Below are 70,773 nucleotides of genomic sequence, written 5' to 3' on the forward strand. Positions count from 1 at the left end.
GTTATAAAGACAATACAGCTGGGTGCCTGAGTGCCACAGGTGGTTAAGTGTTGGGCTCTTCGTTCAGCTCAGGTTGTGATCCTAGAGTTGTGGGATTGAGCCCCGTGTTCAGCTCTGCATCAGTATGGAGTCTGCTAGAGATTCTCTCTCCCTCTGCCCTTCCTGCTTGTACTCTCTAAAATAAATAAATAAACCTTAAAAAACAAACAAAAAACTTATACATTAAAACTAAGAGAGGGGTACCTGGTGGCTGGGTAGGTAGAGCCTACAACTCTTGATCTCATGGTTGTGAGTTTGAGCCCCATGATGGATACAAAGATTAACTAAAAGTAATTTTTTTAAAAAAAGATTTTCTTTATTTATTTGAGTGACACAGAGAGAGAGAGCATGAGCAAGAGGGAGAGGGAGAATCTTAAGCAGGCTCCACGCTAAGCGCGGAGCGTGATGTGGGACTCAATCCCAGGACCCTGAGATTATGACCTGAGCTGAAATCAAGCGTCAGATGCTTAACCAACTGGGTCACCCAGGTGCCCCTTCAAAATCTTAAAAAAATAAAATTTTTTTAAAAACTTAAAGAGAAACAAAGGCTCCACATTAGTTTCCTCTTGTTGCTGTAACAAACTACTACAAAGTTCGTGGCTTAAAAACGACACACATTTATCATCTTCGTTCTAGAGGCTAGAAGTCCAAAATGGGTCTCACTGGGCTAAAACCAAAGTGTTAGCCAGGCTGGTTTCTTCCAGAGGCCCCGTGGGAGAAGTGTTTCCTTGTGTTTTCCAGCTTTTAGAGGCCACCACAGTTCTTGGCTTCTAGTCCCTTCTTCCATCCTCAAAGCCAGCAAGCAAGGCATCTTCAGATGTTTCTCAGGAGTCTTGTGATTATGCTGGACTCACACAATCCATGAAATCCAATCCTGAAATCATCTCCCCATTTCAGGGTCCACCACATAATCCTATCTGCAAAGTCCCTTTCTCCTTGTAACCTAGTCACAGTCCCACCTAACTTTAGTAAGTTTAGTGAGAACTAACAGCACCCCTGTGTTTCTGAGTGAAGGTATCACTCTGGGTGCCGAATGCAAGAGCTCCTAGTACAGATCTCCTTTAAATCTAATTCGGAAGTAACAGGCAATACCAGAGTAGGAAAACAGAACGACTGCTGACTCTGGGGTGTGAGTGGGGACTGAGAAAGGGCATAAAGGAATTCTCTGAGATAGTGGTCGTGGTCTCTATTCTGATAGTGTTGTAGGGTGCAAAGAATATAAACAAATACTAAATTCTAACAGGTATTTAGAGGAAATTGTGATGTCTGCCATCCTGAAATGTGCTATAGAAGGATTAGGGTTAAGGTTAGGGGGGTAAATAGGTGATAAGCAGGCACAGTAACATATTTATGGTAGAAGCTAGGTGGGGAGTACACAAGTGATCACTATAAAAATCTTGCGTTGTTTGAGCATTTTTATAAAGGAATTTTGGGAAAAAGGAGTGATGACTCCGCAATATCACTCCAGTGACTTAAATGAATAAAGGGATGGGTCGTGTTTTGACAGGTGCGGGAGTACTACTGACCATCTCCATCACAAGGAAGGAGGGGAGTATTACCAGCACACACAGGGTGGGGGCCAGAGAAGCTACCGGAACTAACTAGCCTGCCCACATGACAAAGAACTTCTACACCAATGGCACCAAGGAACACCAATTCAAAACCCCCATCTTCCCTGCGTAATCCTCTATCAGTTTGCTGCAGCACATCTCCAACCGGGTAGTGGCTCATTTCTTGAGAGCCGGTTGCATCTCCCACTTCTTGCTAACTCCAGAGAACCCAGCAGAATGCTCTACCCAGAACACACATTTAAAAAACATCTGATGATGGGGAGTGGGGGGCGGGCCTGATAGCTCCTCCACCAGAGAAGATGCAAACCCCCCCTCTCACCCCGACCCCGCAGAAGGGCTCATAGGGAAGGACGTTCCTGCTACAGTTCTTTTGCCAAGCCCCAATCTCCAACACGACATCCCCACTGACACAGCCCCTACCCCACCCCCCTATACCAAATGGCCCCGGGGGGGGGGGCACCTGAAAGTAATCACGATCACACGGGGCTGAGAAAAGCCAGCATAAAGCACTTTTATTGCAATAATAAAACTTGAAACTCATACGTAGTGTGGGGAGGTGGGGGAAGGGGGGTAGGCAGCAATAATTTCTCTCACCAAATCACTACACAGGACAGCAAAGGGGTGAGAGGGGGAGGAGGAGAAGCCAGGAAACTCTGATTATCAGCAGGGGGAGCCGAACATCAAAAACCAGAAGATGCTGAAGCTGTGATGACCAGCATCATTTTCTCAAGACAACACTCAAGGGTTTGTCATGATGGCTGGGCTTTCATCGGGTGTTAAGTGTCTACAAACAGCACCTTCAATTTAAACTTTCGATTAAAGTTCTTAAAATTTGGGAAGTGGAGCTTGGACAGCTATGAGATTACAAAAGTCCTGAATATCCATTAGAAAAACCACAGGATGGGGAGAGAAAAAAATAATAAAATAAAAGCCAGGCCACGAAGAAGGCTTCAGAGGTCCCTGCTGGCCTGGGGACAGATACCTGTAGTGTCCAACATCGCAGTGAGAACGATTTGCTTTCAAAAGGCAGAAGGTTTAAGGGGAGGCTGGGGCGGGGCAGTGGAGGCAAAAGCTCTCCCCCCCGCCACCACTTCAGTTTTAGGTTGGGCTTTTAATACAACCCAAGGACATCTCTCAACTGGGAGAGTAATTCGGCCCTCGACAGCGCCTCAAATCTGCTATGGCTTTGCAGCGCAGCAGCAAGAATGTTTAATATATAATAGATAACAATTTCATCCAAAAAAAAATAAAATAAAATAAAGATTCTTGCATTCCCCCCCACCCCGACACCAATTCCTATTCTAAAGTTAACCCATTACTTGTGCTGTTAATACTTGACTAATACTTAAGTGGAAACCTAGATCCAAAAGATTGAAACTGAACCTTCACCCCAAAACAAAACAAAATAAAATGAGTAACTTGAGGTTTATGGCATATAGTTTAGGTCAACACACATACGAGGAAAAAGGGAAAGAGCAAAGCCAGGTGACAGAACACATTCAGTCGGGGTCGATGTTTAGACAAAGAGTGTAGTGGAACATCAGGAAAAGCTCCGTCCGGGTTCGCATATGCACGTCTGAGGGCGCCACATCCCTCCGCGGCACATCTGTTGGGAACAGAAAATCCATCAGGTCCAGCAACACAGTGCTCTGTATACACGCTGGGGACAGGCATGGGACGTCAGCCATTCCAAGTCCAGGGAGCTGCAAGGTCTCACCCGGAACAAGCCACCTCCGTTCCAGCTAGGGAGAGCCTGCTGGGCTTGGGCTGGCTTCCCAAAGCAGTCTCCTTTTTTAAGCTAAGGTGCCGTCTACCTTGCTGAGGAGAGCAGTGACGGTCCAGTTCCCCATTATCACTGGGTCTCCCAACGTGGCTGCACATAGGAATCACTTGGGGGCTTTAAAAGCATGTCCTGCTGGGCTCCCACTCCCAGTGGTTGTGGTTAACTGGTCCCAGGTGTGGCCCGGCCATCAGCAGTCTTTGAACTCAGTCTTCCTGCGTGACTTCTGTGTGTGTGGCACTAAGTTGGTACATCCCTCAGGTTGAAGAGATTTAGAAAGCGTCTGTGCTCTTTATTCATTTATTCAAACCTACGACTTTCTAGGTCTGGCCTTGGACTTTCTCTTAAGACCTGTGCAAGAAGCTCTGAGATGTTCTTTGGCGATGTGGGGGGAGGCTTTGGCCAGGGTGACTTGTAGCCCTCTCTCCCTGCCTTCTCCTCCATTCATCCTATCAGATTTACAGAATGCCTGTACCCAAATCAGCATAATTCCAAGGCTCCCTTCAAATAGTTTTATGTCCAGAGGATTCAGCTCTCAAAGAACAGGAAAGAGGGTTTGGACTAGGTGTAGACCTTTGGGCAGACAGAGGCTCTGTAAAATGTCAAGAGGTCCCTCTTGGTGAGAATGACAAGCAGAGAAGCCAGGGTCATCAAACCTGACCCAGGTATATACGGTTCAAATCAGAGAGAGAAAAAACAGCTAAGAATTTAAAAAGCCCTTGTATTTAAAGAAGTCCGTAGCAGCACAAGGTTAGACTATAAGAGACAGGCCAGCGGCCACTTGTCACCGTTTTCAAACAAAAGCGTTCTCACCCAGCCCCTGGTTGTGGTCCTCTGGTTCCAGGGCCAGGAGGGGGGCAAACCTAGAGGTCTGGGGCCAAGTGGAAAGAAGATGGCAGCATTCATGTGTTTTATGATACTGATACACACACGAAAAGTTATGAGCCATTAAGCCACTGAGTTTGGCTTCCTAGAGAGGAGGGTAAAAGGACGGAAAACAAGTCCAGGAAGGGGAAGCAGGAGAGGGGTTCCAGTCCTAGTCCACCACTGCCTGGAAGTGACCTCGAGTGACCTCAGGTCCCTCACCTGTTACACAGGAAGGCTGAGCAACCCCTCAGATCTCTTCTTAGGACTGAGGGCACCTCTATACTTCACAAGCGCCCCCCCCCCCCCGCCTCACTCTTCCAGCCACAGACAGCAAGTGGGCCTCTGTGCTCCAGTGTCCTGGGCGTGGCCCCAAGGCAGCCGGCCCAGGTGACAGTGCCTCTCTCACACCCCCTCAGGCAGTGGCCTCGCTCTACATGGTGAGGGGGCTGCATGCACTACGTCACAGCAGGCAGTCCTCAACAGCCTTCCTTCTAAAGAACTAAAACGCTGCCATTATAAATTCGGCCACGGTTCCGGTTCCCAACTCCGTTTTAGTTTCTAAGTTAAATATAAAACATCCTTCATTTAAACGGCTACCATCAGCTGCCCCATCCCAATGAGTTTTTTGGAGACCATACGCCATCCCTTTCCATAGCGTGACCAACTTTTACATTCAAGGTATACACTAATAACTCAAACTGAAAGGCTACCCAATTAAGCAAGAATGTAGGGGGGAAGAAAACCCATGGCATTTTTGGTTCTGCTACCCACCAAGCACTGGGTGTAACATGGGAGGTACAAAGGTAGGAAGAGACCCTTCACATTCACTGCCTTACCCAAGAATGGGGAGCTCATGAAGGAGGTCACTCCTGTCATTCCAGTTTCAGAAGCTCCACGTCAAAGACGAGAGTGGCATTTGGCGGGATGATGCCTGGGTGCCCAGTAGCACCGTAGGCGTAGTCTGGGGAGATGGTCAGTTTGGCTCTCTGACCCACACTCATCTGTGAAAATAAAAAGAAAGACTCAAGCGGACACACTCCCCAACTGTCTCTGTAAGAAGCACGGCTGCTTATTGGGGTGTCCTTTAGCCAGCGTCCCAGGACTCAGACATGCCAGTGACTGTGTGGCTGGTCTGGGGGCTGGGCACCTCCCAGCGCAGAACACGGAGGCTGGCCATCAGGCTGCACAATCCCTGCATCTGGCTCTGCAGGGCCCAAGCCCGATGACACGCACCTTCCTGCACAGGCCTCCCTGACCTGACCCCAGGCAGCCGTACTGTGCCAGTGCCACCACTCAGGCCTTCAGCAGTCTGTCACTCAGAGCACGTGTTAAGTGGCATCCATGCTCTTAAAAAAGGAGTACTTTGACCAAAACTCCGCTTTAAAAGAAAACATATACACAGAAAGCAGCATTTGGGGTAGTCTACTCTTCTGTACTTTCCATATTTTATACTTATGCTCATACAGAAAAACTTAAAAAAGACAGATTCTACAAAGTATCATGTACAGTAGGCTACCATTTGTATGAAAAAGAGGGAAACATTTATATATTTGCACCTGGCCTATATAAACAGAAAACACCTTTGGAAGGACACAATTCCAGCATTTTTCCATGGGGAGAATAGAGTACAGTGGCCAGGGTGGAGGGAAATACTTGACTTTTAAAATCCCATTTGTAGTGGGGCTCCTGGGTGGCTCCGTCGGTTGGGCATCGGCTTCAGCTCATGTCATGATCTCAGGGTCCTGGGATCAAGCCCCATATGGGGCTCCCTGCTCAGCGGGGAGTCTGCTTCTCCCTCTCTTCCCCACTAATGCTCTTGAATAAATAAAATCTTTAAAAAAAAATACATTTGTGCTTTTTCATTTCCTAATCAAATATATAAATACGTTTCCATATGTATTTTTTTTTTTTAAAGATTTTATTTATTTATTTGACAGAGAGAGATCACAAGCAGACAGAGAGGCAGGCAGAGAGAGGGAGGGAAGCAGGCTCCCCACCAAGCAGAGAGCCCGATGCGGGACTCGATCCCAGGACCCTGAGATCACGACCTGAGCCGAAGGCAGCGGCTTAACCCACTGAGCCACTCAGGCGCCCCACCATATGTATTTTCTGAATGGTGAGCAGGCACTCTGCTGTGTGTCTGTCCTTCCAGCACTCTCTGCTCAGCCTCCTGCTGTGTGCTCCTGACTCTCTGACCTGGCCCCCTGACCTGGCCCCGGAGACAGCGGCTAAGACGGAGCCACAGGCTATGCTCAGAACATGATGTGACTTAGAACCTGTGCTCCCCACATCTCCTTTCAGAAACCAGGACACACTGGACCAGGGTGGTAGGGCAGTTAAAAGCATATGGCTTAATCTAATGAAATTCAAAACAGTCATGTCCTTTTACCCAGCAATTTCACAGGCCCATCTGCACCATGGGTCAGCCACTAGAAACAACACTGCAGTCTTAAGTGCACTAACATGGAAAGAAGGCAAAGACACAGAGGAGAAAGAAGCAAGCTGCCCAAACAGCACCTGTGGCAGGACCACGCACCTGTAAACACGTAAGAGCAAAACAACAACGATATCAAAAGAAAGGGAAAAGGGGCACAAGACAAACCCCCTTCTTCCTGTGATTTTAACTCACTCAAAGAAATATCCTGTGGAGTTTCCTGTGGAGTGCTCTATGCAGGTCTCAGACCACCCAGACTTCTCCCAAGTGACAGGCCTGGGACTGACCCCCAAGCACACTGGGTCCAGGGGTAGACTGGGCATCTCCCCAACACCCGGTCAGGCCTCGCCAAGCCTGGGATGTAAAATAGGCTGATAACACTATCTCGGTGGCCACCAGATCTCTTGGAACACAACACAGTTATTGTTCCAGTGTCGGAAGCGCCACAGAAGATGGCTATGGTGTGGACAATGGTTGGCATGGTCGTGGGGGATGGGCTACAGACCCAGAGCCAGCCAGACGCAGGCGGCGGGGACAGAGGTTTCCACAGGGAAGTGAACCACAAAGATCCTCTCGTTCTTGTACTGCCAACCCTCTCCCCTGCAGGAACGGAAATCTAGACACTTGGGAGTGGGATGGCTTAAAGTTTCTGCAAGTTGAGCAGGTCACTGGGAGATAAATCGGTGATGGTTTCTAGAGGAAGCAGAGCAATGTGTATTCTGGAAATGAGAAAGACAGACCTCTTTCTCTCTACTTCAGTTACCCCTCAGTTCTCTTCAGTGGGAGGGAAACAGACTGATGGCCCCTCACACAGGGCTGACTCTAAAGCCCCGCGTCTCAGGATGCCGGAACCTGGTCGGTGCCAGGAGAAAGCCTCCTGGGCTTGATGGAAGGCTGGAACCCAACTGGAATTTGGCACCCCTGGGTCCCCTGTTGTCCACTGGGAATTCTGTTGTGTTGGCAGAACAAAACCTGGTTACACACATGGGGAGGAAGGGCTGAGGAAACAGACGCAAGACAAACAAAATGCCTCTCTCCATGAGCATGAGCTCTCAGAAGGGGTCTGACACAGCATGGCCAGCAATTAGACAAACGCAAGTTAAGACCACATCAAGGTAACATTTTCCCCTCACTGTATTGTCCTGAATCCAAAAGTTGAACAAGACGCTGCTGGCGGGGCTGGGAGGAGACAAACACCCTCACAACCCACCCACTGGTGGCAGCTCGGGGTCATCCCTAGGGATAGCGACTGGACAGTATGTCAAAACACAGTGCACATAGCTAGTGACCCGCTCACCCCTCCTTCTGAGAACCCGCCTGTGGCAAGACGTACACAAATGTAAAATTCAGTCCACATGAGACTCATCACTGCAGCACTGTTTATAATAGCAAAATACTGGAACTGACCATCAACAGGGTACTGTACCGATGAAACAAATAAAACACGCCCACCTAAGGGCGTGTGGGAGGAGAGCGTCCTCCTCTTATGTCCGGATATATAAAGTGTGAAAGATTAAATGAAAACGCAAAGTGTATAACACTGTGTGAGACTACAGCAAAAAAAGGGGAAAAGTATGCTTTCGTAGAATGCTTAAGGAAACTCTACCAAAAAAAAAAAAAAAAAAAATACCATGAGTTGCTGGGGGTAAGGGGACTGGCAAGACGGGGTGAGATGGAAGTGAAAATTTCCACTCGCACCTTTTATTTTTGTTTGTTTCTGAACTGAATGAACGTCCTACCCACAAGCATCATTTAAAAGGCAGACACCAGGAAAGAAAACAAACAAATGAGAGCATACCTGGGCAACCCCTTCTTCCCAGCCTCGGATCACCTCCTGCTTGCCTAGCATAAACTTAAAGGGCTTGTTTCTGTCCCGGGAGGAATCAAATTTCTTTCCATCTTCAAGCATCCCTGTGAAAAAGGGCAGTTGTAACATGAGCAACAAGGAGTGATGACGTGAGGCGAGTCAGAAGCCGGCAGCAGAGCGCCCATCCTGGATGCTGGCGCTGAAGGCCTAGCAGGGCTGCTGGAGGCCTGAGGAGGAAATGCGGCGTCCAGGGAGGATTTCCTGTGTCCTCAGTGGCCCTCCACAGAGCGGGATAGTCCCTCTACCCCGGGGCTGTGAGTGTTCTGCCCGACTCCAGGCAGTAGGCTGACCACCAGAGGCGGGCAGCTGTCGGCCCTGGTGTGAGAATGGGCAAGCGTGCACGCTCCCGATGTCGATTTCCAGCACGCTCCCAGGCCAAGAACAACTGTGGGCCCTTTAGGCACACGCAGCGGCTGGCAATCACACGCGGCCCAGAAGCAACAGGCCCTCCTCAGTTCACCCATCCCCTTTTACAGAAACGTGGGGAGTGTCAGAACTGAACTGAACGGTTTGGACGTTCGGACGCCAGCTGGTGTCAGAGAATCAGGGAAGGGACAACAGAAAAGACACTGAAAGTCTCTCTGCGGGGAACTCCCAACAACTCCAGCAGAACTGTGGGCCGGGCTGCCACTCAGAGTCAGGGACTTTCCGTACATGAACCTACTCAGTCCTCCCCCAGCCCTGTCCCCATTTCACAGAAGGAAGTGAGGCGGAGGGAAGTGAAGCAACCTGCCGAGTAGTGAAGCCAGACTATAAATCCAACAGCCATGTTCGTCCGACTTCTCCAGTGTCCCAGGAGCCAGACAAAGCACCGAAAGGGGGACTTCCAGAGATGGAGATGCCAGATGGTGAGTGCCACGAGAGAACAGATTCCTGCCACTCCTCGCTGAAAAAGGACTGTCGTGGTGGCTTCTCTGGAAGCCAGAGTCAGCCAGTCACAGCCGCCACTGAGGTCCTGAACTGCCAAACCACCGTCCCACACTGGAAGGGGTAAGCCAGGTGTCCACCTACAACTAACACAAAGCAGATTTCCCTGGAGGCAGAGGGTGAGAGCCCACGATGGTTCTAAGTATCACTCGGAAGACCCAGCAAAACACAGAATTCTGTTGTGTTCGGATGTTTTTAGAGGAGGAGGGAAATCCTAACATAAACCCTAACGTGAAAAACAACGTCAAACTTGCAAGTGGGATGGGGAAGCATAGATCAACTGAGAGCTTTATCAGAGCCGCCAGAAGAGCTGAACTTTGACAAAATAGGAAATGGGCAGTGGCGGGGACGGGAACTGCTGTCCTAACAGAACAGGAAGGCAGACAGATGTCCTGAGCAGAGTGGGTGCTGACGCCGCCTGAAGTCTGGAGCTGGGGGCCGAGGCCTGAGAGGTAGCCAGGAGGGCGGGGATCCACCCCTGCCAAGTCAGTGCAGAGCCAGGAACTGGTGCCCCACAACTAGCAAGCTGGCCAGTGTACATGGAGCTCATCTCTTTACCCGAACACAATCATGACCTGATGAAAGAAATGACAAATGGCAGCACCTGAGTAGTTTTCTATAAACGAGCAGCTGGGAGAAAAACAGGTATCCGCCCTCCACAACTCTCACAGTAGTCCCTCCCCTACGAGCTCTACTGCATACACTGAACCTGACCTTCTCGAATCCTGCATTAAGGGTGAGAGTAGGCCATGAGCAGTCCGGAGTCTGAGAATCCTTTCTCTGACCAGGCAGAAAGCCCTTCCAGCCACGCACCCAAGCCTGCTTAAAACAAAAATAAGGAAACCAATTCCAAGGCTTAGTTAACCTGCCCAAGGTCAGAGTCAGTGCATAGTGGGGCCTGGCTCTGGCAAAACAAAAAAACAAAAAAGCACCAAATAAAACACAAAACAAAAACACTTCCATAAAAAGAGAGTGAAGAGACAGAGAAGCAACACCCACCACAGCTAAAACATGGTTTCTGAGACATTGGTCACAGCAGTAAAGGAGAGCCATCCCTGAGGGGAAACTAACAAGGCCAGCCGGAGGACCGCCCAGCTTACACCCTTGGGTGTTTCCAGGGAGAGGGACCTGGACGGAGCTCAAGGGATCTGGAGTCCAAAGGACACAAACCAGGAAGGACAGAGGTGTAGAGTGAAATCCCCGGAGATGTGCAGAAGGTCCCTCTTGAGTATTTAACAGAATACTAATCAGCACATGTGTCTGAGGAAACTACTTAAGGCCAGGAAAAGAACTATCCAAAATTAGAACAGTACCCAGTGCTTAAACAGAGCTGGGATCAGTGACTGTTCCAACCAGGCAGACTGGAGAAAATCCTGGTTTATGAGGCACTGGGTAGGACACCCAGAAGATCTCATCTCAGCAGTGGGGACTAATCAGCCCCAAACTGAACACTGCTCCAGACCCACCTAACAAATCATAAAAGACCCAAAAGGATCAAACTGTTTCCAAGTAACTTATGTGCTTCCAATTACAAAGCTCAAGAAGATTTATAGGAATAAAAATATCCAGCACCCCAAAAGGTAAAATTCACAATGTCAAGCACCCAAAATTACCAAGCATGCAAACAGGAGGGAAAACACGACCCAAAATGAGGAGGCTAATCAATCAACTGAAACCACCCTGAAACTGACAGAGAGGGAAGGACAGAAAGGAGTCAGACCAAACTTGCAGACATGACAACTACATTGGGCTGCAACAACTGGATACCCACAGGCCGAAAGTAAAACCTTGGACCTGCACTTCGCATCATCATCAAATACCAACCCAAAACGGGTAACAGACCTAAACATAAACATAAACCTATAAAACTTCTAGAAGAAAACACAGGGAAATAATGTCTGTGACTGTGGGTCAGGCAAAGACTTCTCTGATATGAGACAAGAAAGCACAATCCGTAAAAGGATCAACTGAACTTCATCAAAGCTAACAACTTCAGCACTTTGAAAGATACTTTTTTTTTTTTTAAAGATTTTTTATTTATTTGACAGAGAGAGATCACAAGCAGGCAGAGAGGCAGGCAGAGAGAGAGGGAAGCATGGCGCCCTGCTGAGCCGAGAGCCCGACGCGGGGCTCGATGTGGGGCTTGATCCCAGGACCCTGAGACCATGACCGGAGCCGAAGGCAGAGGCTTTAACCCACTGAGCCACCCAGGCGCCCCTGAAAGATACTTTTAAGAGAATGAAAACTCAGGGGCACGTGCACCCGAATGTTTATAGCAGCAATGTCTACAATAGCCAAACTATGGAAAGAACCTAGATGTCCATCAACAGACGAATGGATAAAGAAGATGTGGTATATATACACAATGGAATACTATGCAGCCATCAAAAGAAATGAAATCTTGCCATTTGCGACGACGTGGATGGAACTAGAGGGTATCATGCTTAGTGAAATAAGTCAATCGGAGAAAGACAACTATCATATGATCTCCCTGATATGAGGGAGAGGAGATGCAACATGGGGGGTTAAGGGGGTAGGGGAAGAGTAAATGAAACAAGATGGGATTGGGAGGGAGACAAACCATAAGTGACTCTTAATCTCACAAAACAAACTGAGGGTTGATGGGGGGAGGGGGGTTGGGAGAGGGGGGGGGGGGTTATGGACATTGGGGAGGGTATGTGCTATGGTGAGTGCTGTGAAGTGTGTAAACCTGGCGATTCACAGACCTGTACCCCTGGGGATAAAATATATGTTTATAAAAAATAAAATTAAAAAAAAAAAAAAAGAGAATGAAAACTCGGGGCATAGACTGGGAGAAAATCTTTGCAAAAGCACCTATCTGATAAAGAATTTGTGTCCAGAATATAGGAAGAGCTCGCAAAACTCTACAACAAGGAAACAAATAGCTCAATTTAAAAAGGGCAAGAGATGTGAACAGATACTTCACTGAAAAAAATAGCCAAGTGGCAAGTAAGCACATGACGAGAAGATGCTCGACAGGACTAGTCATGATAAAAACGTGTATGAAACCACTAGGCGATACGACCACTACTTACGAGAATGAGTACAACTGAAAAGACCGAGCATATCACGCTCCGTGAGGATGTGTGGAGGAACTGGAGTTCTGACACGCTGCCGACAGGACTATAAAATGGAACGGCCGCTCTGGGAAACAGGTTGGCCACCTAAGTTAAACAAATACCTTCCATATGACCTGGCCGTTCCATTTATCCTGGATAAAGACCCAGGAGAAATGACAGCCATACAAAGACTTACATAGAGATGTTCACAGCAAACTCACTTGGAATAGCCAAAACTGGACCAACCCAAACATGTGCCAGCTGGTGAACGTATAAACAAGTACACCCATACAACAGGAAACTATTCAGCAGTGAGAAAGAACGAACTACTGATAACACAGAACGACCTAAGAATCTCAAAATAATTATGCTGAGCAGAAGCAGCCAGACACAGGTCTATACACTGTACAATTCCACGTATACAAGCTTTTAGAAAACACAAACTCTGCTGAGAGAAAAGCCGGCCAGGGGTTGCGGAGGATGGAAAGAGGAGGTTTCAAAGAATGGCAAAGACACATATCAAAACTTAGGAAATTGTACCATTAAATATAAGCAGGCTATTGGATGTCAATTATGCCTCTACAAAACTGGGTTTTTGTTTTTGTTTTTAAAGAGAAAAAAGTAAAAAAAGTGAGATTCACTAAAATCCTACACGTGTTTACCTCCTGCAGCCAACCCGGCAGTGGGCGGTGAGGTGCTTCCTCTGTAAAGCGAGGGAGCAAGCGAAGCAGGTGGCCCGTCAAGTCTCAGCCGCGGCTCCCACTTCAACTCCAGACATCTGTGTGCCAAGACCTGGAGCCCTTGAACAGCAAAACCACCTGCCAAGCTAGTGCCATCATTTCCTCGAGAAAGCACGCTCTGATGAGAGAAGGCAACTGAGGTTACAGTTCAGACACGACAGCTGACACTCCGAGCTCCGGAGGCCACTCTTAGCAAAACCCATCACCAGCGTGGCCCTCTGTCAGCGGCACTGATGGATTTCATTTCTGACCACACGCAAACCTGGGCCTCATGACCCACAGACTGCCTGGGACCGCTCTGTATTCTCCATTTTGAAAATGACTTTTTTGTCTCTCCTGACTGAACACAGCTTGAGGCCAGAGAGCGGGCCTCAGAGTCCTGCGTCCCTGCAGCAGTCACCTCAACCCCAGCCCCCGCCGTGCTGGCGGCACTCGTGCCCACTTTGAGATGGGCTTTGCTTGCACGACTTGTAAGAACCAGCAGGACAGCACGAGGCTTCCATATTTAGACCTCTTCCGTGTGGTAGGAAGAATCGGAGGGGTAATCCCAGGCTGACAGTTTTCATTTTCAGCACCTTTAAATGACTAATCAGTGAGGAAAAAAATGTGAAAACTTGAGGGCCTCTAGCTAAAAGCACAAGGACCATAAGCTATGGTTGCGCGAGGGACTGTGAAGCAGCCTCTGGTGGTGAGACCATGGATGTCACCTTCCTCTGAGTTGCCTCCCCAATAATTCAGCTGTTCTTCTGGGGAAGAATCAGACTCCAATCCTCGGAGAGGGAGCAAAAAAAAAAAAAAAAAAATGTGGAGAAGAATCTCAAGTTCACCTCCCCCACAGTAGCCTACTCCTTCCTGCTCGCTCAGAAGGAACCAGCAAAGGCAGACCTAGCCAGGGGATGCTGAGCAAAGCACCCATGGCCTATGCTCCTGGTACTTGGTCCAAGTCACAGTAGTGGTGAAGACCCAAAGGCAGGTTCTGGAGATTGAAGAGGACTACGGGGTTATGATTTCACTAAGAATGCAACAGCGCATCATGGAAGGCAGAGAGCCCCGTTCCCTCTCCAGCGTAGGGAGGGAGACCACAGATGGACCTGTCCTGAGGGCTTCACACCTGCATCTGCTGCACCTCCAGTTTCTGACTCATGCTGTGGTTTTCAGTTGCTGATGGAATCTCTGCAGGTGGTTTTCACAAGCAGCATTTTACAGGGTTCAAGCTACCAAGAATCTTAAAGACAAAAAGCCCAAACCTAAATCCAACAATGACAACAACAAAACAGAACATCCCACACTCTAAACTTGCCAAAGCTTTTACTATTTACAGCTGAAAGGAGGAGAAAGGACTTCTGCTTTCCACTCAACAGGTATTTTCTTAAGTACAATGGTTGAATGGAGGAGGGGGAACCAAAGTGAAAGTCCCCGATCTTTCTGAAGATTTACACTTTAAGCCACTTGGAACACTCCCAAATGGATGTGCTGACCCAGGTGCTAATGGGCATAGTGACCCAGGCCGGGCTGTTTCCCTTCCTCCTTATTATATACAGAAGCTCCCTCAACCTTTCACCCAACTGCCTCGCCAAAGACTCCTACAAACCACAGCCTGCACAGCTCCAGCCCAGCAAATGAGCCTTCAGTCCTGTCTCCAGTACCCCCTGATTCTTCTTACCTGTGTGTACTGTATCCTTACCAAGGGCTGGTCAGCTATGTTTACTCTCAGACTCATTTATGTCAGTTATACTTACTGAGTACAGAAACAGAAATAGTATGCAAAGGAATGAAGTAGGAGTGTAAACAGAGAAAAGAGTGGTCCTAGCTGGCCCTTTGGAAAGACTCAACAAAGGCAAGTCACAAAAAATACTGCTAATGAATAAATGTGTGTCAATGAGACTAATGTATGTTTGAAGAAAGAAATCTTTTTTGGGGCACCCGGGTGGCTCTGCTGGTTGAGAGTCTGACTTGATTTCGGCTCAGGTCATGGTCTTAGAGTCCTGGGACTGAGCCCCACGCTGGGCTTCTCGCTCAGCAGGGTATCTACTTGAGGATTTTTCTCTCTCTCACCCTCTGCCCCACCCTCCGCTGTCTCTAAAATAAATAAATAAATAAATAAGTAAGTAAATCTTAAAAAAACAAACAAAAAACAAAAAACACCCAGAATGGTTTGGCACTGATATGACCTCATAATAGTCCTTACCGTCTTGACTTTAAAAGAATATAAAATTAGATTTTTGCAAGAACTCTGATAGGAAACGCTATGAGAAGAGCCATCCTACAAGAAAGACATGGCCTTTAGCAAGTGATTCATGATTGGATTTGAAATAAAATGAAATAAAATGTTTAGAGAAGCCATGTCACTTTTATGATCAGCTATCCATTTGTCCCCGTCATGATGACCTGGAAAGAGATTTTCCACCCTGCGGGAGCTAAGACATACATATCCAAAGCTTATGTTTATGCTCCATTTCCTGGCCTCTGTGGTTGCATTCCCTGGGCAACCTTCCTCAATTGGGAGTTCTGAGAACCCCATGCACGTGGTATGATCAGGGGTCAAGTGCCTACCCAAAGAGGGAGCCCGCTTCTTTCTCCCCATCACACAAACCGAGTGCAAGAACATATCCCACCTCTTACCTGGAAATGCTCCTAACCTTTTGCTAAATCTTTTTCGATTCTGTGACCAAAAGTGTATTTTCAAAGGATGTCCCATGAGGATAACACATGGGATCCCAGAACACAAACCAGAATGCATGACCTTGTGGGCATACCTTGCCATTTCCCACTCTATCACAATACAAATAAAAGGACAGCCACATTATATGTCATGGGGTTGGGGTGGGGCAGGGGGGAGACCCACAGAGGAAAACAATACTTAATAGTGGCTATGTGGTAATGGTAGAAATATGCATGATCTTTAGCTTTTCTTTTTTCCTGTTTTCCAGAAAATGCAGAGGCGGGAAGCCATCAGGTATAATGGGTAAAAGCATGAGTTCTGGGGCTTGGCTCCAGAGGATTATAGTAATCCCCTCCCTGGTGGTCCTGCTTCTGCCCTCTTTCTCTTACAGTTTAAACTTGGCACAGCAGCTAGAAGGACATTCTTCTAAAATACAAGTCAGACCCTATTACTCCCCTCTGCTTCAGACCCTCCCATGACCCCCTATCTTACTCAGAATAGAATCCAAAGTCCTAAAAATGGCCTAGAAGCCCTGGAGAGGCTGCCACCCCACACTGGCATGCCGCTGACTTCATCTCTGATTACTCTCACACTTTCCACTCCAAGAACATGGTTTCCTTCTGTTCTCTGTAGACACCGGTAGAGTTACTCCCACCACAGGGCCTTTGTCCCTATTGGTCCCTCTGCCTAAAATGCTCTTACGGGAGAGCCACATGGATTACTCCCTTACCTCCTTCATGTCTTATCTCAAGTATTAGTTTCTCATTGAGGTCCATCTAAAATCTCAGACTTCTCCTGCCCCCTCCTTTGCACTTACTAGCTTATGTACAATATATTTTTGCTTATTAATCTACCTGTTATCTGTCTTTCCAACTACAGTGTAAGATCTGTGAGGACAGGGACTGTGTTATGTCTTCTTCATTCCTATACTCTTGGTGCTCAGAACAGTGCCTTGCACAAGATGGTCAATAAGGACTTGCAGAAAAACCAAAGGTACCCTTTCCCCCTCCGGGCCTTTGCACAAACTTAGCCAGCTCTTTCCTCCCCAGCCTGAGGCATACACGTCCAAGACCATGTGGCACTTCTACCCCAGGTGTGGGCTGCTCAAGGCACCTGTCTTGTAAAAGCAGGCACAGGGGAAGGCACTCCCTTAAGGTAAGCACCTCAAGGGCAAGGCCAAGGCTTTCCCCAGTTCCTAACACATCTGTTGAATGACTGAGGGAAGGGCTTGGTATGCTGGCCTGTGTGTAGTAGGTGTGAGAGGAAGTAGACGTAATATTATAAATCCACAGTGATGGGGGCAAAGTCCAAAACATAAATATTCTCATTCTTATTCTAACTTAAAACGAAACAGAAATATTATACCAAATATAACATGAATGTGGGCTTTGTTCACCTCTGCTAGAGTCCTGAGTGACTCCATGCCAGGCACTGATGCGGGGGGCAGAGATCCTGGAGACCACCACCAGTGTGGGTCTGGTCTCCTGAGGCCTGCAGTCTGCTGGGGAAAGAGTAGAGACAACCAGTCGTCCACAGCCTGACTGCAAGGAAGGCCACAAAGGAAAGGGACGGGCACTCTGCTGGACAATCAGAGGCGTGCACTGTGAGCATGTCTGAAGAATCACTTTAGTCAAGGGTCAGTCAGGGGACACTCAATGAGGGGCGCCCTGGATGCTGTGAGAGAGAAGAGCCTGCCTGTGGCAGGGAGTGGTGGCCCTGTGGGAGCTGCTCCGCACAGGGCCAGAGAGCTCCCTCCTGGGAGGGGAAGAGGCAGTGAGAGCAGAGCCGGCAGCACCCAGGAGTGGATTATCCCCCACCCCTTCCTCCTCCTCCTCCTCCTCATGACAAAGTTAAAGGGAGCTGGGGAAGGAATACAAGGACTCAGCTGAGTTCTTCAGTAGGTAAAAGAACATGAGAGGAAAAAAGAAATAAAACACAAACATCACCATGAGCACCAAAGGGAGAACTGGATGGTACACACCTAAGTTATCCAAAATACCCCTGGCCTTTTCCAGGGGAATAGCAGTTGACAATATTATTTTTGGAGAAAATCCCAAGGCAGACAGGTGATCCCTAGTTTACAGCTACAATGAACCCATCAGCACTTCATAAAACCAGTTTGTTTTTAAGTAGGTCTCCACACCCAACATGGGGCTTACCACTACACCAACATGAAGAGTCGTATCCTCTACCGCCAGGCGTCCCACAAAATCAGTTTTTAACCACCAAAAACATTCAAGTTAAAAAGCCTCTGGATGAATGGGTAAATTTTATGGTATATAAATTATATCCAATAAAGCTATTAATGAAAAATAAAAAAAGTCCATGAGACCCACTGAAAGGAACCAGAGCTTTCTGGAGAGACGACTGAGGCCAGAACCACAGTAGGGGAACCAAGGAACTGATTAAGGAATAAGGGAGCCTATCAAAAAGGTATTGGAGGCAGCCCAAAGGGGCTCCTACTGGCCAAATCTGGGACAATGTGAGTATTAGAAAGAATAAGGAATATCAGTTATTTTAAGCCCTGAGGGAATTTATAAGTCCCCAACATACTAACAACAAAAAACAAACAAGTTGATGGGGGTGGGGAGAGCCATTTGTCACCACTGGGGAAGATGACAAAACAGATTTCTCACTTTAACATCTGATAACTGAAGGAAAAGAATTAAGCTTTTACCCTATTTTACAGAACAGCAGCTGATAAATGTAGAAGGTATAAAGGAATTTTAAAACTGCTGGTCTGTAAATGCCAATGAAATGGTGTCTTCCGGCAAGAATCATCAGCGGTGTCAATGCCAGAGGTGGAAGGTAGATGAGGACCAGGCACAGGGAGAAGGCCCAAGAACCCCAGAAATGGCCAGCTTCCTGCAAAGGGGAAAAGGAGCCTTTACAGAAAAGATCCAAACAGGGGTGTTCAGCACAGCATGCCGGGCATCACATGTGAAGCATGGAAGCCGTCCCCAGGCACGGGAGGGAGTCCCACAACACCAGGAGCAAACCATGGGACAAACCAGGGGACAGATCAGGGGACAGACAGTGGGCATTCAGATGGTAACAAGCCCGCTCTCTTTGAACACCCAGGGTCATTAAGAAAGAAAACCAGTGTGAGGACTCTGCTAGGTATACCAGACACAATATCCAACTGCAATGAGTAAACCTTGAAAGAATTCTGGCTACAAAAAAATAAACACTTTAACGACATCTGGGGTGGTTTCAAGATGAATTTGGCTTTAGCTACTATTAAATCATTTCAAGTTTTCTTAGATGGACCAGTAGGAGGTAAGGAGGATATTCTCCTTCTCAGAGCACGCTCGAGTGTTCAGAGGTACGCGTCCGGCCATCTGCAGCTGGACTGACTTATGAACAACCCAGAGACTGTGCGCACACGTGTGTCCCCTCTGTGAGAAGACAGAAACGCCCAACAGGATGAAACGCCATACATCAGAGAATCCAGGTCGTGGGTACAGGGGTATTGATTTTTATTTTTCTCTACATCTGAAAAGTTCACAAGTAAGAGTCACACATACAAACATGCTATGGGGCCTTCAGTTCGCTCAAGCGAGCCTTCCGCTCTCACCTGTGCAAGGAGAGAACAGGACACCTGCGTGACTGCGTATGCTGCTGATCACAACCCCAGAGGAGAGAAAAGAATGCTTCCACAGCAAAATCTATTTCCAAAATGTTAGAACCCCATTTTGTTCAGGAAGCTTGAGGAGAAAAGAATGGACGCCGCCGGACGGCAGCGCTGCCAGTGGGGGACCCAGTGTAAAGCACAGACTTGCTCAGTCGCTGTGCTGTACACCTGAAACCAATGAAATGCACGTCAGCGATGCTTCAACTAAAAAAAAAAAGGACCGGCACCTCGACTTACACAGCCAGGCTCTCTTGTGCCCACTAAGAAACAAGAAAAGGGAAACAAACGCTAACCACCTCCCTCGGTAGGTACAATTAGCATATCGGCTGCAACTTTCTTAGCCAGTATGTTTTATTCTGTAGGTAACGCGCAGGCCTGTTTGAACATGAACCTTCACGCAGACGTGTCTCTTATCAGTGCCTATTTCCCTACGGGTGAAGGAATGGAGGCTGGGGCTTGGCCCCAACCCTGTCCTGCGTCAGCCTGGGCCACTCCAGGAGCTGAGTGCTGACACCTCTCTCCCACTCTAGGCATCCCAGGTGATGCTGGCTGGCCAAAGGACCGGCAGGGACACATCACCCTGTGCCTGAGGCACAAGCAGCCCCGTGAACGTACTCGCCCCCAGAAGGCGGTTACTCCCATTTGCGGATGGCACATGGAAGCTGAGACAAGTGCAACAATTTGCCCAAGCTCTCCTGATCTGTTACATGGCAGAGGCAAGATATGAAACCCAGCAAAGAACCTCACATCCCCTTTGGGGTTCACTGTCCACCTAACACCACCTTTTCCCTCCTGGCCAGGCTGGCACACCGCACACCCAGGATACAACCAGAACCCTGTTTCTCACCCTGCCCTCAAAAGTTCCATGATCACACAGCAGCCAGAAGGAAGGGGGCCTGTGAAAACGCAAGTCAGCTCATGACCCTCTAACGGCTGCTGCCTCACGCAGAGAGAAAGCCGATGCTCTTCTAGCAATCTGCAAGGCCCCACCATCACCCCCTTCTCCCACCGCTTTCCTCTCCCAACATCCAGTCCAGCCACCCCGGTCTCCTTGCTGTTCCCCAAGCACAGCAAGCATGCCCCAGCCTCAGGCCCTCCGTCTGGAAGACTCTTCCCCTGGGCAGCACACTGCTAGTGTGTGCCACTTAAAATGCCACTTTGTCAGAGGCCTTTGCCAACCACCCTCACAAAAGCAGCACCCCCTCCGCAGGCCTGCACTCTGCTTTCACCTCTCCCCAGGGCTTCTCGCCACCTGACACGCCTGAGAGCCAGCAGCCTCGTCACCCCAGGGAAGCCCCACCAGATCTAGCCTTTGCCTCTGTAGTTCGCTGGCCATGGCCCCCGTGCCTGGCTCGCTGCTGCTGCTCCATAAACACCTGCTTCAGGAAGGAAAAGGAACAGGACAGCCAGTCTGACTGAAGACACCGTGGCGTGGGGGTGGGACCAGACCCGCCCGAGGAGCCTCTGCTGGGCGTGAGCCTCCTCCCAACACCGGATCAGCCAAGAAATGCGCAGCAGCGGGGTGTGCGTGGAATAAAGCCGAGAGGGGAGGGGACAGAGAAGTGAAAGAAACGCAAGGGGTTGGAGACAGGGCTGCAGAAGAATGGCCCCCTCAGCCGCCCTCCAAGGGGACCCTCTGAGGAGGTGAGGCTGAGGGACGCCTGTTTTTTTCTCATTTAGAAGCCAGGCTACTGACAACTTAAACCCAATCCCAAGGGCGAAATGTCAACTATCTTTTAAGAGGATAAAAAAAAGAATTCCTTCAATCCACTTGAGGTTGCTCTGACAATGGCAGGCATGTGGCCTGCTGACAGGAGCAATAGGGACATAAGCCTAGCTGTGTGTCGGGACAAGCCTGACAATAACAATGACGGAGCTACCGGAGGCCAGGAAGGAGCTGTGGAAATCCACTTGATCCTCAAGGCACATACTTGGCAGGCTATGCCGCCACCTCCTTCCTCCCACCTCAGTGCCTGTCATGCTACTAGGAGGTCCTTGGCGGGGGACAGCAAAAGTTGTCGCTTTCCCTTCTGGCACCACAGAGAGGTGAGGCAGGCCTTTCTCTGAGGCCATGTGCGTGATGTGCTCTGCTAGAGGCCACAGAAGGCACCAGAGGGAGCCTTGAGAGTGGCCTCAAGACTATGACCGGCAGCCACCAGCAGCACTTAAAAGCTCCATGTGGTGAAAGTCGGCCTGTGCTATGCCCACCTCCGGCGGCTGAGAAGGGACTTTGGCTACCTTCCTTCCACTGTTGTTTCTTTGGACCTGCCCCGGGAATCAGCAGCAGTGGACAGCAGGCCAGAGCAGGCCGGATCAACAGTGTTTGACCCAAACCTGGGTCAGTCAGATTCTCCCTCCTAGGAATTGTAATCACTGGAGTCACACAGCCAAGCAATGTGAGAAACCGGGCATGGGGGTGGAAGGGCACGCAGGGGACTTCCAACATCCACCACTTGGGAAAAGGCAGAGAGAAAGAAGTCTGACAAGGGAATACTGACGCAGCCAGGCAGAGAAACACAGGGATGAAAACTAGGAGCGTTACGAGAATGTCTTCTTGTTCTTGAGGCCCAGTGGGCTTCCGGCCGTTGAAGACCCTCAAGTCCTTCTGGTGCTCCCCCACCCCCATCATGATGTTGCCCCAAGATGAATTCTGTTCCCACAGGCTTGAAAGCCTTTGCTGCTACAGATGAAATCTCAAAGCGCCTACCCATTCCTCTCACGCCCCCACAGGTCTCAAACAGGTTCTTCCTGGGAGGCTGGTGGCAAAGACCCGCAGAACAAAGCCGCCTGCCCAAGTACAGCCTATTCTGTGAGCAAGAGGCAGAGCTGGCTTCTCACTGAGGCGCCTTTGTAGAGCTTATCAAAAATGAAATGAAAAAGAAAGCTTTTGTCCCAATGCATGCCAGGGTCCTGCTGCTGTTCTGGGAGCGTGTGGGTGGGTGCCACCCTCAAGGAAAACACAGACTTGAAGAGGCACTGGGAGCCCTGATGGTGTTCTGGGTCCCACGACCATCTGTTCTCTTAGGAAAGGCTCCAGACATGCTGTGTGGGGACGTTTCACCAAAAAGCACAGTGAAACGTGGTTCAGGCTATGGATCCAATCCTGCCGTCAGCACCAGAAGATGGGCAAGCCAAGGACGAGGGGCACAGACTCAGGAGTGAGAAAGATATAACCAATTATCCTCCTGTGGCTACGTATCAAATGGGGGTGGGAGAAGTCACCTCCTCACCCGTGTCCCAGTGTCTGCCCCAAGTGGCTGTGGGAACTAAAAGAACTGCCCACTCACCCCAGCACTGTAAAAGGCAACGCTTACTCTTTTCATCCCACTGATCAAAAGCAACCAAACTGACAAGATTTACTCCATTAGAGCTCCTAGGCTCAGGTGCTGACCATGGCCTACAAAGCGAGCCATTTAAAATGTCAAAAGCACTTTCCAGTTTCATCTCACAGGCATGAGAAAGTTCCCTAAGAAGATGGGTTTCAATACTTCCTCCTTGGGTAGCCTTTTCAAAGGTTCTAGTCCTTAACTCCCTCTACCCCCTGCCCCCATTTCTGCCCTTGGAGAAGAGCCAGAGAAATAATACAGCCAAATAAGTAAAAGGGCATGGGAAGGGAGATGTTAGGTGCCATTCCCTTCCTTCCCTATGAAAGTCATTTCCCTTAACAGAGGGCTCCCCCCATAATCTGGGAGAGAAGGGTAGGAGCTTATCCCTCAGTAGCCTGGTCCTAACTGCTCACAGCTTACTACCCAGGAGGAGGAGGAGGAGAAAGAGAAAAAGGGAGGGAAGGAGAAGAAACAGAGGAAGGGGGAGGAGGAACAGAGGAAAGGGTGGGAAGGGGGAGAAAGGGGAAGGAGGAGGGGGAGGGAAGGTTATTCATATCAACAACTGTGGCTACACCAATCCCCCCCCCCCCCACCTCCAGCCCACAGCCACGGAGTCTCCGCCTGCTCAGCCTCCACCTCCCCCCTCCCTCCTCAATACAACCCAGGAGGACCTTGTAAGGGCATGGAGTAAAAGATGCTCTCAAGGCATCCACTCTGAAGTCTGAATTCCGGCAAAGTCTAATTCTGGCTGAAGGTCTACAGGCTCCTTTGGTTTACATTACTGTTTGTTACTCTAACTGAGCCTCAGTTTCTTTCTCTTTAAAATGGGCGGGAGAAAGCCTAGTTGTGGGCAGGGGAGGCTAAATTACACGTTCAGTCAGCCTGGGCCGTCACCGCCACTGAGGCTTGGATTTCTAAGTGGCTCAAAAGTCAGAAGAGGAAGGAGACCGTGCGGATCTAGCTCCTCCAAGGCCAGGCTGAGCCAAAGCAGCGCCTTAGGAACCCGGGCGTTTCTCCAGCCGCGGCGGAGGTACGAATCTCGACTTCGAAAGAAGCAGCTCCAAAGAGTGGAAATTACTTCGCCCTTCTTATCTCCATCCAAGGGAGAGCCGGAAGGGGAGGCAGGGTGTCACTCGGGACACAGAAATGGTACAAATCCTTTCTCATGGTCCCTGGCCAGGGCGCTGCCCGTTCTGGAGCATGTGACCTTGCGCCAGCAACTTCACCTCCCCAAAGCCTCAGTTTCCCCATCTGTGCAGTGGGCACAGGACTGCTCCGAAAGCGCGAAAGCGCCGGCTCAGGCCGTCCCGGGTTCGGCAGGCCAGAGGTCGTCCCCTCCGGGGCGCTGCCACCGCCCAAGCCTCCGCCTTGGGCCACGCGGGCCCCGCCGCCGCCACCACGCCCCGGGCCTTTGCCCCCAAGGCCGCCGTGGCCAGCCGCCCCGAGCCGAGACCTCCCACCCCGCGAGCCCGCCGACTCACCCGTGTAGTGCACCACGCAAGTCTGGCCGCGCTTCGGGAAGGTGCGCCCTGAGGAGACAGACAGGACAGACAGACAGACAGACGGGAGCGGTGAGCGGATACGCGCGGCGGCAGGGGCACTCCGGGCCCGCCGAGCGCGCCTACTCACCGTCTCCGGGTGAGATGGTCTCCACCTGCACTCCCATGGCGGCGGCGGCGGAGACGGAGGCGGCGGCGGAGGCGGCGGCGGCAGGGGACGCTGGGCGCGCGGGCGGGCGGGCTGCACGGCGGGCGGGCGGGCTGCACGGCGGGCGGGCGGGCTGCACGGCGGGCGGCGTGGACCCACAGCGGACCTGGCAGCGCTTCCCCGACTCTGCCTCGGCCCTCGGCGCCTCGCCTGCGCACGCGCGCGCCCCCGCACGCCCCGCCCTGCGTGCGCGCCCCACACGGCGCGCACGTCCCCGCAGCCCGGTCGGCGGGCTGGGGGACCGGAAGCCCGGCGGCCGGGAGGCCTCCGGATGCAGCCGTCTGGAGGGCGGTCCTGGTTCCCCCCACCTTTCCCTTCCCATGCTCCCCGCCTGACGGGCCTCCCTCTCCCCAGGTTTCCGCATCTGGGAAATGGGATTAATGAGTGGGGGCCTGCCGCTTACCGGCTAGGTGACTTTGAGCAGGTTCCCACTTTGAAGTACACGCTTGCGTAAACAGCAGGGTTGTGGGAGGTCGGCGCCTCTGTGCACTCACGTTAGCGTGCACCGCATGGCTCACGATTGTGAGCTTTGCTTTTCTTCGTGGGAAGAGGAGTCGGTATTTACACTGCCCTGTGTCGGAATTTCACTCATTCATTCATTCACTCATTCATTCATTCGTTGCTTACATCCTTAGGTTCTTACCAAACGCCTACCGTGCACTAGGCGCTGGGGAAGCAACAGTTGAAGGAGACAGATTCGGTCTCTGACCTCGCAGAACTTAGAGTCTGGTGAGGGAGAGACCATCAAATTGTCAGAGATCAATGTAAAGTTTCAAATTTGTTCGTGCTGTCGTTGATCCATAGCGTTATGCTCCGAAGCACGTACAACAGAGATGGCTCACTTAGTCTGGGGTCTGTGTGTGTCTGTGTACCTTCCGTGAGGTAGCCAGGTTTAGCCAAGGTCTGAAGGAATTGACCCACTGTGTGTTTGCTGGGAAAGAAGGAACATGCAAAGGCACTGTGGCCCCAGGGAACATCGTGACACCACACAGGGTGGGAAGGCGGCAGATCTGTATAATCCATCTCTGGGTCTTCATGTACATGCTCCTGAGATATTTTAAACATGACCTCAAAGTTCTTGGACACTTCCCATCATTTGTGTCCCCTTCCCTAGAATCTCAGGAAGAGGGATGCCTGGGTGGCTCAGTCGGTTAGGCATCTGCCTTTGGCTCTGGCCATGATCCCACTGTCATTGGATCCAGTCCTTCATCAGTTCTCTGCCTGCCACTCCCCCTGCTTATGTGCTATCTCTCTCTCTCTCTGACAAATAACTAAAATCTTTTTTTTTTTAGATTTTTAAAAATTTATTTATTTGACAGACAGAGACCACAAGTAGGCAGAGAGGCAGGCAGAGAGAGAGAGGAAGGGAAGCAGGCTCCCCGCTGAGCAGAGAGCCTGATGCGGGGCTCGATCCCAGGACCCTGGGATCATGACCTGAGCTGAAGGTAGAGGCTCTAACCCACTGAGCCACCCAGGCCCCCCCCCCCTTTTTAAGAAGACTCTCAGGACACTTGTGATAGCTTTGACAATTTTTGTATTATTTTGGATATGGGCTTTAACAGAAACTAAAGTAACAGTGCCTGAAAGGAGACCAAAATTGTTGTCTCTCTCTTCTAACAGTCCAGAGGCAGGCAGTTCAGCTTCACAGGCTGATCCTCCTACTTGTGCCTCTCCATCCCTAGGGTCCTACTCCCCGATGCATGACCCAGGTTTCTCTACAGAATGTTTACGTCCCAACCAGTGGCAAGGGGGAGAAAATGGAATGAAGGCAATGTCTCCCTCCTGTAAATACATGATCTAGAAGTTGCATGCATCTGTTCCCTCACACTTCATTGGCTACTACATAGGGAAGAATGTATATTAAGAGACAAAAATGGGGCACCTGGGTGGTTCAGTTGGTTAAGCACCGACTCTTGATCTCAGCTCAGGTCTTGATCTCAGGGTCATTAGTTCAAGCCCTGTGTTGGGCTCCACCTACTTAAAAAAAAAAAAAAAAGACAAAATTAAAAAGGGAGAGCTTACCAGTGGCCAGGACTGCCCCCCTACCCCACCCTGCCACCTCCACAACCACCTGAAGAAAGTCAGACTGCAGAGTTCCCGGCCAAGCCCACCCTGAAGCCCAGCAGCCTGTGGCTTCTCTCATTTTCATTCTGTGATCTGATGTTTCTCTTGTGGCTCTGGACTGGGCATCAGTTCAGAACATAGACCGGTCTTTGAAACAATGTCCATCCCAATCCACAGACAGAAGAATTTGTTTACCTTTTCATTAGGGAATTTGCCAAAAACCTCAGGTTTGCACCCCCTCTCCTTCACTGTTTTGGGGAATAGAAACATGTGACTATATTTCAGCTCTTTGTAGTCCTGAGATGAATTGGCCACCAGGGCAGATGTGTGCTAGGTAACACAAGGGACACTTATTAAATATTTGTAAGACTTTTAAAATCACTGGGAGAGTTCCTTTCCAACCTGGCTTTTTTTTTTCTTTTTTACTGAAGTAGAGTTGACACAGGATGTTCCTTGAGTTTCAGGCATACAACGTAGTGAACCGACCAGTCTACACATTATGCTGTGCTTGCCACACAGGTAGCTGCCACCGGCCACCACATAATACTATTACAATACTGTTGTCTGTATTCCCCATGCTGTACCTTTCCTTCCTGTGACCTATTCATCCCATAATCGGAAGCCTGTACCTCCCACTCCCTTTTACCCATTTTCCCATTGGCCTGCCCCCCTCCCCTCTGGTAACAATAGGTATGTTCTCTGTATGGGGCTGTCTCTGGTTTTTTTGATTTATTCATTTATTTTGTGTTTTAGATTCCACATATAAGTGAAATTGTATGGCATTTGTCTTACGCAGTCTGACTTAGTTACTCAGCGCAATACCCTCTAGGTCCATCCATGCCACAAAAAGCAAGGTCTCATCCCTTTTTATGGCTGAGTAATATTCCACTGTATATGTATATCACATCTTCTTTATCCCTTCATCTATTGATACACACTTGCTTCTATATCTTGACAGTTGCAAATAATGCTACAATAAACATAAGGATGCATACATATTTTCTAATTAGTTTTTGTTGTTGTTGTTTTCTTTGGTTAAAAAAAAATACCCAGTAGTGGAATTATTGGATGATATGGTATTTCTATTTTTAATTATTTGAGGAACCTCCATACTGTTTTCCCCAGTGACTGCACCAATTTAGATTCCCAGCAACAGCGCAAGCTGGTTCCTTTTACTCTACATTTTTGTCAATGCTTGTTATTTCTTGTCTTTTTTATTCTAGTCATCCTGACAGGTGTAAGGTGCTATCTCATTATAGTTCTATTACAATTCCCTGATGATGACTGATGTTGCGCATCTTTTCATGCGTCTGTTGGCCATCTGGATGTCTTCTTTGGAAAAATGTCTATTCATGTCATCTATCCGTTTTTAATTGGATTTTTTTTTTTTTTTTTTTTGGTGTTGAGTTCCAAGTTGGTTTTGGTTTTATGTTCATACATAGCCTAGTTATTACTTTTTTTTTTTTTTTTACAAAATTGTTATTTATTTTCTTGTAAGACTTAATTGGTTAGCTTAAGTCTAGTTATTCATTGATAAAAATGTTGTGTTCAAATCCTTTATTTTTTTAGTGTTTTAAAAAGATTTATTTATACTAGAGAGAGAGTGGGGGAGGGACAGAGGGAGAGGGACAGAGAGAATCTCAAGCAGACTCCCCGCTGAGCGCTGAGCCCAACACAGGGCTTGATCCCACAACCCTCAGATCATGACCGGAGCCAAAATCAAGAGTCAAATGCTTAACTAACTGAACCACCCAGGCATCCCAGTGTTCAAATCTTTTAAAATCAAACTTCGGCAGCCAGAAGAACTTAAAACAGAAATAGTGAGTGACTCTAAGAGGTGGGACTAGGAGAAAGGCAGATTAAACTTTTCATTTAATGTCATCCTGAACTGACTGAATTTACTGTAATCTCTGTGTGTATTATTTTCATGGTTTATAAAGGACACATGATGTCATTTAAGTCTCAAGTTATAAGCATCCCTGATGACAGGAGAGGTGAACATTCCTTGGCGCTCCGAAATCTGAAAAAATGGGGCTTAGATTTCTTTAGGATTATCCTGTTTGTATTTCATTCATCTTCTTGAATGTGTGTGTTTATATCTTTCACCAAATATGGGAAGTTTTCAGCCATTATTTTTTCAAATGTTTTTTCTGCACCACTATTTCTCCTGTTCTTCCCAGATTCTGATGACATAAACATTCACTCTCTTGGAATTGTCCCACCAGTTCCTGAAGTTCTGTTCATTTCCTCCCAATCTTTCTCTGTGTTGTTCAGATAGGATAAATTTTTTTTCTTTTTTAAGATTTTATTTATTTATTTGAGAGAGGGAGAGAGAGACCATGAGGGGGGAAGTTCAAAGAGAGAAGCAAGCCCCTGCTAAGCAGGGGCCCCAATGCGGGACTCAATCCCAGGACTCCAGGATCATGACCTGAGCTGAAGGCAGTCACTCAACCAACTGAGCCATCCAGGTGCCCAATTTTTTCTTTCTTTTGAGAAAGAGAGAGAGAGAGAGAGAGCATGCACACACAAGTTGGAGGGAGTGGCAGAGGGAAATGGAGAGGGAGAATCGTAAGTAGACTCCATGCTCAGTGTGGAGCCTAGCACAGGGCTCGATCTCACAGGGCTGAGATCATGACCTGAGCTGAAATCAAGAGTAGGAAGCTTAACCAACTGAGCCACCCAGGTGCCTCCAAATTGGATAATTTCTATTTTTCTATCATCAAGATCATTGACTTGTTTCTCCACCATCTCCTTTCTGCTAGGCACCCATTCAAAGAGCTTTTAAGTTTTTGCTTATTTTATTTTTCAGTTCTAAGATTTTCATTTTGTTCTTTATATGTTCTATTTATTTGCTTAAAATTTCTATCTGTCCATTTGTTTCTAGATTGTTTTCTCTTATTTGCTGGGGCATTTTTATAGTAGCTGCTTTATTTTTTTTTTTAAAAGAGTTTATTTATTTATTAGAGAGAGTGAGAGAGTACAAGATGGGGAAGGGACAGAAGGAGAAGCAGGCTCCCCACTGAGCAGGAAGCCTGACACAGGGCTCGATCCCAGGAACCCTGGGGCTCAATCCCAGGAACCCAGGATCAGGACCTGAGCCAAAGACAGATGTTTAACTGACTGAGCCACCCAGGCACCCCTATAGTAGCTGATTTAAAGACTGTCAGATAATTCCAACAGCTGTGCCATCTCAGCATTGGCATCTCTAGATGGTCTTCTCCCTTGTGAGTTGAGATTTTCAGGTTTCTTCATATGTCAGGTCATTCTGGACTGTATGTGGACTTTCAGAAAATCATCTTATAATACTCAGAGTCTTTTAAAAATCATATGGAGAATGTTGATATTTTCTTCTAACAGGTGATTGACCAGATTGGCTCAGGCTATCGGTTCCAACCAGCATCTTGTGGGTTATGGCTTCGAGGTCATTTCTATTTTCAAAAGCCTCTCCCATGCCATTTGAATCCATCCTATGTGTGCACGACTTGGTGGTCTGTCTAGGACCTGGGCAGTAGTCAATCCTATAGTAAATTCTCAAAGTCTAGGTCAACTGTTTAGTGTTTAATTCATGTATCTGAAACAGGGGAATGGGCCCAGAAGTTTATAAACAACTTTTTAGGTTGCTTTCCTGAGCTCTTCCCTGTCTGTGATTGCATCAATAAATTTTTGATTTGCTGAGGTTCCTCTTTTAGGTCCTCCAATCAGAAATCTGGGAACTTATTTGCTTCGTTCATACTTATATGTGGCCTCTTCAAAGGCCATTTGGCTTCCTTACCATGTGGTGGCTGGATTCCAACAGGGGGTGCCCCAAGAGAAGCAGGTGGACTCCCTATCACATTTTAGGACCTAATTCTGGAAGTCACATCACATTACTTATTCCATAGTTAGCCCTACCCTCACACCAGATTAAAGGAAAGGAAACTTAGACCTCACTTCTCAATGGGAGGAGAGTAAAAGTCACATCATGAAGAAGAGTAGGTGAGATGGAAAACTCTGTCATAGCCATTGATGGGACATACAATCCACCACAAAGATCTCGGTGATTATTAAATATTAAAATACCTCCAAAACAGTTACTAGATAGCAGTGCCCCCTGTCCCCTATTGCCTTTCTTCCTTCTCTTCTCTGGGACACCATTTTCTCAGACCTCTCTGTAATCTAACAATTGAAGAGTTGATAACTTGGCACAACAGGGACCTCCAGGAACCTGTTTCAACCTGGGGCCAGTCTCGTGATCGGTATTGTCCTACTAGTTGTTAACTCTTTCGAGTATCACCTCTGGCACTGAGGTCCCCCACTCTGGCAGCTTCCTCAGCCTGATCTAGAAGTATGGGGAACTTCAGGGAACCTTGTAAGCCTCACCTAAGATGTGGGGTTTTACCTTCGGGTGTGACCTTCTCCAGTGCTTTTGACTTTCCCTTTAACCTAGTTAGCTCTACCTTTTGCAGGATTTGTGCCCTCAATGGGAAGCCAGTGCACACAGATTTCTACCTACCTGCCTCCCCCCCACCCCACTTTGTGACCCCATCCTTCACCCATGATGGCATCTTTTTTCCCATCTAGCACGGCAACAGGTGGCTGACCCCATAATACCAGATAAACCAAACTGACCAAAATCATATAGCAAAGGCTCTAAAATCTAAACTGTCATTGGAACTGCAGTCCACAAAAATGGTCCAGGACCTGAATGTTAGACCTAAGCTGAGTGCCTGCCTGCTGAAGTAAAGGGCTTCAATGGGACTTGGCATTTCCAAATATAATAAATAAAATGCCCAGAAGACAACTGAAGATCACCTGTCCTAATAAGAACCAAGAAAATCACAATTTGAACGAGAAAAACAATCACCTGACTCCAGCACTGGGATGAATCTGATGTTAGAATTATCTGAGAAGGTCTGAAAGCAGCCATCATAAAAATGCTTCAACAATCAATTGCAAATTCCCATGAAATGAAGGAGAAAAATAGATAATCTGAGCAATGAAGTAGACCTTATAAGAAAGAGCTGTAAAAAGAGCTGTCAGTAAGAACTATGTTAAATTTAATATAGACACAGATGGTTACATACAGAAATATTTATGGATATGTGTATATTACAGATTAGTATATACACATGTATTTCTTTGCTCTGTTGGCTGTCAGGGACTAAAAGAAAGACATGCAAAGAGCAAGGAGCCCACTTAGTACCCAGATCTCAGTTTCTAATATCATTCTCCAATAAAAGGAACCAGGACTCCTTGAAGAAATAGCCAATCTAGGATCGGGGTAGGAAATATACAAGATGAGCCTGAAGCATCTTGTAGTGATAGGAAATAAGAAAGCGCGCAGGAAACAAGCAAGCAACTAACCAACCAACCGACTGTCCAAGGATCCTGCCAAGGAAGCTGGGAGGGACAGGTGGTTGAGAGCAGGGTCTCTGGAGGCCCTGAGGGGCCAGTGGACACTCTATGGAGGCTACTGGGAGGACAAGGGGCCAGACAGTGGTGGTCTGGAGATGTTGGTGGCCTTGACAGAGCAAAAAGGCAAGAGAAAAAACAATTGTCACATCTGGGCTGCTCCATCCACACCAGAGCAAAGTGACTCTGGCGAGGCTGGTCTCCATTCTGCCACCCTTCTGGGGTTCAACCAAGTTCAGGGTAGGACTGAGCCTCACTTAAATATTCTGGTGACACTTCTTCTCTGTCTGGGTGTCCCCACAACCTTGTGCTTGGGTCCCTAGGGTGTGAGATCACTCCCATGCTCTTAAACCCATTAGCTGCCTTACCTGCTTCCTGCTTCCTTACTGGACTGTCCCTTCACCCCCAGAACCAGCACCAGGCAGGAGAGGCAGCAGAAAGCACCCAGCCAGCATGGGCACTCTCCGAGAGGGAACAAAAGGAGAGAAGCCCACTTAGGCCCCTGCGCTCAGTCCCACCTCCCTACCTCTGTGCGATGAGTCCTGCCTGGAGAGCCTTTTCTCCCCACCTCTCCAAATCCCACCCTGTCTTTGAGTCCTGGCTCCAGGCCTGCTTCCTCTCTCAGGCCTTCTCTGCCCCCCAACACTGATTGCTGTCTGCTCTGAGAAACTTTGGGGCCACAGGGACATCAGCGGAAAGAGTGACCACTTCTGCCTCCCTATGGAGCCTAATAATGATAATCACAACCATAACAATAAGTGCTAATAATTACTGAACAGCTGCTATTCTATTAGCTCATTTCATTTTTTAAAACATTTTATTTATTTATTTAAAATTTTTTAAAAAAATTATTTGACAGAGGGAGAGAGAGATGACAAGTAGGCAGAGAGGAAGGCAGAGAGATGAAGGGAAGCAGGCTCCCTGCTGTGCAGAGAGCCCTATGTGGGGCTCAATCCCAGGACCCTGGGATCATGACCTGAGCCAAAGGCAGAGGCTTTAACCTACTGAGCCACCCAGGTGTCCCCCTCCTTTTTTAAAATGAATCTCTACACCTGACATGGGGCTCAAACTTGAACCTGAGATCAAGAGTCCGATGCCCTACCAGCTGAGCCAGCCAGGCACCTCGAGCTCATTTCATTTTTGCAACAGCCCGCGTGGTGGGCTCTATGATCAGTTTTACAGATGGGAGGAGGACTGAGGCTCAGAAAAGTTAAGGACTGAGCCACAGAGCTCATAAATGGAGCCAGGATAGAGACCAGCTGTTAGGAGTCAATGGCATAAAGTCTGTTTCCCGAGGGTGTCCGTTCCGCGAGGGTGGAGCTTGTGTCTGTCTTTTCCTTGCTGCAGCCCTAGTACTCAGAAGAGTACCTAGCGCACCCCAGGGCCTTGTTAAATTTGGGCTGAGTGGGTGAGTGAATACGGCTGGTAGTAAAAATCGTTCCGAAGCAAAACAAAGCTGGTTGAAGGGGGTAGGGTCTGGGAGGCCTTCCAGGAGGTGGCATTTGATCGGACACCTGCAGAATGTGTGTGTGTGTGTGTGTGTGCATGTGTGTGTGTCTGGGCCATGTAAAGATCTGGAAGGGTGTTCCAGGCAGATGGAAAAGCATGTGCAAAGGCTGGGGGTGGGGCGTGCCAGGCAGGCCTGAGGAACAGCAAGGAGCCCTGTGTGGGGAAAAGGGTGGAGATGAGAACATGACAACTCACCTTATTCTCCGTGCCTCAGTTTCTTCACCTGTAAAATGGAGGGAAAAAATGATACACGCTTCATAAGGTTGTTTTGAGAATTACGTTTATAAATCTGTTGTGGAAAGTTTTCATTTGAAGCATTCCAAGCTGGGTTTGGCAGGAAGTACGCACTCAGTGATTATTCACCGTCATCCTGGAAGTCAGGAAGGATTGGCATTCAGTGACATCATTATCTTGGGTGGTGATGGTGGATAATGGAGGACAGTAACTTTTGTTTTATTTATTTATTTATTTATTTATTTATTTATTTATTTATTTGACAGAGGTCACAAGTAGGCAGAGAGGCCGGCAGGGGGTTGGGGAAGCAGGCTCCCTGCTGAGCAGAGAGCCCCACACAGGGCTCTATCCCAGGACCCCGAGATCATGATCTGAGCGAAAGGCCGAGGCTTTAATCCACTGAGCCACCCAGGCACCCCAACTTTTGCTGTTTTAGATGTTTCAAATGATCGGATATAATCAGAAAAATTCCTGGTAATATCTTTCCTTTAAAAAAAAAATGTTTTCCCTGTGCAGTGGGCCTTCTTGGATAGCTTGAGTTTGGAAGAAGCAGGGGTGAAGGAGATGGAAAGAGGGGAGGAGGAGGTGAGGGGAGAGGTGAGGAAGACCACGCTGCTGGAATGGGTGGTGGAGGCTGCCATGGTGGTCGTGGCGGGGTAGCAGCTGGAGGACCGGTAACTGTGGGCGTGATGGAGGGGCAGCAGGTTGGAGGGGGGAACGCTAGGGCAGCAGGGAGTAGAACACCGTGGAGATGGGGGAGGAGAGGGTGTGCGGGCAGTATGGTATTGTGGTTAGGTGCCCTGCATCTCATGCCCCTGGGAAACAGACACCTTGTTATGGGATCCTCTGACTTTCCAAAAAGGGGGCAGATTTGAGGCTCTGTAGGAAGACTACAGGAAGCTTCTCTGTGAAACTTCAGTTTCCTCAGACCTCAACCAGCTAGAGCTGCCAGGTTCCATCACGCCCCCAGGGCTCCGTGGATAAAGCTTAGAGGGAACAAGGCTGTTTTTCCTGACCAGATAGGTTCCCAGTGAGTAGGAGTCCTCCTGGAAGAACTCCATGTTGGACTTTGCGAAATCAAAGATTCTAGATTTTTCATCTGAACCAGGACACAGCCAACCATTTCTTGGAATGACATCTGACCTGCACATCTCCCAGGTACCACAAAAGCCCGCTCCTTCTGCTCCCCCCAGGCCTGTGCCTGCAACCAGCATCTCCCTGGGACCAGCATCTCTCTGGCCCCACCATAAGCTGGGTGCCCTCCTGGCTTCTCAGGCTCCCTCCCTGCCCCGCTCCTCAGCCCCTCTCTAACCCACCGTCAGCGCTCCAGGCAGGCCCCGGCTTGCTCATCTCTCACCTTGACAGTTGCCAATGCCTCCTGGCTAGTGCTTCATTCTGGAAGCCTTTTATTCATAGGTGACATGCATACAGATAATTCCATGTCAAAAGTGTGATCTCGATGAATTATCATGGACTGAACACACTTAAGAAACCATCACCCAATTCAAGGAATGGCATACTACCAGCCCCCGAGAAGTCCCACTGAGCCCTTCCATTTGCTCCTTCCCCCTCTCCCGAGGGTACCCTTGATCCTGACTTCTGACATCACCGATCACTGGAATAATATGGTATGTGCTCTTTTGTGTCTGGATTCTTTGGATGAATGTCGTGTCCGTGAAATGCATCAGCGTGTTTGCGCAGTGGTCCCCTGTTCGTTTGCCTTGCTGTGTGGTGGTCGTACATTATGTAACTAGACACATGGATTTGTATATTCTACCATTCATGGGAACTTTGGTTGTTTCTTGCTTGGGGGTATTGAAATGCCTTTTTTGACCTAGGCACTCATTTCTCTTGGGTTTACATCTGAGAAAATTCATTTTCCAAGGTAGTCCTAACAAGGTACACTCCCATACAAAGCATACATGTTGTGAACCCATCCTCTTCTGCCAGCCAGTAGGATCTTTAGTAGGCACTAAAAGTGCATGATACAGGGGCGCCTGGGCGGCTCAGTGGGTTAAGGCCTCTGCCTTCGGCTCGGGTCATGATTCCAGGGTCCTGGGATTGAGCCCCGCATTGGGCTCTCTGCGTGGCGGGGAGCCTGCTTCCTCCTCTTTCTCTCTGACTACTTGTGATCTCTGTCAAATAAATAAATAAAATCTTTAAAAGTGCATGATACAAAATTCTAAAAAAAAAAAAAAAAAGCGTTAAATAATCCCCCTTCCACACCATCCCTCAGCCACCCAGATGCCCCAGCTTCCGGCACCCACGATTACTGTTCAGTGTGTCTTTCCAGAGTGGAGGGGTCTCTCTAGATATAATCAAATATGTATTTATAACCATTTTATTTTATATGGATGGAAGTGAAGGAAACCAGAATGTGTCATCCCCAAATATGCCTCTTTGACATAAAAATTATTTTGAGCTGAAGGCAATTAAGAAGGAGCAAACCCAGAAAAAGCTCCCTCTTCGCTGCCTAAAGGCAGGTATAAATTCTCTTTTTATTGGAGACAGATAAATCTAGAGATGACACCAGAGGAATTTGCAAACAAATGTTCCTCCATTCGTTCCCTCCCGTGTATTTACCTTTCCACAGTCTGTTGCCCTCTGAAGCCTGAAGTCATTTCCCTTTGTCCTGTCATTTCTCTGCAAATGTACTGTTCTTTGTAGAAGATGCTGTCTGGGTTGGAATTCTAAGCTGCCATTTTGAGTGGCTTTTCAGTAGGTTTCTCCAAGTAATGTGTGCTGCATGAATTAATCCAAGTGTTTTCTCTTGTTAATCTAACTTTTGTTAAGCGTTCCAGCTGAAAACCTAAGATGGGTAGCAGTGACGTTTTGCCTCCCCTACAGAGGCAAACTACACAATTCTGAAGGAGGGAGGGAAAATGGTCCAGCAGAGATGCTGGATGCAGTCCCCGAGTTCAAATCCTGCCTCCCCCACCTGCTGACTGAGTGACTTGGAACAAGTAACCTATGTTTCATGTTTCTCTTTTCTTTCTCCCGAATGGGGTTGGTGTGAGGATCACAAATTAACTTTCATCGAGTGCTTAGAACAGTGTCTGGCACATGGCGAGCCCTATTCTTGGAAATGACTTACCAGGTATCTTGGAGAACATCCATTTTCATGCATGGAGAACTCATTCTTTACAAATGGCTGCACTGAATTTACTAAGTGACTGTATCCAGAATGTACTTGACCATCTGGGTGAATGGACATTTAAAATTCATTTGGAAATGTCTTATATTACAAAGACTGATCCAAAGCCATTCATTCATTCATGTGTGCATGCATGTCTCCCTCCCAGAATGCACCACACTCTTTTGAGCTAACCAGCCTTTGTGCCTTCTGTCCCTCATCCCAGAACGTTCTCCACCTACTCTCTGACCACTTGGTTGGTATCTGCAACATCCAGTTTTCGGCTCCAAAGTTCCCTCCTTGGAGAAGGTTCCCTGGCCCCTGACATGGGGCCCGTGAGAAGCTCCCAGGGTTGGTCTCTCCCCTACCATCCTTGCTGTCCTTTCGTTACCACCCTTCTCTACAGACTCTACATGGGGTGGGACATTGGACAAACCTGGTGGCTCACCATGAACCCCGGGGTCTGGCACCAAGAAGGTGCTCACCAACCCTTGTTGGCTACATGGGCTACAATTTCTTTCACTTGTTTAACTTTTTAAAAATTTTTATTTATTTTTTAAAAAGATTTTATTTTATTATTTTTTTTAAAGATTTTTATTTATTTATTTGACAGACAGAGATCACAAGTAGGCAGAGAGGCAGGCAGAGAGAGAGGGCGAAGCAGGCTCCCCGCTGAGCAGAGAGCCCGATGCGGGGCTCGATCCCAGGACCCTGAGATCACGACCTGAGCCGAAGGCAGAGGCTTTAACCCACTGAGCCACCCAGGCGCCCAAAAAGATTTTATTTTTTAAAAGATTTTTTTTTTTTAAGGATTTTATTTGTTTATTTGACAGAGACCGACATAAAAGAGAGAGGGAACACAAGCAGGGGGAGCGGGAGAGGGAGAAGTAGGCTTCCTGGCAAGCAGGGAGCCCGATGCGGAGCTCCATTCCAGGACCCTGGGATCATGACCTGAGCCGAAGGCAGACGCTCAAGGACTGAGCCACCCGGGCACCTCTCTCTCACTTGTTTTCATATTCTAAATCTTTCAGAGACCTGGATTTTACAAAGTGCACTTTCTTGTACTCCAGATCTCAGCTGCAAACAGAGAGCTCAAGACAGATAGCAGTTAGCAAGCTCAGTTGTCTACCTCTTGCCCTGACCAAGTAACACCAGACGCTCGAGTGTGAGCCTCTATGGATTACTTCACTTCATTCACTGTCTTCCTTTAGAAATGAGGGTATTAAGGCTCAGAGAGGGGGAGCAGCTGGTCCCAGGACACACAGTCAGTTAAGGGGTGGGGTGAAATTTAAATTCAGGTCCAGCTCAGGGCCCTGGGAAAATTGTCTCTTGGTTACTTCTACGTGAGCCTTTGGGGCTTCAAGGACTTGGTTTGGATAATTGTGAGGCCTCTGTGAGAGCTCTTGTCCCCAGAGAACCTCCCCCACCTCAGCCCCGCAACTATAGATCTCTGTCATCTGGCTGGAGAGCGGAGAGTGTTTGGAGTTCAAAGTCTTTTGAAATCTGGCCACCCCTGGGGATTTGGGCACCTGTCTGGTGTGCCTGGAGGGGAAGCGGTCTCATCTTCTTGGGACCCACGATCACTGATAAGCCGCCTGGTCAAAGCCTTCTGGGTCTGATTGGGACCTTGACTTTCAGGTTCTTGGCTGAAAACCAAGCGGGAAAGGGCAAACCCTGGGCACAGCAAGAGACAGTGCAAAGGTCACTCAAGCTGACCAGCCACCTTATCAGTCTGAAATCTTCCGATAAGCCCTATCACCTGTGGGGAGTTAGTTGTCCCAAATCTGCCCTGGAGGCTGGAGCGTGGTTTTCAAAATCAACAGTACTGGATGATCTGGGGACACAGGAACTCAGAGGTCTGGGAAACTGTTACTGAAAACTCAGGGCACTGGGCTAAGAGCATTCAGTGTGTTAATTCCTTTAATTCTGCAGACAAACCACTTTACAAATGGGAAAACTGCAGAGCAGAGAGAGGGGAGTTGAGGAGGAAGGGCTTGGACCCCAGGTTCTGGGGTCCATTTCTGGTTTCATCAGTTTGCTCTCATCTCACAAGTCTGATGGGGGACTTACTCTTGTCTCTCAGTGAGGGAGCCAATGCCAGGGACAGCATCTGGTCCCTTACCAGTTGCTGTCCCTGACAATGGCTCCCTCTCAGAGCCTAGAGGTCTCCCAGATCTGCTTGCCCACACCCTCATACATCCTTTGGGTTTGTCTCTTAAGGAAGGGATATCTTCTTGCCTCTTTCTCAAAGAACCAACCCTTGATCATCTTTCATAGTCCATAGTGCCCTCTTCTGAGAAGCCCTCCCTGATTTCGCCCTGGCCCAGTCACCTCTCCCGCCTCTGTCCTTGGGCCTTTTTCACAGCAATAGTTTGGTGGTCAAGGGCTGTGGCTTTGGTCAGGCAGCTGGGATTCAAATCTTGGTTCTGCCTTTTTCTCAGTGTGGGACTTCAGGTTAGTCCCCTTTCCATGCCAAGACTCAGTGTCTTTCTCCATTAAACGAGCATAGTACCTCTGGTTGCTGTCAGCCTGTGGGGGGTAAGGTACATACAGGGCCTACACAAAGTATTGCATGCCACTGTTAGCATCAGTCATAGCTGAAGACCTGGTCTTGACATCGAAGGCCTCAGGTGCTCAAGACAGAGGGTAACTGGCCCTTAATAAGCGTCCTTGTCCAGCTCAGTCAGGGCCAGGAAAGGCCTGCAGGGCATTCCCTTCACACCCTGCTCCCCCTCCCTAATACACCGGGTTTTTAGCTCCACCTTCTCAGTGCCTTTGCTGGAAGCAACAGGTGCCCTTTGGGATGATGACCCCCTGTGGCTGAATGAGAACCTGTTTTGGGGAGAAGGCAGGGCCTGCAGTTATGGTAGCACAACCACATGGGGCATGTGCTGGGCATGTGCTGGGCAGGGCGGTCGTCACCCTTGAGCTGAGAGAGGGAGGTCTTCTCTCTTTCGCAGGTTCATCCAACCAGTTATTGGTGGAGGACCTGCCGAGTCAGGCACTGTGCCGGGGGTTCAGGGTACCAGAGTGAAGACACAAAAGCCCTGTCTTCATGGAGCTTATCATCTAGTGGAGGGATGAAGGAAACAGACACCGAGAATATGTAACACACCAGAGGGAGGTCAGAGGAGAAGGGAAATAAAGGACAAAGGGATATGAGTGACAGGCAGGGGACAGAGCTCTCCAGAACTCAATGAGCAGTTTCCAGGGGTAAAGCGGGGGGCACACCTGAGGGCTTTAAAGGAAGTGATGGGTGTGGTCCCTGTTTGTGACGAGACTGTCGGGGTAAGGGCAGAAGCAGGGATCAGCGAGGTCAGTGCGGTGGTCGCCAGAAGAGACATGGAAGCTGGGCTGAGAGACCACAGGGGAGGGACCAGTGGCTTGATCTGCGATGCACGTGCCTGGGAGGGAGAAGTCCTGAAGCAGTGCCCCCCCGAACGTGCTGGTGGCTAGGGCGGAGGGTGCAAAGCAGCAAACCCACCTTTCCACACCAGCTGCTTCCCCCCCGTGAGCTCCAAGTCAGCTTTAAGGGGTTCCCGGCAGGCATGGGAAGGGGCGCTGCGGCCCTGGAGGGCACTTTGGCAATGCCAGCCGAAGCCCTAGAGCTATGCTCCACTGCCACCCCACATGCTTGCTTCTTCCTGTGGCCACCTCCTGAGGAAGCGACCACATAGACCCCAGACCGTATCTACAGGGCTTGGCACGGTATAGTTTGCAAGACCAAACAAACAAACAAAAATACACGTGTGGCCTGGGAGAAAACAGTTTAAACTGAACTTGGTGAGGCATCATCACCATCACAGTTAACTTGTGTTGTTCACTCAGTGACATATCGTTCCATCAGAGAAGGTCCCATGTTTTCCAATATATTACGCCCACGCGATGCCAGGAGTGTCCCTTACCAACCAACCAATTCTGGGGATGACTCAAAATCCTCCTCCCAGATGAACTGAATGTTTGGTTGGGAACAACTGCCCTGAATTCAGAAGCCCCAGAACCAGCGACTGTAGTTTTTTCTTAAAAAACCTGTGGTGGACTTTTCCATCTGAGCCACCCAGAGCAGAAAGCTGGGGCTGAAAACATCCTTGCCTGGGCTGGATCCAGACCAGTGTGAGCTCTGGCTCGGTGGCTGGCAATCCCTCTGACCTTGGGCTAGACACTCGCTCTGTCTGAACTGCCGTGGCTGACAACAGTCAGACCTGCTGCCTTACCTACTTCCCCAGGCGAGGTGGGAATGTGAAGAGCCCTTTTTAAGTTCTTCCAGATGATGCGGGTTCTAAGTGGTGTTTTTATGATCTCTCTGGTACGTACTAATTAATGCAGAATGAACGTAAGCAGAGTGTATGCAAACAGGGCCAGGGGTTGGGGGATGGAGTGTACACAGACCCAGGGCACAGAGGTTAAGGGCGCAAGCTCTGGAGGCAGGCAGACAGCACCTCATCACTTACCAGCCATGACCTGGGCTTTAGGGTTTGCATTGCAGTAGCTACTGTTATTATACTCCTTCAGAGCAACCCATTAAAAAGTACAAAACTCTGCTGTCCTCGTTCTTGTTTTTAATGGTCAAGGTGAAAACAATTTACAAAGTTTTTCCAGACCTGCATTTCGTTTCCGTGGTCACCTCTGCCTGCCAGACGTGCCGAGGACCTTGCTGCCCTGGCAGGCTCCTGCCAGTTTGGGATCAGAAATACCAAGCCACATCCCCGTCTCAGGATGGGTACTGGGGGAAACCCCAAGCCCTTCCCTAGCTCTGGGGTTGGGAAGCCGTATTCCTGTCTTGCCGCAGGGGTGAAGCAGGAAAGAGCAAGTGTGTGGTGAGCAGTGTCTGGGAAGGGGACTGAGGCACATTATGATTCAAAACCAGGAGACTCTGAGTCAGTGCTGATTCAGTCTGTGGTTCAGCTATTAGGGTGGTGCAAGGACTTCCACCTGAGACCCCTGTGACCCTCCTCTGCCAAACTTGCACAGGAAGCACACTGCTGGGAGGAGGCCTTTATTAGGGGGAGCTCGTGCTTGTGCTGTGACAGTCAGAGGGCGGCAGGGCAGAGAACTGCGCACAGGACCTGCACACTAGAGCTGGGGACGCTGCACTAGCCCTCGAAATGGACTCAGCAGGAGCCTCTTGCAAATGCTCACACAGTGGAAGGGGCTCGTGGCACAGGAAAGGCCTCCCTTCGTCACCATCTGATTTGCCCTGCGCTGTGAGTGGAGAGCGCAGGGACAGTCGGATTCCCTTCCTCTCCTAGGCCGAGAGCTCTACTCTGCACTCACTTGGGTTGGCAGGAGCTGCTTCCCAATGAGAAAACACCCTATCTTGTCTCCCAGGTACAGATCTATGCACACGGAGTAAATAAGGCAATGGCAGAACGGCTGAGAAAATCAGGGTGCGAGTAGCCCAGACAGGGGAGGAAAGGACTGGGGCAGGTGGAGGGCAACAAAATCCCAACTGTCCCAGGTCCAGGGAGCTCGAATTTCCCAAGATTTGAGTGGAAAGAGCACAGGGAAGTATTTATTCACACCTGAAGGGCTCGTGGGCATCTAGATCTAACCTCACACTTCAGGCACTCCTGCTGCTGCCCAGCTTGATCCAGTCAAGAGGTTTGTTCTCGGGAGCAAGTGGCTACAAAGCCTCTTTCTTCAAGTGCCGGACTCCCTTCCCAACAAAGGGGAACCCTCCACTAGTCATCTCAGGGACGGTGGGTGGATGCTAGCGGATGCAGTTGTGGGCCACAAGCCATTTTCAAGCAGCAATCATGGAAGGGAGGCTCCTCCCCACACACCCTGGAAATTAATGTGATTTTAAAGCAATCAAAGGCGGCTTCAGTGGGAGAGGTTCCGTACAACATGCTGGTGAAGGAATATCTTCAATTTTTTTGGTTATTTTTATTTTTTTCTTTAAAGTCCATTGATCGTTCACAAAAACCCAGGAAATGCAACTAAGGAGAAAACAAATGTCCAACCGAGATCTAATAACCCAGAGCTACGGAAGAGACGTGGCACTGGACTGCTGGGTGTGTGGGAGGGGGGGTGGGAGGGGTGGTCCCCGCGGGGCAGCTGGCCGTGGAGGACGCAGGAGGGAGATGAGGCTGCCAGCCAGGCAGGCGGCTATGTTAACCGCTGCACGATGACGGCGTTGAGGAGGTTGGCTTCCTTCAGGGTCTGGCTCTCATCAGCCAGCTCTTTGTTCGGGAAGGTAGTCATGAGGACAAAGCTGGTGGCAGCCATGGCCGGCCGGGCGTCCACAATGAAGAGTCGGATATCGCTGATCCTGGTGGAGCGGGGGTGAGTGGGGAGGTGGGTGAGCAGGGCCCTTCTCTGCTGTCCACAACCCCCGGCCATCTTTCTCCACAGGGCAGCCAAAACACTCATTTGGAAGCATATCAGATCATGTCACTCCCTTGCTTAAAACCTTCACGGCTGCTCCCCGTTTCTTGGGATAAACACCGACCAACTTACTGTGATCCCTGCCTACTTTGATACCACCCTCCTTCCCTTCATTCTCTATCTTCCTCCTCCTAGATTTTCAACATGCCCGGCTTCCAGCCCACATTCGGGTCCCTCCTCCTAGAGGCTCCGCTTCCTGACCCACCTCCTGTAATCCTAATTGCACTCGTGTCACAACTTTGCCCACATGAGACCCCTGTCAGCACGAACGGACTGTCAAGCCATTCCCTGGGCCCCACATGTGCTTTTGGTTTAGTCGGTCTATGGCTAATGAAATTCAGATAGGACTATTCCAGAAAAAGGAGTTGCCAAATACCTATAATACTAGTAACAGTCCTTCTCTGCTAATCTCTTCAATCTTTCTGTGCCTCAGTTTCCCCATCTTTAAAATGGGGATGGCACAGTTTGCTTTAATCCAGCCCAGATGATCTGAAACAGTAGAGCAGGTATTCTAGTATTCTCAAAGGGTGTATCTAGCAGAGACTTTGACAGCCCAGTGGTTTTCAGAGATCCCCTGGAGGTGGGTGGGTAGAGAAAGCCAATTGGAGGGGATGATGGCCCTGTGCCCTCCCCTCCCCCCATCAACCACAGTAGTTTTTATTCTTCTGTACTTGGGCTTTACCATGAAATCTGTGAACAAATGCTGTGGGTGCTAAAAAGACCCTGAGAATTCCAATCCCCTAATTTTACAGGTGAGGAGTGAGACCCACAGCAGGGAAAAAGCAGTTACTGGCCACACTTAATGCAAGAGCAGGGACTAGAACCAAAGGCTTTTGACCTGCAGACCTTCCCATCCCACTATCGCCTCTGGGGTGGCATGGAGTGCCTGCTGGTGTTCAGGGGGCCCTCCCAAGATAAGCAAGGCCAGACGGCGCAAGGCACCTGTGGCTGTGGTTGAACTTCTGCACCAGCCTCCCGCCGTCGGCGAGCCGTATTTGGATGTTTGTGGTGGGCTGTGACTCGTCGATTGAGACGGAAGAGCTGGCTTTGGCTTCGTTTTCTGCCTGTTGGGCCGGAGAGCTGGTATTCAACACCTGGGGGGCCGTGCTGAGGAAAGAGGAGCATGTCAGGCCGCACATAGAAACAAGGCCCCTGGAAGAAGCAAGCCCGCCTCAGAGTTGGCCTGAGCACTCGTTGTATCCGGGACTAGGCTTGCTGCTGCCACCACAGGGAGCGACGGAGACAAGTCTGACCTCATGGAACCTACCTACAGGCCCAGCAGGATGCGCTCAAGCCCTGAGTCGCTGCTATCTTCCTCACTCCTGAGTAACTGGGGCAAGTGACTCACCCCCTTCTTCCTTGGTGTCCTTAAAGCAGTACGCAAGACAGCCCACAGCAGGACCAGACCGGGCTGAGTTTAAGCCTCAACAAGAGAGGGCAATCTGCAGTAGAGGGGGCCTGACACAGCCTGGCAGGTGACTGCTGGGATGTAGGGACCAGTCCAGACTCCTTCTCTGTCACAGAATTTTCTGGCCTGCATTCCCTAGTACAACCTTACTCGTGTGCACATTTATTCTCCTGTGTCAACTATCAGAAGGGGGCAGAGATTTCCCACAGGCCAACCAAGTACCCCATACCACAGGGATTAGTTACACATTACAAACAGGACGTGGTATCTGCTGTAGTGTTTAGAGCTCAGATCTTAGATCAGATGGACTGGGGTCTGAATTCACCTATTAGCTATGTGGTGCTGGGCAAGTTACTCAAACTCCCTTAGTTTCAACAAGGGTAGTAGTTACTCAAACTCCCTTAGTTTCAACAAGGGTAGTAACGAGGATCTTGAACAAGGGTTAAGGCTATGTGTCTTACTCCGTTTTTGTTAGGGATAAAGGGGACAATTACATACAGCACAGACAGGTACAAAATGACATATACAATTCTCGGGGTGCCTGAGTGGCTCAGTCAGTTCAGTGTCCTAATTCCTGATTTCTGCTCAGGTCATGATCTCAGGGTTGTGGGACTGAGCCCCACACTGGGCTCCGTGCTCAGTGTGGAGTCTGCTTGTCCCTCTCCCTCTGTTCCGCTCTGCTAGTATGCACGTTCACTCTCAAACAAAATCTTAAAAACAAAAGAAAACACCTCCCAATTCTTGACAACTGTTGGGAGGTTTCACTTCTCTTCTGTAAACACTTCTGTAAACACCTGTGCATCTCATTTCCCAGCCTTTCTCTTAGCAGACACCCTAGCCCAGACCCATGCAGAGAAAAGTCCATGAGATGTCCGCTTGCTTGCTTTCCTAAGGCTCTAATGACATCAGTTTTTAAACCTCTCCTTTCGCCCTGGATCTTTATAAGCTTAAAACAGTACCCGTAGCAAATCTAACAGAAAGTACTTTCCCAAGTGTGTTTTCTGAGATCCAGTCCCTCCATCACCCAGGAAGGTTATAGAAATGCCACAAAACAAACTGGCAGCATCGGAAGCCACTTGCATATTAAACATCTTGAGAGACTGTGCAGTTAAGGCAAGCTTACTTGACCACCACATGCTTTGCATGTGGGACTCAAATGTGAGCCAGGGCATACAGAGAAACCACAACACCCCAGACTTCAAGAGATGCTCACGAAGTTCAACATTACCCCTGTAAATGCCTAAGACTGACTCGGTTTTGTTTGGGAATTCCATGGGCATTAGGCCAACTGTCTAATTAGACTGTAGGTGGCCTGTCCCTCAACTGTTCATGTAACACTTCCAAGGACAGAACAGGTACTCAGTGAAGCTACTGCCTGCCAGAAAGGGAACTCTCACATCTTCAGTCAGGCCTACAACGAGAGAAGCTATTCCAAGAGAGCCCAGAGCATCCATACGGGCAAGGGTGGGGAACGCAGGGAAATGGGAATGGCGTTCACTTTGTGCACGTGCTGTCTTTGTGGGGGGTTTGATAGCCACAGCCTCATGACTCATCACAACTGTCCTCTGAGACGGTATGGTCTCCATTTCATGGGTGGGAAAACAGAACTGCATGCTGTAGGGCAGTTTTTCAACTTTTAAAAAACTTACGTAACGAACAAGCTTTCTCTCCCTACATTCTGTGTGTTCCTACCAGCCAGGACTTGGTCAAGCTTCACATTCTATGGTTTACTTTAAGAAACAAATACCTACATTAAAATTGCTTTCTCAAACCTGTCCCCTGCTCCCAGAGAATCTGATACACCTCTCACTCATGAGCTAGGGGACCCTCAGCAATTAGTGAACATCTGGGCTTCTCCATTTCCTTTTCTGTAAAAGGGGAATACTATCCCTATGCCACCTCCATACCCCTTAGGGCAGGCAGTCCACTACATGGCAGCCGTTCCCATGAAGGAGAGTCAGCGTGATGCTGAAGAAACAGCACAGGACCGGCCATCAGCAAGCTGGGCCGAGGCGGAGTATGTCATGCACAGCAGTTCTTTTAATCCTCAGTGGTGTATGAGGTCGGAATTCATCATTACTTTTTAGGTGAGGAAACTGAGGCACAATGGGATTAAGCAATGTACACCAGGTCCCAGGGTTATTTTGAGGTGAAGCTAGGACACAAGCCAAGCTACCTGGCTCTTGTCCTGTGCTCTAACACCTGCCATACTCTCCTACCAAGCCTTGGAGTCAGGCAGACCTAGACCTGGACTTATGGAACACTGTCCCAAGACAGTTTGCTCATCAGTAACATGGGAGTTAAATGAAATTTCTGGTTGAGATAACAGCTAAAAATAATGCACTGTATCCAGCATAGACTAGGAACACAAACAAAGACCTATGTCTACGTAAGAACATCTCAGATGCAATACAGCATGGGAGGTAAGAGCAGAGACTGGAGGGAACCCATCTCTGCACTAACCAGCAGTGTGACCTTGGGTGTAACCTGACCTCTGCAAGGCTCAGAGTCTTCATCTGTAGCCTAGGGATTGAAACAGAATTAAAGGTGGTAACACATATGAAATGCTTACTCCAGTGCTTTGCTAACAGCAGAAAAACACTCTAAAAGCTGATTACTACCATTCCTCAAGGTCCTGGCCCACTTATATTTGTCTACATTCTGGACCCAAATCAGCTGGAGATGCTACTGCCTGGCCATGGGCTGTAACTGAAGGTCACCTAAGGGGCACTCCCAACCTACACAGCCCTCAAGGAGGGTAAGGACTGGAGTAGGAGGAACCTCCACACCACATCTTACCGTTCTTATTTGTAGCAAGACACTCAAAAAGTAGTAGGTGCAAATAGCTCTAGTTGTTTACGAGAGCCACATGCATTGGTTCAAGGGAATGAAGCCTTGGGTCTGGTGTTTCTGGAGAACTGCTGGCACTTGAGCCATATCTCGCAAGGAGTGGCTGGGTCATCTGAGGCAGAGAAGGCACTTCACCCAGGGACGGGAATGGTCAGATCAGACATCCGGAAGTTTCTTTACTATCTCCCTGCAAATACCATACAACTCACAGGGCAATAGTGCCTCACCCAGATCGAGAGCCTGAATCACCCAACTGCTCATTTCCTTTGTAGTCAGGAATTAACTGGACACTAAGGTGCTTTGCTGTCACAATTATAAGCGCTGACAACTTTGCCGTCTCTTTACAAAATGACCACTGCAGAAAGAATGGTGAGCAGCTGAAACCCAATCCCGGTAGCAGCAAACCCACACCCTCCCAGGGCGTTCTTGGTGTTTTCTATTCATAATCAAATAGAGGCAGTCTTTCCTGGACCTTCAGATTAGTTCTCATCCAAACAAACAGACGTAAAACCCAAAACAATGAAGTTTAATACAACTTTAAGAGTTTTCTCAAGTTTTTGAACTGAGAACAAGTTATTCATTCAGATAACTGGAGAAAAAACCCAGGACTGACTGAATTTTTTTTTAATTTGACAGAGAGAGATCACAAGTAGGCAGAGAGGCAGGCAGAGAGAGAGAGAGAGAGAGAGAGAGAGAGAGAGGAGGAAGCAGGCTCCCTGTGAAGCAGAGAGCCTGACGCGGGACTCGATCCTAGGACCCTGAGATCAAGACCTGAGCTGAGGGCAGAGGCTCAACCCACTGAGCCACCCAGGCGCCCAGACTGACTGATTTTTTAGGCAAACCTGAGAACATTTTCTTACTTTTGGCTCTTAATCATTTTAGTTGACAAGATGACAATGTAAAATGATGCAAAATTTATGGGAAAAACTAGAAAAAGCTGTCCATCCGGTTTAGACTGAAAAGCTAAAACCTTACTTAGCTTACAAAACCTCATTTAGCTGTATAAAACCTGTCTTTTGCTCATTTTTCATAGAAAGCCAAAATGAAATTAAATGAAAGTGGCACTGGCAAAGAATATTTATTTAGACAAAATCAAGCTCTGTCAAACACCTGATTATCAAAATCTGTCTCAACTTGTTGGATTCATCCTCCACACTAATAAAATTATTTATTCCCCTCTTGCTAAAAGAGACATTTTAATTTTGGGGGGCACCTGGGTGGCTTAGTAATCTGCATTCAGCTCAGGTCATTACCTCAGAGTCCTGGGATTGAGCCCCACATCAGGCTCTCTGCTCAGCAGGGAGTCTGCTTCTCCCTTTGACCCTCACCCTGCTCATGCTCTCTCTCTCTCCTTCAAGTAAATAAAATCTTAAAAAAAATTTCTAAAAATTTTTTGAGATGTGGAGTCTTGCACAAATAATATAGACTTTCCAGTGACAGCACTTCCCATCAATATCATGACGCCAAACAAGCCCAACTGTACGGTTTTCTGGGTCCTTCCTTACAATAGCTGGTGGGCAAAAATGGATACATCCTTTCTGGAGAACAATTTGACACCATCTTAAAAATATGAAGACCTTGTGAGCCAGCAATTTTACTTCCAGCCCAAGATTAGAGGATATACAAAGATTTAATTAGAGATATCCATTGCAATGTGGTTCTTAATACTGGCAACTGCCTAAATGGTTCACAGCGGGGACTGGTTAAACTATAGCACATCCTTAATATCAAAAGTTATGTTAGTATTAGAAATAAGATTGTAGAAATACATTTACTGGTGTAGGTAGCCATATTAGTTTCATTAAGCAAAACAACAAGTGATAGAACAGCATTCCCAATTTACACACATACACACCCACACATATAGGACTAGAATGATACTAACTGGATATACCTGGGTATTAGATTGTTTTTATTCTTGATCTGTATTTTCTATTATTTCTTAAAAGATAAATATATTTTATTTTAATAATTAAAGAAGAATTATCTAGCGCTCTACAAAGGTTACCATAGCTGGCAGGGAAGCCACAGACAGGACCAATCCGAGGACAGCGGTCTTGGGACTAACCCACAGGCCCAATGTGGTGGACGAAATGAGAGCAGGGTAGACTTCCTATTTTGGTCTTGGGAGATTAGCCCATTGGTCTCTAATGTCCTGAGCTATCACCTTAGCTCCTGATAAGGCATAATGGCCAACAGGGAGGTAGGGAGTCCAGGAGGGCCCAGCTGAAGCTCAAAGGGCACAGCCACTGGCAGACCACAGTCCGATCCCTACAGATGGTGATGAGGTGAGCATGGGCAGTGCCTAGCTCAAGAGCTGTCAGGTCTAGATCAGAGAGGGTGCTCACTGTACAGGTGTGGGAAGAAATGCCAGTCAGAAGGCCAGGGTTCCAATCCTGGTTCCACCACATACCAGTCATGTCTCCAAGGATAACCCTTAGAGTCCAAGAATCTCAGCACTCCTTCTGTAAAATAATGCTCTAACATCAGCAGGGAGGCTCACTATTCCAAGTGCCTCTTCTGGGCACAGCTCTCTCTGAAGAACACTGACCAAGTGACTCCATGGACAGAGCTGAATGGGCCTCTGAGGGAAGGCAGCCCGAGTATGGGTTGGCCAAGGTCTGGTGGGAGAACTTTACCTATCAAAGGCAACAGTGATTTCGACCAATCAGATCCTATCAGGGGTCTGAATGCAAGATGGAGGCAGTGGCAGAGGACACAAGGCTGAAAAAGTCACAGGAAGTGACAGTGAGTATCAGGCAGGGCCAAAGGAGAGATAAGGGCCACCACAATGGTGGAGCAGCCACCTGCACAGGGCAATAATGTCCCTGAGCTTCCTTGGATCCTGAACAAAGCTGCTGTAATCTTGGCTGGGTGGGAAAGTCCAGGATTTCTCATCCCTCCAAACCCCCATTTCCGGTGACCCAAGAAAACGTGTGTCTGTTTCAGCCAAAAGCCATGAAGGAGGTTACTACTGCTGCAAACAGGATAGATTACTGAATCAAAGCAGCAACGTACTGCCCTTCCTGCTTACTGGCTGCTCACTGTGGGGCAGCGCTCTGGGTTCCTCAGTCGCTAAGGAGGTAAGGACTCTCATCAGTCCCATCTCATACTTGGGCAAACTGAGATTATACAGTCGAAGGTCATATGGCTAGAAAGTGAAGAAGAGATTTTTAAACTCAGGTCTTTTAATACCAAAGCCCATGGTCTCCACACTCTTCCTCCCATACAAATGAAATGTGCAATGGTCTTAACGGTGAAGAGCTACATGTCAAGTGAGTGAGATGCAAGGTCTGCAGGGGCGGGGAGAGCGACCGGCACATCCCGCTTCTGCCTGTGCTGCTCTTACCTGCCCAGTTTCTGACCCTCTCCAGTGAAGGCTTTGAAGGCTCCCTTGGGCTTCACAAAATCCTCATCCCGATGGTCTTCCATGTCCAAATTCACCTGCCCACCGTGAGCTAACCTCCGCAGCTCTGCTGGCACCTCCCTGCAGGAGAAAAGGCAATGCTGGGTCCACAGGGAGCAGCATGGGAATGGCAGTGATGGGTGCAAAGGGAGGAGAAACATCCTAGTTCCAAATGTGAAAGTCGCTGGGTCCCCACAGGGAGCAGCTACTTCAGTGGCTATTGTCTGCCTCCCACGTGTCTCTCGCTTGCTCAAAGTCACAACTGAGACCTCTATCTTATTTGGTCACTTGGTTGTGTCCCAGGCCCAGAAGGGAAAAACAGACACTCAAGGTTTTAGATCTGTAAATCTGTATTTTAACCATGTTAAATCTGCTTAAAATTTTTTTCACTGCTTGGGGCACCTGGGTAGCTCAGTGAGCTGAGAGTCCAACTCTTGATTTTGGACTCATGATCTCAGGGTCCTGAGAATGAACCCTTCATTGGGCTCTGCACTGAGTATGAACCTGCTTGAGGTTCTCTCTCCCTCTGCCCCTCCCCATGCTCACATATGCGCACACGTGCGTTCTCTCAAAATAAATAAAATTTTTAAAATATGGGGTGGGGGAGGGCTGCCGGGGTGGCCCAGCCAGTTAAGCATCAACTCTTGGCTACAGCTTGGGTCGTGATCTCAGGGTCATGGGATCGAGCCCCACATCAGGCTTCGTGCTCAGCGCAGTCTGCCTGAGATTCTCTCTGTCTCACTGTCCCTCCCCAATGCACTGCCCCACTCTAAAATAAATAAATAAATAAATAAATAAATAAATCTTTTTACTTCTGAAATAATAAACATTTCGATCAGCCCCTTCTTTTCCATCTCCCATTCCACTCACTGACATGGAACCCAGAGGAGGGCTTCTCTTCTCACCCTCTGCGGATAGACTCCAAAAACTGGGCATTGGATGGGTCTTGGTAGCTTCTGAGTTCACCATTGTCCAGGCTGAACCCACTCTTCCAGAGCTTCAATACTACATGAACCTGTGACAAAAGAAGGTAAGCAGTCCATACACCATCAGGAAACTGACAAGCATACTAATGTGACCCTGCAAATTAGCAGGATCTTACTATTTTCCTGTGTCATTATCAAAACATAGACACGCCACACACATGCATGCATTAGAAAATCCAATCAACCACCAAGTATTAACCTAAAAGAAGGTGATATGGCAACAGATTAAGAGCATGGACTTTGATTTAAGCAGATCTGGGTCTGCATCTCGATTTTGCACTCACTAGCTAAGTGCTTCTGAGCAAGTGACTAAGTCGAAGCTGTGGCTTATCCGTAGGGTTGCCAGTGTGCTTGGCCTGTAGCTCGTGCTCAACTCAACTGCCATGGCAAATTTACTTATGGGACTATTTTGCAGTTATTACAAATGCTATCTCTGTTAATTCCCCATACATATTCACAGTAAAGGGTCAAGGCTACAAACCAACATATTAGCAGCTGCTGCCTCAGGTGCATACGGTTTTTATTTTCCTCTTGCTTAACTTTATTTTGAAATAAAACCCAAAAATGATTAAAAACAAATACATTATAGAAACTAATGGTCACAAGGCCAAACATCTGTTTACGGCACAATATTAAATTCATAAACCTCAAAATTACTGATATAGTAGGAGATGCTTATTGGAGAGGGGACCCTAAACACAGAAGAGGACTGAACAGTAGTAAGGAAAATATTTTCAAAGTTGTGTTCTAGGCCTCCTTGGGTGGACTGAAGCCGAAGTTCTTTAGCCATGTCCATACCACCAGAAAACCCTAGAATCATCCCTCTGCCCAAGGTTCACAGAATGCTCAGGAAACTCCTTCATTTATCCATCTCCTCTGCTCACCCCTTCTCACGAGTGCCCCTGCCCGTCAGATAATCCTCTCCATTCAAGGCCACAGTAACGGCACTGCCTCTTCCCTTTCAGAGGCTGTTGGTACAAATAACATGTGACCAACTGCCTCTGAAAAACGGCAGAACAGTCTATGAGCTTCCCAAAGAATGTAAATGCACTCACATCCTGGCCGGAATGCCGCCTCCTTTCTCCTGCCACGTAGGCAGACTCTTCCTCCGGTGCTGCCCCCAGGCGATAGCCACCCCCTGCAAATGGCTACAGAACACAAGTTCATAAACATTTGAGGAGAGGGGCAATGGTGATGGGTCACTCAGATACAATGACATACCTCAAGCTTCTTACCTACTAGGTGCACTTGCTCTGGTACTGAACTCAGGGCCACGGGGCCAGGCAGTATGGTAGATGAATGAAGTGACCAGGATTGGGGGGGCGGGCAGAGGCACTGCTTGGCTAAAGGGAAGAGCTGCTACTAAGCTCTAGTTAATTATGGTCATGCAGGAATCTGGGTGCAAGATAATACTGAAGACTTTCTGACTTTTCCAAAGATGACAGAAATCTAGAATTTATGTAACACAGGTGCTACTAATTTAATTAAAACAAAAAAGGTAAAACACTGAGTAAATCAAGTTGGCCAAATAAAACAGTATATAGGACCTGTTCTAGCCCACAGGCCGAGATTTGAAAACTGCCTCAAATCTTGATTTCATGTTAAAAGGTGAGAGAAACTACACTGCTCTTGTACATGTAAGAGCAAGTGAGCAGTGAAAGACAAAACAAAACAAATTCAGTCACTACTGGAGTGAGAAAGGGCTCCCCCCAGCCCCCAAAACCAGAGGCCTATGGCCACAGACAACAACCCTTATGCTCACTTTTGGTTTACTGGTTTCTCCAGGGCTCTTGGTCACTCGCTCCACAGCTACAGCTCCATGTTCCTTGGCACCTTTAAAGAGATCATCCACCAGCTCGTTGGGACTTTTCTTCCTGGGAGGGCCGACAATCTGCTGTCCACTTCTCTCTGAGCCCCCAGCATAAAACCTGCATAGAAAATACATGTCTAACACTAAACATACTTGGAAAACATGAATAGAGTAGGTGTCAGGCTCTGGGCTAGGTGCTAGGCACACTGAATTAAAGGGTGCAATGTCCATCTTTAAGGAATTTACTGTCTAGTTGGGGAAACAGGTTAAGTAGGCAGGCAGGCATAATGCAGTGTGATCAGCAATGCAGGTCAGTAAGGGGTACTCTGGAGCACTGAGCTGGGGAGGATAATCACGGCTTCCTAGAATATCTTCTGGGCTGAGTCCTGAGGATGAGGATACATTTTATCAGGTGAAGAAACCAGGGAAGGGCATTCCAGGCATGCATGACAACATGCCAGGTCCAAAAATAGTCCCAACTGGGAATCATCCATCCGGTGGCTAGCACCTCTCTAGGAGACAGCAGCTATGGTCACAGGCAGAAGCAGCTACCACTAGCAGCTCTAGGTTAACAGAGGCAGCGGTGTGGTTAGCACGAGCAGCTAGGCTCCAGTGTTGGCTCTGCCACTGAGTGACCCTGGGCAAACCAGTGCATTGCCCTGTATCTCATTTTCCTTATCTCTGAAATGGGAGGGAAGGACCACATGCCCTACCTACCTGCTCCTTAAGTCAGGGCCATGAGGTTCAAATCAGCAGATGTATGCAAAAGAACAAGCACAGAGTAATGCACACATGTGAGGTGGTGTGATACAGCACCAGAGCTCACCCAAGCTTCACCTCACCTTGCTATTCTGGTGATACCCTCTGGGGCATTGAGAAGAGGGTACTGAAGAAGGTCAGGGAAAGCCAAATAAAAGCCCCAAGATACCCACACCAGGCTCTGCAATGGGCCAAACGTGGCTTGAGATGAAGCTAGCAGTTTTTAATCTGGTTCTAAAAACCAGTACTCATGTAGCCCGGCTAGCCACCTGCTTGTCGCTTCTATTCACTGCTAGGTCAACAGTGTGTCTCCCCATGGGGAGAGCTGAGAACCTATAAAATTAGTCCCAGCTTTCTATTTCCTGACATTCCCCACTGAATGCAAGGCAAGCCACAGGCCTTGACAAGGACGACAGCACCAATGTCATCAGGTCTGAAATGCTGAGGGGCTGAGGATGTAATCAGGATGTGAAATAAAGGAAGGTCATCACCTGGAGGATGTGACAGGACAGGAAAAGGAGGCAGCGGCCATTTAGAAGTTGGGCATTCACATACTTGATGGCATTGCCTTTCACTCAAGGAATGTAAAACTCTGAACCTTGAATGTATCTAAAAAGAAGGCTGTGAGGCAGTGTAAAGGTCACTATATGGATGAAAACAGAGAACAGAACACATGTAATTTCTCAGCCCGCTTCCCAAAGAGTGACCATCATGAGATTATTAAATTTCCGTAAGGGTTACTATAATGATCGTTAAGAACGTCTGACAGACCGAGGCAGGGTCCGTGGGGAACTCAAAGCTGTGAAATGAGGCTGCAGATGACGTTCTGCTCAGCGGACTGAAAAGTCTTTATAATGGAATCTCAAAGCCTTGGCTTGTGAACTAAGAGCCTGTGATCAAGTGATTAAAAATATTCATTCCCTCAACCTGAACTTTCATTTCTAGAAACTTCCCCAAGAAAATAATCTGAAATGTAACCTAAGATTAATACACAGAGAGGTTCACAACAATGATATTTACAGTGGTAAAAAACCATCAAAAACTTAAATGTTGGACAACCCGTATGATGAATTATTACTGTAGTTGTTGAAAACACTAATGAATCTCAATGGTACAGAGAAATACTGAATAAATAGCATTAATCCAACAAAAACAAGAAACAAAATTATTTGACTATCACCATGTAAAATATAATACCAAACAAAGTACATTTATATACAGAGCAAAGACTGAATAGAAATATGCCAAAACATTAACTCTAGTTACTAAAGGGTGTGTAACTGTTACATTTTCTCAGTATACTATTCCATCTTCCACAATGGACACTATTTTTATTATAGCATTCCTAATGGTTAAAAACAGACAGACAAATAGTATGTATGTGTTTGCACTGGGAGAATACACACTGATATAAGCCTTTAATTCTGTTTATAATGTGATATATTGCCTTTTCAATTAAAAAGAAAAACTGAAAACAAAACAAAACAAAACAACAACAACAAAAAAAACACCCTGGAAAGATATACACCCAAAATAACTGATACCTGGTGACCATTGGAAGACCAGGTATTATGAATAACTTTTTTCCTTCTTACTGATTTGTTTCCCTTCCCCAACACTCCTCAACAAATACATCTTATTTTAATAATTAAAAAAAAAGAAAAACCCAGAATACCCCAAAAGAAAAAAATAGTAACAGGGGAAAGGGATGACTTCTAAGCTAGAGGGTCTGGGAGACTGTTTCTGGAATATAACCCACCCAGACTAGGCCACAGTAGTAACGGCTAATGATAACTGAGCACATTATCCTTCTAGGTCCTTCTAGATGGCTTACACATTATCAAGGACATTCCAATGGACTCTGCACCCCTCAGCAAAGACTCACCTCTGGCCCTCTTCCTCCTCCTCCTCCTCATCTTGGTCATGAATGAGGTCTCTGAAGGATGTCACCCTATTATCACTGGAGACACAGAAAGGAGCAAAAAGATATCGGGAAGAGTTAAAAGTAGCCCCATTATCAGCGGCTAAGGAGTTGAGGACACAGGGGTTTAATTTTTTTGGTGGGGTAGAAGAGGATCTACATGAAAGAGGGCTAACCTTTCTATCAAAATATATGTGGAATTTTTCTTCAAGGTAACACAGGACTGCAAATAAATTAGGAAGGGCTATTGTGAAATAAAATGGAGTCCATTTAAGCTCTCCTATAGGGAGGAAAGAGGAACAGTATAGGGTGTGTACTACTTTAAAAACTTATGACTGGATAGCTATTTTCATCACTTAATTCTTATTACTTTTTCTTTAACAGATTTTTACTATTTTTAGATAATCTCCATACCCAACATCGGGCTCGAACCTACAATCCTGAGATCAAGAGTCATATGCTCCACTGACCGAGTCAGTCAGGCACTCCTCTTCATTTAATTTTTAAAAACTGAACTGGACACCAGGTCTATAAAGATGCCCAGACACAGCTCTTATTCTTCAGTTGCCATAGGCTCATGGCCCCTGTTAAATACTGTGTAGTATGGGTTGTAGCAGAGGGAAGCACATGGCACATGTGGGTACAGAATGTCTTGTCCTTCACGGGGTGGGGATAGGGGAACATTGAGAAAGTTTTCCGGGAAAATGCAACATTTGAACTGTGTGCCAAAGAATGAGTGGACTGCCAGTCAGGTAGAGAAAGGGTGGGAGGCTGGTGGGTAAGGGAGCAGCAGGGCACAGCAGGAAAGGGGTGTACACACAAACACAAAGTAACACTTTGCAGGAAGGGCAAGCTATCAACAAGTGAAAATGAAATGAGTATGTGGCTGAGGATATCTGTGCTTCTGCTGCAGGTCAGTCAAGAACAAGTCTTTATTGGCGTTTAGGAAGAAAGCAGAGCTGTGTGTGGGGCTGGAGAGGGCACAGAAGAGTCACCTCTGACATGAAGAGTCACCTTCCTCCTCTGACACTGTTTTAAACTGTCACTTTTTTTCTAGTTTAGATTATCTTCAAGGAATTCAGAAATCATGAGACACATTTTATAAAATGTATTTCTTAGGGGAAAAAGTAAGTTCTCTACAATATGGGGGTGGGGAGAAGAGGATAATATAGGTTTACAGGGGCTAGACTGAGAAGGCTCAAGGAATTGTTTTCTACAGAGAAAGCTGCAGTTCAATCTTAAAGATTTATATCAAGGAGACAATCAGAGGATGGAACAGGCTTTGAAGTGCCATCAACTAGAAAGGAGAGAACAAAGACCAATTAATGTAGCAAATGCACTGCCTGCTTGAGTTAGCAGAGAGCAATGACCTGGGCATTCCTGGATGTCTATATGACACAGTTCAAAAGGATCCAAGCGACAGATGTGTACTCTGGCCCTGAAAGGCTAATTTCACTCATTCATCTTCCCAGGGGGAGTTTTCCACAGATGTTCAGCCTTGCATCCATGGGAGAAAAGCCCTCTCTCTGTTGTTAAATACCACGTGTACATGTGCTTGAGCAAACCACTTGTTCGGGCTGCAGATTTGAGTCTTTCTCCAGAAGTTCTCCCATCCAGACTCTGACACTATCTGACACAGACTCTGGTGTCCATATACCTGGTTCTAATCCGGAGTGAGCCCACCCAGGGATCTGGGGCATGCTAATGAAGTTCTCAAAGTCTTTGTGTTCTCAGGTGCCACTGGGACCAATCACAGCACCAAGCCCTCGGGCTTCCGTGAGCTGTCGGAGCACTGATGCCTGGTGCAGCACATTACAAGTGCTTCTCAAAGTGCTAGTCCTCAGATCAAGAGCATCAGCAGTATCTGCGAGACTGAGAAATGCCAGTCCCCAGGCCTGCCTTACAGTCCCTGAGTCAGACACTCTGGGAGGAATGCCCAGCGCCCTGCACTTGAGAAGCTCTCCAAGTAATTCTGACACATGGTCAGATCTGAGAGCTTGCTCTGGGGTAGTGCTCTGAGATTACCTTATGGCACGGATGACCAGGGGACATCACCAATTTTAGAACAATTTGTCCTTTGTCCTCCACAAAGTGGCAAAATGTCTCAGAAATTTCCATTTTTTCAGCATCGAAACTCTATCTCCCAGGTACCCCGGCACCCTGAAGTGCACAAAAGTCCTTTGTCAGATCCATTTTTCATAGTGATGGAAATGTTCCTGTGCTGTCCAGTATGGAAGTCATAGTCACACGTGCCTACTGAGTTTCTGACATGTGCTTAGGATGAATGGGGCACCTGGGTGGCTCAGTGGGTTAAAGCCTCTGCCTTCGGCTCGGGTCGTGATCTCAGGGTCCTGGGATCGAGCCCTGCATTGGGCTCTCTGCTCAGCGGGGAGCCTGCTTCCCTTCCTCTCTCTCTGCCTGCCTCTGTGCCTGCTTGTGATCTCTGTCAAATGAATAAATAAAATCTTTAAAAAAAAAAAAATTTACTCTCCCCCAACTTCCCCATTCCCCTTCCTCCTCCTTATTAAAAAAAATTTTTTTTAAATTTATTTAATTTTTAATTAATTTTAATTTATTTTTTTAAAATTTTTACTATTTAACTAATTTTAAATTTAATTTAATTTAAACTAATTTGAACAGCCACATGAGGCTATAGGCTCCTAAACTGGATAGTACAGTTTTAGAGAATCAGAAAACGGCAGTCCCTGACATCCTAAGAAAGTATAGTTAAGCTGGATGAAAGAAGAAAAGGAAGAAACTCACCGCTACCTCCTGCTCTACCCTGTGCTAGGTACAGAGTGGGAGGTGCTGGACAGGGCGGGTAGCACGTGGCAGAAGCAGCTCTTTCTATACACAGACTTGGGCTTGAATCTGCCGTAACAGCAGCTGTGAGTCCCTCAATCTTTCTAAGACTCAGCACCCTACCTACTTCCCAAGTTGTTGAGGCATAACAACCTAGGTAAGAGTATCTGGCAGAACCAGGCAGATGATGGGTGCTCCTGAAATCTTAGCCCTCCCACTTCCAGGAATTTACAATTTACTGAGGGAGAACACGTGAAGTTAAGTATCAGAAGAGTTCAAGACGACTCACAAGAGATGTCACCAAGTAGTATGTGGACACAGGTCAAGAAGCAAACGAATTATAGGTGACTAGATTTCTGAGTAACAAGACCATGGCATGCTGCCTATGGGGTGGGGACAACACACTCAAAAGAGAAGGTAGGGACTGAGCTAAACCTGGAAGGACCCATGGGAACTGGACAGAAAAGAGAGCAGGCATGGCCGGTTAGGTGAGAGGCTCAAACAAAAGCAGGAAAACCAAAAATGAGGCAAAATTGAGATATCAACGAAATCCGTTTGGTGGGACTAAAGATCTGAGAGACAAGGAAAAGGGGTAAGATTAGGATGGCTGGTTCAGGGCCAGCTCTGGAGGACCCTGTATGTCCACGAAGGGAGGCAGTACATCATTCTGGCTGAGAGCTGAATGCTGGAAACAGAAACAGAGCCGCATTTAAATCCCTGTTTTACCAGCTGTGTACCATGGGAAGACACCCAGCTTCAGTATCTTCATCTGTAAAATGGGTAGAATAACAGTACCCATACATAGGGTTGTAGTGAGGACTAAAGACATGTACATGTAAAGGTTTAACCCAGGGTCTGGCACCTGGCAAGTGTTCAAAAAATGACAGCTGTAATGACTGAGGAGTTTAGACTATCTTTTAGCAATGGTTAACTTCTTTGTGTTCCAAAGACCTTGGAAAATCTGATAAAAGCTATGTATTTTCTTGCCAAAAAAGAAAACCTACACACAAAATTCTGCCCGCAACTTCAGGTCATTTATAAACCTTCTCCCATTCCAGATTCTAGAATCAATGGAGGACCTCACTAACAGAGTGCTGTTACAACACTGCTCTGCAGCTACAGTAAGGACATGAAACAGCAGTCAAGGAGAGGACAGCAGGGGCGGAGTGGGGCGCGCGGCAGCAGGCCAGGTGTCCTGCATGTGGCAGTCCAGTCCCTCAGGGTGGCAGTAGAGACAGGTTGCACACGCAACTCCTCTGAGGGGCTAGTACAAGTGTGGCCTCTCCTGAGAATGCACTCCGTCTTTTCCTTCCAGGCAAGGACAATGATGTAACAGACTGTGTCCTCCCTCTCCATTTTTCTTGGCTTCACCCAAGCTGAGTACCAGGTCTGAGGCTTACCCAAAGCAACAAAGCAAGGCCTTTAGGCCTGCACATGTGTTCAGTCCCTGTTGGCCTTAACACTAAACTCTATCTCCTCGATTCTTTTACTTACAGGTCTATTTTTTTACTATGTATTCGTTGTGGAAAGAGACAGGGGACACACAGAAAAAGAATGGGGATGATGAAAACCAATGCTGATAACAATAAAAGGAGAATGGCTAACATGTGCTGAGTTCTACACGCTTTGTAAGTTATAGTCTTTTAATCTTTCATGTTATAGGCACTGCCCATTTACCACGTGAGGAAAACCGAGGCACTGAGATGTTCAGTAAACATCCAAGGACACAGAGCTCCCAAGTAGCAGAGCTGGGATTTGAATGTAGGCAGTTGGGCTCGTAGGCCTATGCTCCAATAAACCACTGCCTTGATAGGGCTTTAAGGCTACTAGCAGAGAGAAGCGCAAACTTGTGACTGATATCAGGCTACATTTCAACTCCCCCCGCCCCCTCATGTCTGACACGCCAATATCCCCACAGTAACCGGGGGTACCTATTTTTTTTTTTTTTTTTTTACCGGGGGTACCTATTAAAGACTCACCCAGGAAATCAGATGGAACATCTCCCTAACAACCATGTTCCGGTAGTAACAACCAGATGAGCCATCACCCATACCTCGTAGGTCAGTCCCTAATTAATAATTAAAAGATCAACTGCCAACTACCTCTTTTCTCTGGACACGGAAGACAGGGAAAGAAGTTAGGAAGGAACAAAATCTGGGGTTAGTGCTCCTTCTTCAAAGGGTGGAAATGTAATTTAAAGCTTGGATGCCCTTAGGGAGAAACATAATTTACACTCCACTGGCAAAGAAACACTCTATCTGTATTCTGAAGTTGATTTAAAAACCAAACAATTTTTTCTGATGAAAACATAAACCAGAGGGTAGAAAACAAATCAGGCTAGAGCAGAGGGGAGTTGTAGTTCAGACACCTTTGTAGGAAGAGGCCCTGCCTGTCTCCTGGAGGACCAGTAGTGTCTCACTCCGCAGATCACAGCAGTGACCTGCCATGGGAACCTTAGGTGGCTGTGACAGGGGATGTAAATTGGATCATAAAGGTTAACTCTGTTTCATTTAATCAATCTGGGGAAGAGTGGGTTACACAGGTTTATTTTCTCTAAGACTATACAGAGTATAAGACTATACAGGCATCCTAAAATATCAAAAGAGCCTTTCTAAAGTCATCTAGTCCAATCTTTTACACCTATAGCCCCCAAAAAGGAAGTCCTTTGGTTTCTACTTAAAAACTTCTAGAGACGGAGAGATCACTCCTCACATTCATAAATAAAAGACCCTTAAACATCTTAAAAGCAGGTTCTGTGGTTCCCCCTAGGACTGGGCCGTAAACCACAGTCAGGTAAGAGTCTCTACCGCAGTGTGCTGTGCCTCTCTACAGGAGAGGAACATGTCATGTGAGGAACTAGTATCCACCAGTTAATCTAACTTTCTTACTCCAACCCACTGGTCTGTATCCTCACGATTAATCCTCCATTAAGTCAGGAAACTGGTCTTCCTCACTGCTGGTAGCACACCCAAGTAGCAATAATTGAAGTTGGCCCTTACCTGGGGGCTGTGCCTCTGGACACTGAACTGGGGGTTGCCTGCGAAATGGTCACAATGTCTTCGTCCCCTCCATCCTCATAAAAGCTCGCTAGGGCGATCTGCAACGGAGACGTAGTAACTTGGGATTCTTAAACAGGCCTTCATTTAACACATATTTCCTTTGAGTGCAAAAAAGCAAAGTCACGAAGATACGGCTCACACTTAGAAGGTGGTCTCTATCTGGGGACCACAGAAAATGAGATAAAAAGATAGCAAGCATCTCTCTTCTTATCACCTGAAACAAATTCCATCCACTAAGGGAAATAATAGAAGGCAAGAAGGCAGGCTAGGACGGAGAAACTCCTCATTCTCATTTTACTAGGAAATGTGATCCAGTAAAAGCAGTGTACATTTATTGAGCGTTTGTTTATGTGCCACGTTGTTCTGAATATAACTCTACATGTGTTAACTCATTTAATCCTCGAAGAACCATATGTAATTGGTGTTATTGTCTCATTCTATAGCTGATACAGAAACACTGAGAAATTAAGAAAATTCCCGAAGTTAAGCAGTTGGTAAGGACTAGAGCCACGTTCCATCCCAGGCAGTCTGCTCAGGCCCTTACTCTCAGCTTTTATGAGACAGCCAGGAGTCTGGAACAGGGAGACTGGTACAAATTGCTTTGTTTACTTTATCTCTAAGGCCCAGTTTCCTCATCTATGCAACGCAGACACCTGTCCCACCAACCCTGTGCAATGAATGAGAGGACCCAATAACATTCCTGCACAGTCATGCCTTAGCTCTCTACATACAGCAGGTATACGGGAGTCTTTTGGCCATTTGTGTTTGGTTGTTCTCTCACTGACTTAACAGTTAGGTATTTACGAATCACTTTAAACAAGTAAGAAAGAGCACTGAGGTCTACGGAGATGAAAAAGATATGGTTCCTGTCCTCAAGACCACCAGCCTTAGAGTAGGCAATGAGCCCCTGTGGGACGTAATCAGCCAGTCAGGAGTATACCTTCATGGGATATAACCAGTCCTCTGGAGGCAGTGTGCTGTCATAGGACACGCACTGAAATTGAGGGGGGCCTACATTCCAGTCCTGGCCCTGGCAGGCACGTCATGTCACATGCACGAGCCTCAGTTTCCCTACCTGTAGTGTGAGGAGACTGGGACTGATGACCTGGCAACTGGGTAACACTGTGAGCTCCTAGGTTTTCCAGGCCGTGGCTGCATTTTGTATTTCTGCCCTGCACAGGGCTGCACGCTGTGTGTACAGGCGTGACACTATGCCTAACTCTTGCTCTGCGGAAGCAATTTAAATGGTGGAGTCAGCAGACCCACTTTAAATCCCAACCTTACTATTTACTGGCTGTGGGATCTGGGACATATCACTTGCCTTCTCACCGTCTAACTGCTCACCCATACAGCGGAGCTAGTTTTCTTTACCTCACTCTTGTTAGGATTAAACAAATCATCACCTGGAAAGTGCCTGGCACTTGGTGCTTCAGTGCTCTGGAATCAGAACTGACTTCTAAGGCTATCTTTTCCAGTCTATAGCTAGTGATGCCTTGAGCAAGTTTCTTAACCTCCCTAAACCTCAGCGGCAAATTGCAAAGATTAAATAATTTTAAAGATACGTAAAGGAGTTAGAATAGCACCTGGCTCATGGTAGGGAATCAAGAAATACTAATCACTGTCATCCACCTAAGACGCAGGCAGACCAAGACCATTTACACAATTCTTTCTCCAATTAATTACTGGGTGCCCATTATGAGCCGGGAGCTGTTCTGGGCACGGGAGATTCAACAATTTACAAAAATCCCTCCCACGTGTAGCTCCTGTTAATGCTTTAATTAACAAGTACTTAATGAATACGTAATACGTGCCAGTACACTGGACGATAAACTCCACGAGCCTCCCATTTTACAGAAGACTTAACCAGGAAAGACGAATAGGCTCCAAGGTTGCGCCACCACCCTGGAGGGAGTCTCCCCCAGGAACAGGGTAGAAGGGGGCGTGGGCCAATGTCTGGGCCGGGGTGCTCCCTCAACCCGCAGCAGGGGCGGCGTGAAGGGAAATAAACGATCACCTCCTCCCCCGCGCAGCTCCACCTCGGACCTGGTCATTCCCGCCCGCCCGGCCCTAGCCAAGCCTCGGCGCGGCCGCCACGCCCCCCGGCTCCCTCTCCACGCGGGTCGCGGCAGTGCCCAAAGTCTCGCTGGCCCCGCGAGCGGACGAGGCGGAGGGGAGACCCGAAACCCAGCAGAGGAGGGCCCGGCCGGGGCTGGCCCGCGTTTTCCCACACCCAGCCGTGGGGGCGACGCGTGGCAAGCGGCCTCAGAACCCTGAGGCCTGGGTCGGGCCGCAGCCCGGCGGGATGACTGTGCGCTTCGGTCACCGCGGGCTTGATGCGCCGGACGCCCGCCTCCCGCAGCCCCCGGCCGGCCCGACGAAGCCGGCCCCGCGCCGCTACCTGCAGGTCCCAGCCGGCCGACTCGAGGAAGAAGCGGGCCCGGTCCTCTTCGGCCCCAGTCACCGCCACGAACTCCCTCAGCGCGTCCTGTCGCTCCGCCGCCATCTTCGCTCTGTGCGCCGGCCTAACTGCTCCGGCCACCGCCGCACAGCCTCAGCCTCGCAGCCGCGTTCCGCCCGCGGGTCGACCAGACCCAGCCGAGAGGCGCCCGCCCGCAGGCCCCGCCCCATGCGGTGCCTCACGCAAAGCCCTCCGTGCGGGAAACGCCCCCTGCTCCGCGCCCTCTGGCGGCCGCGGCGCGGATCTGCAGCCTAAGGGCGGGGGTGGAAGCCGGGCGGTGGAGAGGCGGAGCTGGTCTTCCTGGCACCTGTGGACTGAAGGATCTCTGGAGGAGTCAGATACGTAATTATTCATTGACTCAGTCCTTCATTTCATTCATTTATTTATTCGTCCATTCACTTCCTTGTTCACAGATTTACTGAATGCGATCAAAGAACCTGGTGCTCTTCCAGGGATGGGGACAGGCAAAGAGCAAAACGAAATCCCTGCCCTCTTGCTCACATTCTAGGGTAGAAAATAGACCTGGAACAACAGGTCCCTCCTCTGCTCTCAACACTAACCCCCGTGGCAGACAGAATCTCCTGGCCGGCAAGACCGGTGTGAAATATGCCCGCCCCTCCATCTCATCTCCTAGGCTTCCCTAAATTCCTCTCCGCTCCCTACTTGCTGCCAAGCGTGCATTTGCATCAGAGCCTTTTGCCAGCGGCGGCAATTCCCTTTTTCTTTACCAGTGGGCAAGGTGTTCCCCGGCTTTCTTCAGGCTCCTGCTCCAAGGGCACCTTCTGAGACCCAATCCCGTCTTTTAGGTCCTCAGCTTCTTTGCCCTCTTGTCTCTTGCCATCCTGCCTGGGATTCTCTTCTCTTCCTCTTCCCTTTGTCAGCTTCTGCACATCCCCTCCCTTCAGTTTAGGTATTCCCTCTTCAAGGAGGCCTTTCTGCATCCCTGGGCTCTCCATCAGATATCCTGTGCACGCCCTGTGATGCCATGTTAAGTGTCACCCTTCCCCAAGGGCCACCATTCCCGTGACAGCAGAGGCTGTGGCTGTCTCAGGCACAATATGGCTTATCAGCACTCACTCTGGACTCAGCCTGGGGTTGAAACCCAAACATGAAGCCGATTACCTTTAGCCTCAGTATCCTGATGGGTAAATGGAGCCCCTTATAGTACTTCAGAGGGAGGTGTGAGGATCCAGTGCGAACTGTTCAGAGATATACTTGACACTTACTAAGCCCTCTGCAAATGTTAGTTGTCATTTTATTTCCTGGAACCTGCAGTCACTGGTATAAAATATTCACTTAATGATCTTTTGCTGAATTAATGAAGGAGTGAATGAATGAGACCAAGTATCTGAGCAGCCAGATGAGAAATTCAAGGTCACAATCTGAGGACAAGGATACAGGGCAGGTACCTGGCCCCCTGATGAGTGGTGAGCTGACTCTGGGATATGATCCAATTTCAATAAATAAAACTTGTCCTTTTCCATAAAACAGGTGCCTTCGTGGTGGGGAGAAATGGCCTGAGTCCGCCGACCCATAAACATGCCTTCCCCAAGTGAGGTGGCTGCAGAGACACTGCCCTCAGTATGCATTGTGGATGCAGGCTGGGCTCTCAGGGACAAGCTGGTTGGTGAGGGCGGGCCTCTGCCATCTCTGGGCCTCAGGGCCTGCTTTTAAACAAGGAGAGGGGATGGAAGCTGGGCCAGTCCAGTGTTCACAGCCTCCTCAGATCCACATCCCCTTTTTCATAAAAAACACTTCTATCACCCCTTTGCTACCTTAAATGGAATTCAGATATAATAAAACTGACCTACACATGTTGAAAAAATCAGCATTGTGCCCTAACTGGAGAAATAATTTGGAGTAAAATGATCTGTATTTCAATTCTCAGGGATAAATATAATGCAAGACAAAATGAACAATTTAGGGGCTTGCCTCTATGTACAGGGCTGTTTTTTGTTTGTTTGTTTGTTTAAGTACATTCCACACCGAGTGTGGAGCCTAACATGGGACTTGAACTCACAAACCCTGAGATCAATACCTGAGCTGAGATGAAGAATGGGACACCTGTACAGGCGCCCCTGTACAGGGCTGTTTGATGCATGATTAAAATATTATAAGTGTGTTGCTGTGGGTGACATAATTTTTCAAAATGGTAAGAAAAAAAAAACCTTGTTAAGCTGTGAACAACACAAAGTTCAGTCTTCCCTCTGGTGACAGTAGTTTCATTCCTGGGAAACTTGGTATATCTTTAAAACCATGCCAAAAAGTACTTTTAGTTCATACGTCAAATGAGTTAGGGTCTAAGTTCGGGTTATTAAAAGCGGGTTTTCAGCTCTGTGAGGTCCTGGAAGGACATGTGGGTGGAGGGACCTTCCTTTGCGATGCTAAGGCGTCAGAACACAACTTGGCAAACCTAGTGGAGTGGAAGAATCACGAAACCTAGATCCCCCGCCAACTCCACTTGTGGGTGTTCACCCCACGTAAATGCTGGCTCGCACATACCAGGAGACACGATGACATTGTTTCTGTGGGCGATAGTGAGAGGATGGAACAAGTCAGGTCTCCAGCATCAAGAGAATCACAAATGTGATGGATTGCTACAGGGGGGTTGCCATATGACCATGAAGATGCATGACTTAGAGTTACAGGTAATCAACCTGGAGAAATCTCAAATGTTGAGCCAAAGAACAAGGCAGGGAATGACATGTGGGATAAAGTGCCATTATATAGTACCATCTAGATGGTTTAGAAACGTGTAATATCATGCTTGACTTAGGCCTGGCACCCCGCCCCCCACTGCCCCACTCCCGGCCCAGTGACCCAGGTGCACTCCGGGCTCTGTGTTTTTTATGGGTCATAGTGGGGTATACTTGATCAGACCTGATACCCCCTCTTGCCCCATTCCAACACAGAACCCTCAAGGCTGCCATCATCAGGGTGGTGGGATACAGGAAGCCTCTGTCTATCCCTCCTCTTCCTCTTGCTCTAGGCCTTCTCTGCAGGAGCAAGTGGGGGCCCTGGAGGCCTGAGCAGAGCGATGTGAACAGACCCATCTTTCTCATTAGGAGCTGCCACAGAGGCCAAGCCTGGGCAGGTTCGATGGGGCTTTTCGGGGAAGACGGAGGAGAGGGCAAGAACCATTAGTGGGGAAGGAAGAAGAGAAAGAAGAGGAGCAGGAAAGGAGAAAACAGAAGAACAGGTGGGAAGAAGCAAATGCTCTGATTCAGAGAGACTTGGAGGACAGCCACTGATCTCCAGAGGTCCAGATCCTGAGACTCAAGCAGGATGAGCCTGTGTTGGGAGCTGTGGCTCAGGGCCCACTCCCTTCTCTGTCTTTGGTGGGTCATCTTGCCTGTGCAGGGCTCTGGCCCTTAAAGCAGGGGAGGAGCTGGACTGAGCAGCTCTGACTCCAGTTCCTCCCCCACTCTTTCAGTCTGTCAATGGCAGGTTTTCCCAAGTGCCCACCAAGGTTCCCTGAGTTACCCATGGTTTGTTTTATCTGCTAGCACCTTCTCCACCTCTTCTGGGGTCTGCTCCCACCCGCACACCCACTGGGGCTGGCACAGTTAATGTCTTACATGCACCAATGCATTTCAGCTTCAAAATGACCTAAGAAGGGAAATGATAATATCATTACCAGTTTATGGATAAGAAAACCAAGACACTTGGAGAGAACTGACCCAAGAGATGAATAGAGAACAGGAATTTGAGTAGATTCCCAAGATTGTGGATTTTATCTCTACCGTCTATACTCCCTATAGGGGTCTAACATGTGCCAAGCACCTGCTTGGTACTGATACTTCCTGTGCCATGCCAGGCATACTCCTGCCTCAGGGCCTTTGCACTTGCTGTTCATTTTGCCTATTATACTACCCCCCCCCATAGATACAAGTCTCTCTATTTACTCCATTCAAGTCTCTGCTCAAATGTCACTTTACCTCTAAGGACCCTCCTGACCTCCCTAAATAAAACGTATCTCCTCTCCCTTGCTCTGGCAAGCACCCTCCCGCCCCAGATTCTGCCTTATTATTCCTTTAGCACTCACCACCAGGTGACATGTTACTTATCTATATTTACTGGCTCATTGTCTGTCTTCCCCCAGTAGTCGGGATGCCCTGAGAGATCAGACTTTTCTCTTTAATTCTCAGCACACTGATTAGTGCCTGGCTTATTGTCCACCTTCAACTACTTTTTATGACTGAGTTTTTATGACTTTTTATGAATGGTGAAAAGTGAGGCCCCTGCCCTCAGAAAGCTCAAATTCTGGAGGAGACAACTGGCCCTCATGAAGGAAATAGACCCATGTTTATTTCAGGCAGCAGTGAATGCTGGGAAGAACACGTCTGCTGCGTGAGGGCAATGAGAGGGATAGAGATGTCATGGTGGACGGAGCCGTCTGGGAGCCCTCATGAAGGACACAGTTGAGCAGGGACACTTGGATGAGTTCAGGAATGTGGTGTGGCCAATGCCCAGGTGGGTGTCAGGGCAGAGTCAGTTTACGGGGTGGTAATGGGATATGCAATTGGGGAGGGGGTTGGTTTGCAGGGACTGGATTGTGCAAGGCCCTGCAAAGTCCAGGAGGTTTTGGGGGCAAAACAGTTCTTCCAGAGGCTTGGTTCCATGTTTCCTTCCTTGCTGTTCATTTCCTGGGGCTGCTGTGACAAACGACCACAAACCTGGTGCTTTAGAGCAGCAGAAACTTATTGTCTCATCGTTTCCCAGACAAAAAGTCTGAAATCAATATCATTGGGCAGGAGTCAAGGTGTCAGGGGGCCCTGCTCCCTCCAGAGGCTCTGTGGAGAAGATGTTCTGGCTTCTTCCAGCTTCTGGGTGCTCCTGGCTTTCTTCAATTTGTGGCCACATCACTCCCATCTCTGCCTCTGTGGTCAAGTTGCTGTCTTCTCCTCCATGTCAAATCTCCTTCCTGTCTCTTCCTTATCAGGATACTCGTGACTGCATTTTGAGCCCACCTGGATAATCCGGGACCCATTCCCATCTCAAGGTCTTTAATTCCAGCCGCAAAGTCCCTTTTTGCCATGTGAGGTCCTGGTCACAGGTTCCAGATATTACGGTGTGGATATCTTCTGGCAGCAGGCTATCATTCTGATGGCCATTCAATGTTTTAGGCAATTCTCAGGCTAAACTACTGTCCCCCTTGGCTGAGGTTTTGAGAGCTGTTTTTACTATTGTCGTCATGAAAAACAGCAAGGCTAATGCAGTTCCCCACAGAGCAGGTGCTAGTAAATGATCACGTGGAAAGCAAAAAGGGAGCTCACAAATACTGAGTGTACATGGTGCACACAGCACATATGAAGCCCACAGTAAATGAATCCAATTAGTTCTTAGACAATGCAGAGAAGTCCACATTATGATCTGTGTCTGCATTATTATCCATGAGGGTCCAAGACGTGAAGCGACTGACTAGTCACTAGGGGCACATAGTGAGGGAGTGGGGACTTCGGGATTGAGAGCCAGGCATGTCATAGTTCCCCCCGGCTTCTTGGCCTCGGCGCTACTGATGCTTTGGACCAGACAACTCTTTGTTGTGCGGGCTGCCCTGTGCATTTTAGGATGTCTAGCAACATCCCTGACCTCTACTCACTAGATGGTGATAGCCAGTTGTGACAACCCCCAAGTTGTCACAACCCCAAAACTGTGACAATCAAAAGTGTCTCTAGATATAGCCAAATGTACACTGGGGAGAAAACATCCTCTTCTTGAGCACTACTGTTCTCGCTTATACTCCCTATGGCAGGTGGTGGTACAAAGATGTGCTTTTTTAGCTGGGAATTGAACTCAGAGCAAGGAAGCAGCTGCCTCTTGCCACTGAGGTAGACATTACTGGTTATCTACTGACTTTGGTCTTTGGTTCCTTTAGTGAAAAATGACAGCTGGGCACAGGGCCGCCAGAATAAAGACTACATTTCCCAGCCCTCCTTGCAGCTATGTTGTGAGCATGTGA

The 70,773-nt window shown here is 48.2% G+C and overlaps 2 protein-coding genes across 4 annotated transcripts; both read right to left on the reverse strand.

Annotated features, from left to right (window-relative positions):
- Positions 1-2,097: 2,097 nt before the first annotated feature.
- LOC111141449 (FK506 binding protein 1A) lies at positions 2,098-24,638 on the reverse strand. The gene is made up of 5 exons (XM_022494014.1): positions 24,557-24,638; positions 24,409-24,456; positions 8,490-8,602; positions 5,094-5,258; positions 2,098-3,216 (listed from the first exon to the last, which is right to left on the reverse strand). Exons 1-4 carry the CDS (start codon positions 24,591-24,593, stop codon positions 5,130-5,132), a joined length of 327 nt encoding a protein of 108 aa, XP_022349722.1. The 5' UTR covers positions 24,594-24,638; the 3' UTR covers positions 2,098-3,216; positions 5,094-5,129.
- A 16,919-nt stretch (positions 24,639-41,557) lies between these two features.
- On the reverse strand, positions 41,558-64,923 carry LOC111141539 (NSFL1 cofactor). Of its 3 annotated transcripts, XM_022494150.1 has the most exons (10): positions 64,752-64,923; positions 62,294-62,391; positions 56,457-56,531; positions 54,530-54,535; positions 53,765-53,930; positions 53,058-53,150; positions 51,922-52,031; positions 50,960-51,097; positions 44,295-44,459; positions 41,560-43,236 (listed from the first exon to the last, which is right to left on the reverse strand). In XM_022494150.1, exons 1-10 carry the CDS (start codon positions 64,854-64,856, stop codon positions 43,074-43,076), a joined length of 1,119 nt encoding a protein of 372 aa, XP_022349858.1. In that variant the 5' UTR covers positions 64,857-64,923; the 3' UTR covers positions 41,560-43,073. The 3 variants fall into 3 exon arrangements, with proteins under 3 accessions (XP_022349860.1, XP_022349858.1, XP_022349859.1); XM_022494151.1 differs by lacking the exon at positions 54,530-54,535 and having other exon boundaries at positions 41,561-43,236; XM_022494152.1 differs by lacking the exons at positions 53,058-53,150; positions 54,530-54,535 and having other exon boundaries at positions 41,558-43,236.
- Between the last annotated feature and the right edge of the window lie 5,850 nt (positions 64,924-70,773).

Source organism: Enhydra lutris, unplaced genomic scaffold (assembly GCF_002288905.1).
Source record: "Enhydra lutris kenyoni isolate GAN:26980312 unplaced genomic scaffold, ASM228890v2 scaffoldscaffold6, whole genome shotgun sequence".
NCBI lineage: Eukaryota > Metazoa > Chordata > Mammalia > Carnivora > Mustelidae > Enhydra > Enhydra lutris.

Coding starts and splice junctions, on each gene's coding strand:
- LOC111141539 (XM_022494150.1), bottom strand. CDS start 64,856: ATGGCGGCGGAGCGACAGGACGCGCTGAGGGAGTTCGTGGCGGTGACT. Junction 56,532..62,293: donor TCCAGAGGCACAGCCCCCAG/GTAAGGGCCAAC, acceptor CTGTGTCTCCAG/TGATAATAGGGTGACATCCT. Junction 43,237..44,294: donor AAGTTCAACCACAGCCACAG/GTGCCTTGCGCC, acceptor CCGCTCCACCAG/GATCAGCGATATCCGACTCT.
- LOC111141449 (XM_022494014.1), bottom strand. CDS start 24,593: ATGGGAGTGCAGGTGGAGACCATCTCACCCGGAGACG. Junction 24,457..24,556: donor GACCATCTCACCCGGAGACG/GTGAGTAGGCGC, acceptor CTGTCTCCTCAG/GGCGCACCTTCCCGAAGCGC. Junction 8,603..24,408: donor TTGCGTGGTGCACTACACGG/GTGAGTCGGCGG, acceptor CCTTTTTCACAG/GGATGCTTGAAGATGGAAAG.